This window comes from Cydia pomonella, chromosome 26 (assembly GCF_033807575.1).
Source record: "Cydia pomonella isolate Wapato2018A chromosome 26, ilCydPomo1, whole genome shotgun sequence".
Classification (NCBI taxonomy): Eukaryota; Metazoa; Arthropoda; class Insecta; order Lepidoptera; family Tortricidae; genus Cydia; species Cydia pomonella.
The window spans coordinates 7,296,333-7,368,421 of NC_084728.1; the positions used below are offsets into that span (position 1 = coordinate 7,296,333).

At 35.8% G+C, this 72,089-nt stretch overlaps 1 long non-coding RNA gene across 1 annotated transcript; it reads left to right on the top strand.

The window, feature by feature from the left end:
- The first annotated feature begins 10,349 nt into the window (after positions 1-10,349).
- Positions 10,350-51,196, top strand: LOC133531903 (uncharacterized). The gene is made up of 3 exons (XR_009801619.1): positions 10,350-11,135; positions 29,135-29,173; positions 49,740-51,196. It is a non-coding gene; the product is annotated as an uncharacterized LOC133531903 (long non-coding RNA).
- Positions 51,197-72,089: the final 20,893 nt, after the last annotated feature.

Consider the following 72,089-nt stretch of genomic DNA (forward strand, 5'->3'; position numbering starts at 1 on the left):
ATTAAATACTGTACTAAGTGGAAGTAACGATTTAGACAAAAAAATAAACTTAAAACACATAAACGTATCATTTTGTAATTAGCAAGCGTGTTCGCTGTTATAAGTGCGTGGTTTTTAAGAAGAATTAGTTTATCTGTCGGCCTGACTAAGTTTCTAGTTTATCTACTGATCTACGTTAAATCCTAATAGGAGAAAAAAGTATCTCAAACCTTTCTATACATTTTTCGATCCTTTCCATTCCGTTACTGACATTAAAAATCTATGAAACGTAACAGAATGGAAATAAACATTTAAGGATTTTTTTTTCTCCTAATGGGATCGAAAGAGCTCGTGATTCTGCGTATAAGTAACATAATAATAAGAAAAAAATAAATTTTTGCTTTAATATAAAGTTTTATATTTAATATGTCGGAGTCTCACGGAAGTTCGTTATTAAAAAACCTGGATTTCTGAACTTTCGACTTGGTAAGCTATCGGAATAACATCTACTCCTCCCCCTTCCCCCTTTACATACAATGCTTACGTACAACATAGCGAGGGATGTAGGAACCCCTTCTAAATGATTTTTTAGTTATGTTAATTAAAATTTTATGGAGAACATTTTGCGCTTTTTTTTAGTTATTAACGTTTTCTGTATTAACGTATCTAATAAACTGGCAAGGAAAAAGTTTATTACATACTAGGTTTTGCCCATAACTTTGTCCACGTAGAATTATAAATATAAATGTATATTACAAATACATTCTTACACAAATTCACTAAATCCCACGGTGAGCTCAAGAAGGCTTGTTTTGTGGGTACTCAGATAACGATATACATATATGATATACAAATACTTCCCAGATGGTCGAAATAAATGATAATTTAATTTAATTTAAATCCATAGAAAACATCCATAACTCAGGAACAAATATCTGTGCTCATAACACAAATAAATGCCCTTACTGGGATTCGAACTCAGGACCATCCGCTTCATAGGCAGGGTCACTACCAACTAGGTAGACCGGTCGTCATTAGTATTTCCATATCGCTTCCATAATAGTAAATGTCACCCCTTTTTCAACCCCTGAAAGGATAAAATAAGAAATAACACTTATTTTTCTTAATTAACGGAATTTTACTTGTAGCGGTGTTTTTTTTTTTTCGTTTTTCCTTTAATAAAAAAATATCTCTCACAGACATTGGTTTTTATATCCTGATAATGGTTTTCATACGAGTAATATACTTATAAGTTGACTTTCTATTAACTTAACTAATGGGCTAACATAGAATAAAAAGAAAACTGTACCCCTAGTGTACATTTATTCGATAGCGTAACGTGACGTACGCGTTTGCGTTAAGTTTCATTTTGTATGGGACTTTGAGTTTCCGAAACGTCCCGATTGGCGCGCTGTTTCTAAATCTCATACAAAATGAGACTAAACGCAAACGCGTACATCACGTCACGCTATCGAATAAATGTACACTAGGGGTTCTGTACCAAAAACAACGAAACGCCTTCCTTTTTACATTTAAAAAATCAATCTTAGAAAATACACATAAATTTAAAAATATGTAATCACATTTTACTTTTAAATTTAATTCTTTGTAATAGAAACTTCGAAATTTCGAAACTCATATTACTTCATATATTCTTCCTTCTGTCACAGAAATATTGCGAGTTTTAAATTCATATTATACACTAACAGCTATTGTATATTGTGACCTACATTTGAGATCCGAATATTCCGGATATACTTCAAAGCGGTCTCAAAATAAAAGTTTGAGAAACACAGACCTTTTGTTTTAGGTTGCTTATCCAAATGGCTTGCTTGTTGCGACTGGGACTTTTATTGGGTATTTCTATTTCATTTCCTATAAATATTTGTTTCTGAGTCATAGGTGTTTTACATATTATATATATTGTTGTTTGAGCACCCACAACACAAGCCGTCTTGAGCTTACCGTGGGGCTTAGTCAATCTGTGTAAGAATGTCCTAAACTATTTATTTACATCTGACGACCGGTCTGGCCTAGTGGGTAGTGACCCTGCCTATGAAGCCGATGGTCCCGGGTTCAAATCCTGGTAAGGGCATTTATTCGTGTGATGAGCATGGATATTTGTTCCTGAGTCATGGATGTTTTCTATGTATTTAAGTATTTATAAATATGTATATATTATATATATCGTTGTCTAAGTACCCGCAACACAAGCCTTATTGAGCTTACCGTGGGACTTTGTCAATTTGTGTAATAATGTCCTATAATATTTATTTATTTATTTATTTACATCTGGATACTGTCGAAAGAATTTTATCAGTAACATGTAATTGTTTTTAAGTATGTATATAGGCTGATATTTGGTATATTATAGTTATTTACGATACAAGTGCAGAAAATAGGAAATTGGCACCGAGTGGTGATAAATTAAAACACGGCCGAAGGGAGTGTTTTAAATCGACCCGAGTTGCGAATTATATATTCGCACGTGTATTGTACAACGTTTTACAGTACATATTACTCTTTAAAGTTTCGACATACGCACGGAAAGTGCTCATTCCCGCACGCGTGCGGGAAAGTAGTACCATAAGTACTGTAAATATATATATAGGTAGTTGTATTTATTGTCCTGGCGTAGCTGTTAGTGGTAACTTAGGTAATTTTAATTAATCAAACGATTCACATACTTTTATTTTATCTGATATGTATTTTAAAAAGGTTTCTATATATGAAAGATTGTTCATAAGCTACGTTATCTACTTTTTTATTTATTTATTTAGGCAACAAACGGTCTTATACAAAAAATAATGTAATTATAAGCAATGTGTTAATAGACCTTGAGTGCCCTACCTTAATAATAATATGTTTTAATCTAAAGTAGCTAGTGTAGGAGCAGTAAGCCACCAATATTTTTGCTACACCTTGTATTAAAAAGCAAAACAAACCTGGCCATTAGCCCTAAACATTCAGAAATCATTTGCACGGCCAAAGTAAAATCCACAGTAATGCAAATACAGTGTTGGGAGCGAAAAGTGAGTCTGTGATTACACTCTTGGGTTTTATGAGCATTGGCCAAAGTACAAGCGGTAGCGATTCAACACTGAAAGAAAAGTACGCATAACAGTTACATAATATTTTGTTACTACTTACACAATAAATTATACTTGCGAACTATACTCATATGTTACCTATTACAGAATCTGTTATTGAGCATTATTTATTTATTTATTATTTAATTTCAGTGATTAATTACTCAGTGAGGTCGGGATTTTTTTTAGTGTAGCACACCAAACACGATTAAAATCATTAAAATAATTTTGCTAATGAATTAAAACTGTTGAAAGTCAAAGTCAGTTGTCAGTATGAATTGAAACTTTGTTACAATATATAAGTATAGGTATATAACGTATGAAAGAAAAAACAAAGTATGAATAAGACACGAATTGGGGTCGACAAAAATATATATTTGTTACTTTATTTCATATTTATCAAGATATTCAGTAAGTTTTTTTAGGGTAGTGACACCAACAACAATTAGAATCATGAAAATAATTAAGCTAATGAATTGAAACTGTTGAAAGTCAAAGTCAGTTGTCAGCATTAATTTAAGCTTTGTTACAATATATAAGTAGGTATGTAACATATCAAAGTATAAATAAAAAAGCGGCCAAGTGCGAGTCGGACTCGCGCATGAAGGGTTCCGTACAATTTAAGACGTATTAAAAAAAATCAACTTACTAGATCTTGTTCAACATTTTACCACTTTGGACACACATTTTACCACTTTGGAAGTGTCTCTCGCGCAAACTATTCAGTTTAGAAATAAATGATATTAGGAACCTAAATATCATTTTTGAAGACCTATCCATAGATACCCCACACGTATACGTTTGATGAAAAAATTTTTTTTTAACTTTTATGACGTATTAAAAAAAAACTACTCACTAGATCTCGTTCAAACCAATTTTCGGTGGAAGTTTGCATGGTAATGTATATCATATATTTTTTTTAGATTTTTCATTCTGTTATTTTAGAAGTTACAGGGGGGGGGACACACTTTTTTTCACTTTGGAAGGTTCTCTCGCGCAAACTATTCAGTTTAGAAAAAAATTATATTAGAAACCTTAATATCATTTTTGAAGACCTATCCATAGATACCCCACACGTATGGATATGATGAAAAACATTTTTTTTTTTTTATTTCATGACGTATTAAAAAAAAACTACTTACTAGATCTCGTTCAAACCAATTTTCGGTGGAAGTTTACATGGCAATGTATATCGTATATTTTTTTTAGATTTTTCATTCTGTTATTTTAGAAGTTACGGGGGGGGGGGACACACATTTTACCACTTTGGAAGTGTCTCTCGCGCAAACTATTCATTTTAGAAAAAAATGATATTAGAAACCTCAATATCATTTTTGAAGACCTATCCATAGATACCCCACACGTATGGGTTTGATGAAAAAAGATTTTTTGAGTTTCAGTTGTAAGTATGGGGAACCCCCAAAATTTATTGTTTTTTTTTCTATTTTTGTGTGAAAATCTTAATGCGGTTCATAGAATACATCCACTTACTAAGTTTGAACCGTACAGCTCTTATAGTTTCGGAAAAAAGTGGCTGTGACAGAATCGGACAGACAGACGGACATGACGAATCTATAAGGGTTCCGTTTTTTGCCATTTGGCTACGGAACCCTAAAAAGACACAGATTGGGGTCGACTGAAACATATTTGTCACATTATTTTAGATAGTAGGTACCGCAAAGTGGGGTCGACAACAAAGCGCGGCCTTAGACAAATGTACTCAGTATGGGGTTCTTCAAATCAGGTTTTTAAGGGTCAGCAACGCGCATTTAGCACTTCTAGAGTTGCTGACGTCCATAGGCTACGGTAATCGCTTACCATTAGGCGTATGCTTGTTTGCCACCAACGTGGTATAAAAATAAAAGAAAGAAAGAAAATACATTTATTTATGACAAAACAAACACGGATGACAAAAACATCCACATCCACAAACACAAACATCCACATGACTTTCTGCCTCGCACAGCTAAACTGTGAAATGAACTGTCGCCTGCGGTATTTCCGGACCGATACGACCTTCAAACCTTCAAGAAAAGAGCGTACTCCCATCTTAAAGGCCGGCAACGCATTTACAACCCCTCTGGTGTTGCAGGTGTCCATGGGCGGCGGTAATCGCTTACCATCAGGTGATCCGTCTGCTCGTTTGCCTCCTCTACCATAAAAAAAAAACATATTGACAATACAATGTATAACATTTAGCGCAAAATGTCATAAAAGTGTCACAACTCAGCATGTAGCTGGCAAAGCCAGCGCTGTTTTTCCGTTGTGGCCCAGGAGTTTTACTATTTGACAGCTTTAGACTGTCAGATAACTAATGAGTCTAGGGCGCCACAGTCATACACAGAGGGAATAAGATACAGTTAATGTTATACAGACTAATTATAGCGTTATTTAGCCATTCATTCTATACACAGACAAGAACTAAAAGCTGTCACATTGAACAAGCTATACCCCCCTCTAGGACGCTCTTTAGATAAGAAGTTTACAGACTGGATGGCTACAGCGAACATCGCAATCTAAAGATATATCTACAACTCTTTCGCCCTCGAGGGATATCTCATATTTCATGTTAATTTATTCGCAAAATTAAAAAATTTACATGTCATAGGTGTATTATTAGATTATTACTAAGTACCTAAGTCTATGTCATATTAATTATAATTCATTAAAATAAGTATTATTAAATAAAGTAAAATAAAATAAAACAATAAATTACATTACACGTAATAAAATTAAATTGGATCATTATTATTATATTATTTTAAGGTTACAAAAAGCTTATCTTCGACTAAGGTTACTAAGGGTCTGTTTCACAAAATCTGAGTAAAGTATTGGATAGTTAATTAACAAATAAATTAACTGCTAGATAAAACTTCCTGACAAACTTAGCACTTTTTCTACCAATTAAGCTTATTTGTGAAACGCCAAATAGGTGGCAAGTAGCAAGTATTGGCCGAATGTTAATTAGAATTAAAAATATTGAAATTAACCATTACAAATTGAACCGTAAACTGTAAACCGTCCGTTACGGTGCAATTTGTAATGGTTAATTTTCAATATTTTCAATTCTAATTAACGTTTGGCCAACACTGCAAGTAGCTTATACAGGACTTTACTTGAACATTGTTAAACAGGTTCAGGTTCAAACAGTGTTCGCGGTTGAACAACAGAATTCGCTACCGCTTATAAAATGAGTCCCCACACATCCGACCTACATCATCTCACAATGGATATGATCTTTTAACGCGCCGCTTTGTCTCTACGCTGATGCGCCTGATACACTAATGTACTAAGAATCTGGTAGTTTTACTACTTACGGAGAAATTAGTGATAATGAGTTGAGTACAGAGGGCCTACCGCGAACCACGAACAAGGTTTGCCTCTATATCGCACTTATGAATAAAGTACCTGGGCGACCGAGCTTTGCTCGGTTATAACTATTTAATGTAATATGGTGGTGTATAGGTGATAATCTTAACTACATTTTTTTTACTATATTAAACTTGTCTAAAACAATAAAAATTAAAAAACTATTTATAAACGTGAACATATAAAAAAAAAAAGCAAAAGTTGGTCACCGGGCGAGATTCGAACCCGTAACACTCGTTTAGCAGTCCGCGTCTTAACCCGTTGGGCTAGACGGACAGTGGCCAGCAACACGAAATTAGCGACCATATTCTGCGTCGAAAGAAAAACGCATGAAAACTCGAAAACACGCGTTTTCCCGAACATAAGAGTAATCTAGATCGATTGTTTACCCCCAAAAACCCCCATATACCAAATTTCAGCAAAATCGTTAGAGCCGTTTCCGAGATCCCGGAAATATATATACATATATATATATATACAAGAATTGCTCGTTTAAAGGTATAAGATATAGGATGAAATTTTAACCACCGTTCATGCTCTGCGTAGTGATAGTGTTGTGTTCCTGCCGGTGAGAAAGGTTGCCAGAGCTCAACGAGGGGGGGGGGGGGATGCTAGGGTCGGCAACGCGCATGTGACTCCTCTGGAGTTGCAGGCGTACATAGGCTACGGAGACTGCTTACCATCAGGCGGGCCGTATGCTTGTTTGCCACCGACGTAGTAAAAAAAAAACTTTATAGGTCATACTGAATCACTTTTATTATGGGACCAATGCCGGAATCGCGAAAAAAATTGCCTTTTCCATAGAAATCAGCGGCATCACATCAGCCGGAATGTATTAAATTGCCTGTCCCATAGAAATCAGCGGCATCACATCAGCCGGAATGTATTAAATTGCCTGTCCCATAGAAATCAGCGGCATCACATCAGCCGGAATGTATTAAATTGCCTGTCCCATAGAAATCAGCGGCATCACATCAGCCGGAATGTATGAAACAGACAAATTTTTTCGCGATTTCGGCATTAGTCCCATAGTGAATGTTGTTCAGTATGACCTATAAAGTCAATACGTGGAGTATGAACGGTGGTTAAAATTTCACCCTGTATAAATTCATGAGTGCGATGGAGAGGCAAAACTTCGTTCATGGTTCGCGGTAGGCCCTCAGCTATTTTATTGACTTTCACAACAAAACATCACATGTATTTAGGGGTTATTGCTTCTAAAGTCTATCTAATGATGGTACCTGTCCAATGTGCATTGCGTTACACCCTCTCATTAAGCAAAATGTGAGATGCAAATAGACTTTGGAGTTTGGACCAAGAAATTGGAATTGGATCTAATAATACTTACATCTCATATAGTAATAAAGCACAAAAATATAATTTTCCTTAATAAATTTACTTAGGAACATCTGGGATACCGAGCTTTACACGAAAAACATATAAAAACTAAAAAATTCGCGTTTTTTCAGAGATAAGACAGATCTATCAGACTAGATCGATCTTTCGCCCCCGAAAACCCCCATATACTTAGCAGATTTCATCGAAATAGTTTAAAGTTAAACCAAGCTATGTTGGCAGCTATTTTATTAGCCGAGACTGCATAAGGGTTATTTTAAACGCCAAGCTTCTACCAAATATTGACGTATAAATAACACTTTCACAGTATGTGCTATGAAAATCGCTGCTAACTTAACTTGGTCCAACTCTCTATCCACCTATCTCTACAGCCATTTTCGAGATACCCTAGATATATAAATATACAATTAAATGTCGAATTGCTCGTTAAGGTGTTTTTTTATTGGTTCACCAACAATTGTTTACACTTTTTTAGATATAAATACAAACGTGTTGCCTATTGACTCTAAGCGTAACAATTTCTTGTAGGTAAACACCACATGCATGAATATACCCACAGTAAAAAAAAAATACTTTTACGCTTATAAGATAATGAAGTAATGATTCTTGCAGATAATAAGGAATTAATCCTCAACCAGTCTAGATAGAGGTTTTTTTTTTATAAAAGTGCAAAATTCCTTCCAAGAACTCCCGAACCGCAAAAGTTAAGAGATATTAACGGACAAAAAAGGATTTAGAAAAGTTCGCACCATCGACAATGGAAGACACTTAAATGTTGCCAACGGGAAAAAAAGTTTATTTTAACCCGACATCGTCTGTCACCCACTTTTACAACATTATTTGTAAGGATTTTATTTTATAAAAGATTTTTCATAAAATTATAGAACTTTTCAATTGTATCACTTAACTGTGTACATTTTTTAAATTACAAATATAATTTACAGTACACATATTACGTTACTGTGTCGAACATTTACAGGGCCATATGTACTGTAAAACGTTGTACGATACATGTGCGAATAGGTAATTCGCAACTCGTGTCGATTTAAAACACTCCCTTCGGTCGTGTTTTAATTTGTCGCCACTCGTTTTGAATTTCCTATTTTTCGCACTTGTATCGTAATGTACTATTAAATTCTAGGTGTTAAACGTTAAAAAAAACATGTAAAACTACTTCCTTCTGCCTTAACTGACCCTACAATCTACATGTATATTTATTTTAGTGTTTAATTTTAGGCATAGGTACTTATTACTAACTTTTTAAGCCTGAACCTAACACTACTATAGTTTTCAAATGTCTGAAATAAATTATTTTTATTTATTTATTTTATTTAAATACGTTTACAACAAACAAATAAAAACTAAAAATCAGTTTCAAATATCAAATATCAAACATTTATTCAGCAAATAGGCCACAGGGGCACTTTTACATGTCCATTTTTACAAACAATAAATTTAAAAAAAAAACCAATTACAAATATCGAATCTATGAAATAATAAATACTTTATTAGAGATGTATACTGTCTCTAAATGTCAAATTACACAAAAAAAAAAACTATGATAAAAAAATAAAACCATAAAATACTAAAATTCTTTAGAGATGTATAAGTCTCTAAGTGTCAGAGATAAAATATAAAAATATATATTAAATTATCCTTAGAGATGTAGAGGGTCGCCAAGGCTTGAATTCTTATATAAATAATTAAAAGACAAAAAAATTAAAACAGACAAGAACCGAATGAAGTGTCTCACGTTAATGTCACTCAAAAGTAAAGTTACATACTTTAACATAACCTGTACCCCGCGTAAGCTTAAACAGACCGGTCTCCACAAGTTTAAGTATAAGTATATATATCGTGGCCTAGGACAAATAATAGCTTTGCTTAGTTTTGGGCTACTTTGATCTGTGTAAGATTGTACCCAAATATTTATCTTCTTTTACTGTTTTGTCAGCTTCATTATTCTAGATAAGCTTTATACAAGAAATACATTAAATTGCAAAATGCCCTTTTGATCTTAACGAAATTTTCTTAAAAGCATTTCTTAACGATATCATAAATACCTTTGCATACATTATAAGGAATAAATAATCTGTTCAAAGAATAACTTTAACTGGCCTTTTATTTGCATATTTAAGACAGTAAAAGTTTATACTAAAATAATCTAATTGTGAAAGTTTGTATTAGTTAATAAATGCTGCACCTTTTAATAAATACTAATCTATTACTCAACGGAGTTTAACCATCATTTTCGATCTAGATAATTTATGGATTATAGATTTTTATTTATTGTTTGATTCCATAACTTACCTAGAGTCAGACCAAGCTAAGTTGGCAGCGATGTTGATAGCCCAGACGGGGCACGTGTCATTTTAAATGTCATACTTTTATGAAATGATGATATTTACTTTACACTTGCACCAGACGGCTATCGAAATCGATGCCAACTTATCTTGGTCTGACTATACTTGCTATATAAGAAATATGTAATGTGTATGTAATACGTAATATGTAATATTAAAAAATTAACACTTACTTTTCCAAAATATCACCTCTTTTTAATACACATACTTATATCTAGGTAGGAGTACGCTCAGACATAACAATATCGCTTTACAAACGGAAAACCGCGACAGATAATCGTATAAAGTCGTTAAAAATTCTAAAATAAAAAGTATAAAAAGTTTCAGAGCCACTGACCGCCCTTACGCTGTTCGTTCCATCAAAATGCTGTCACGCCATTGGTCGGTTCCGTACGCGCCTATCGCACGGTTCCGCCATCTTGTACCGCGCAGCGCTTCAATCAACTAGAGTATCTTTTACATTTTATATTGTTTCAGTTAACATTGTTTTGTTCTTTATCACGTCGTTTTTTGACACTGGAGACCTTATAAAAAATAAAACTGGTGTAAGTATAACCTTTGATATACACATAACAGTCGATTTTTATACAATAAGGGTGTAAAGAAGTGAATAGTTTTTAGTGTTTGTTAAAGCGCTTTAAGCGCTAAATAGTGTGGTAGTAATTTACTCCCTTCAGTATTTCTGCCAGTCACTCGCTTGGCTCATTCTGTTCAGTGTGATTTAAGCGTCCGAAGTCTATGGACAATTTCGCGTAAATATACATTTAAAAACTATTTCACAGTTATTTTTCCAACTATTATCAGTATTTAAAAGTTTAGTTTCACTTTGTATAACGTTTTTGGTGTGACGCGAGTAATTCTGGCGCGTAATTCTATTTTTAAATGTATTCGGGAGTTTTGCAAAAATGGCGGAGAGTTGGGTGTTTTTTCGTAGTGCGTTCCTGTAACCGTTGAAAATGACGCTTTAAGGGAAATATTGGTGAGTTATTAGGTACTAATTATTTCTAAGTATGTACCTATTACCTGTAATAAGTACATAACTTTAAACAAAAATAGAAAATATGTATAATTTGAATATATTAATGTTTTCTTCATTATTTATTAACCTATTTTATTATCAATTTTAAGACGTGATACTTCAAGCAAAAAGTACTTTAATTTTGCCACAAGGTTACCAATAATGTTTACAGGACTTTTTAGGATATTCGCACTTTGTAAGATTATCTTCAAATGTTTAATTTTTCACACTTTTCAAGCGTTAGGTCAATTAAACTGTCATGTTATAATGTCGAGTATTCGATAATGTCACCTTTTACATACCTAAGTTCTTATAGAAATCGTTTATATGCTATATCGTAGTTCTTTCAATAGCTAGGTTTAATATAAGTAGGTATAGGTTTAGTATGTCATAATACCCAACGAAAATCCCAAAAAACCCAACCATTGTACATTAAGTGGCATTAAGGAAATAGGTACATTTACATTACTTACCTACCTATATACTACAACTGAATATAACAGGGAGCACAATGGACAGCATGGTCTAACGCACTTACAAGCCTGGCGAAATTGAGGCTAGAAGTAGCACCAATAAAATAACGTCCAGTCATGGTCGATATTTAAGGTGCCGATATACTTGAGCATTCAGTGGAGCAGAACATCAAATATTCGCAGTTTTAAGCAAATTCGGCGATTTGTGCGACAAATGATCTAACGATCGTTCTAATGACTTCATGAGTTCTTCAGTTCGCGATAATGCTTATTACAAGCGAATGCTCAAGTCTATCAACACTTTTAGAATATAATTACTGATCGTTTGAAGAAAGAATGGAAAGAAATATAAACGCTTAGCAGCTTATTTTGAGAGAACTTTAAAGTTTTCAATCTGTGTGCCCCCTTCAAGTCGGAATATAACACAATGTCCTATTTTGCTCACAAATATGATCCTAAACGCACTTAAAGGGGTTTTAAAAGTAGTTAAAGCGAGATTATTTAGTTTTCTGTTTTAAAGAAGAATAAAAAAGGCTTTACGGGTTTTTGATGTCACAATATTCGTCCTGAAATGGCTATGTACTTGCATATTATAGATATTTATACTGTAAAATCTTATGCTATAAAATAAGATTAATATTAAGCGCTCCTATGCCGTAACGCGAATACGCGTACGAGAAAAGTATTTGAAAAAAAAACGCAGCACCCGTTAAAGGTTTTTAAGGCATTTTAAAAGTTGTCGGTTTTGTTAAACAGAAACTTAAGCCAGAATGGTTTCTCGTTCTAAAAACAGCCTTACGAGGACTTAGGTAAGCTTATGTGTGTGTGTGTGTGTGTGTGTGTGTGTGTGTGTGTGTGTGTGTGTATGTGTATAAAACAGTTATATCAAATCACGACATAAGAGCCGTAACCCCAACCCTCACATAATTCGCGTGCTCGCTTTGAGAGCCGTTCGAACTATTCCAAGCTGCTGTGCTGAGATTAAAACGTTTTTTGACACGAAAATTAGACGTATAATCATATAAAAATAGCATTTAGGTATATTATTCTAGCTTCTGGCCGCGACTTCGTCTGCATAGAATGAATATTTCCATAAAACACTTCTATAGTAAATTCCACCCCCCTTTTCATCCCTCTAAATAATAATTTATGGGATAAACCCATACCATACTATGGGACTGCTTACCATCAGGCAGGCCGTATGCTTATTTGCTTGTTTGCCACCGACGTAGTATAAAAAAAAATGTTCTTCCTCAGGGCTCAAAATATCTCTATACCAAATTTCATTCGGGTCGGCGGGTTAATCGTGAAGACTGACGTTCGCATTTGTAATATTAGTAGGGATTTGAAGTGGTAGTTTAGTGAGTTGTGACAAATCACTTTCACGGTAAAATTATTCTAGTGGTATAGATTTTAAAGGCGATTCAAGAATTATGAATTCCATTGGAGTACTCCAAATAACTGAAAATGTTCTAAAAGCCTACAGTCAAAATATATTCCCGTAGGCAATTGAAATTCTTAAGTAGTATAGAGTAGTGGTAAACTCTTTATTGTACAAAAACGCAATAAAAGGCTATAATTAGAAAAAAACCCTTAAAATTAAATGCTTAAATAGTGATCACAAATTTTGCCATTTAAGTAATGTGTACTATACCATTATATACCATTTTCAGAATCTTTTATTACCAGTAAATGTATATATGTATTTTTAAATGAATAGTTATTCTCTAATAAAAACTAACCGAAATAAAGAGAGTCATTAATTAATCATATGTATGCTGATGATAGTTAGGTACTTTCTAAATAATATGTAGGTAGATTAATATACCTAATATGTAAATGTGTTCGAACTAAAACTCAGAATATTGAGAAAATGTTTTAAACGCATTTTGCTAGTTCGCCCACATTTTAACTGAATTATTTAATACATTCAGCGTTCACAATCTTCACATATTGGAAAAGTGGGAGGAAACAAATCATTATTGAAGCCTACAATCGAACTTGTCTTGAATAATATGTAGTACTATATTCGTTGTTATTTCAGTTTCTTTACTAATTAATCCTAATGCCAGACAATTTGCTGCTACAATTTTATATTTTATACAAAAATCCGGTTTTCAACTACCACATAAAACCCAAAATCTTCAAACTACTAACTACGAGTAAAAACCAGTTACCTAAACAATATTCGCTATAGGAGCTTTAATTTCAAAAATCAAAATGCCCTTTAAATTCCAATGCAAACACGCTTTTACAATTCGCAAATGGTCAAACAGAATCAAAAACCCGCCAAACATCTGCCCATCGTCCCATAAGCCCCATTTCAATTAGTCCCATTGAAAAACGCGCATATTCCCAAACCATGCGCAAACGCATAGAATTCACATTCTCTGTATAACCAGCGTAGCGTGTCCTTGAGATCTATAAGTAGCCAGAGCTCCCATTATAATGGTTTTTCTCTGTCTACTGTTGAACAGGCAATTGCAACACAACCCCAGTTCCCAGGGCCGAAACCCCAGACGGTATTGTCCAAATCCACCACGTGCGGAGCAGATGTGCGTGAGTTTTATTTTTAACTAGGCTGCCCAAGCTTCGGTTAATATAAGGATATAATTAAATGGAATTCCTTTTTGAGATACGCTGTTTTTCTTTTACGGCTGTTTCTATGTTTTTGCAAGTAATGGATAGAGACTGTTTGCTCAGGGTTATTGTTTGTATTGTATGCTATAATTTAAGTTATTTATCTCTATTGCAATTAGCCAGAAATGTTTTCAGAAAGGGATTATTTACACAACTAAGCGTAATCTTAAACAGGCCGCACTTAAAATTTCAACCGGGTTCCACGCACTCCTTTTGGATAAAATTCGTTAGGTTTGCCTTTGTTCAAAAACGTAGAGGTATGTTAATACTAGATATATAGTATGTAAAAAGAATTCAGAACTTAGTAGAAGTCCAAAATCAGGGTCCATAAGCATTACTTCTACTAACAACTTTTTGTAGTGTACTGTAGTTAGTTTATTTAGTCCTAGGTATGTTACAGAAGTTCTCAACGTCTGTAGAATAAACACAAGTTTCAAAGAACTCTCATCTGACTTATGTCCCCAAGCACAAAGAAGAAAGATCTCATTACATATTACATGAATATTTGTTCGTTCACATAATAAAACGTGCCTTGCCATTTCATGTTAATATAACAACTCAAATGTATTATCTAAGATATCTCTATAGTTTGTCAAGAGTCACTTGTCACTGGAGAATAAGCAGAGAGAATCATATTCTTTTTTTCTTACACTAGTATTAACATCCCAAAAAAGTGATGACTATACACAGTTTTGTTCATATTACTCCTACTGGCAAAAATTGCTTTGCTAAAATAAATTCTTTTACCCCTTCTGTCATCTACTAATATAATATAACCGTTACTAATCTTAATGTAGGACTATTAAGAGTCAATTTGAATAAGATTGTGCTATTTACTTACAAAGTCCACAATGTAATAAATTACGTATACGGTGAGAATATTGAAATATATATTACTACAGTAAATTATATTTTTACATGTAAGTATTAATCATAGCACATGTTAATAAAACCACATGTTGATAAGTCCAACCGGAAGCCTCGATATACCATTCACACAGTCAGTGACTAATATTAGACCGTATTACAATCAAATAAGGTCCACCATGGTCATTGTAATTATGCATATTGCCACATAATCAATTCACAAAAACTTATCAACTCGAACCCGTGACCTGGAGTATTTCCTTTAACTTAATGATATTGTTAATTAAAGTATTGGAACGTTGTCCTCGTTGATCCCCATTTAGAATTTCAGTACAAAACTGTTAATTATTTATGTATATGGTTAGAAATGCACTAAAAAACTTGTATACTTCGTTTTTTTTTAACATTAGAAAGAACTCCACAGAAGTAAGCGTGCAGTTTTTATCAGGTTCTTCAGTTGTTAATAATAATGAAATGGTCTAATTTAGCATGCAAAAAGTGATCGATTTGGAACCACAAGCTGAAAAATGAAGTATAGGATTAGGATAAAAATTATAACTAGGGAATGTGTGTATTAGATGAATGAATCTAACATATATATCTAGCATATAACAACATGTCTGTTTGTAACAAGTATGTACTTACATGTTCTATATAACAGTTTTATCCTCCTGAGACCCTGCGTACAAAATTTTGTACATTATTTTCCGCAATTTATTTTGAACCTTTACAGATACGAAAGAGTTCTAAATTCAAACATAAAACATCTTATGGGTCTCAGGAGGTTAATTTAATTCTAGATCGGTTCTATACTAAATTACATTATATGACTAGGTACTTCTTAACTTGGTATTTTACCATTATTTGTGTTTAGTCTAAACACTAAAACCAACTGATATAATTATAATGATAGTTAAAATATCGTATCTTTCTTCATAATAGTTTTAAAATTAACCTTCGGCATTTTGATTTGGTAACACAGTACGAACACTACTATCTACATTTACGAGGCCGATGACCGACGCTTTTATTTCATTCAACTTATTTATTTATACTCATTCCGTTCATTCTCTTATCTATTGCTCGATAAATAAATTGTACAACGACCAAGGTACCCATTTCTTGTTTAAATTTACTTTTTTTTCATTAAAATGAGGACAGTCCCACCAACCCCAAAAACCCATGTCACTCTACAACGGAAGCTGGCCTATTGTGATAAAGTACCATACGCGCGCTTTGACGTATTCAGTTAGAACCATGTCGTAGTGCGCGTGTATATACAGGATATAATATAGATTTCAAAACTAAGTTATATTTGCGGCTAGTTACGTCGCTGTTTTCTACTACTCAGTACGATTTTGTACAACACTCGGGCAGTTATTCGTTTCGCCAATGGCATCTATAAATTTGTATTTTCAAATATCGAATAATAATTTTTACAAATTTATTTCTGCCGATGTTCGCAGAGTTGTTATCGAATATCAAAGTTATGTTACTTTGGTGAATTCTCAATTGTAATTTTGTCTGACTGCAAATGTAAAATTGTATTTTTGAATAGAATGAAGTAGCACTCACATGAGTTTGGACACGTTTGTGCTATTGTGTTTCATTCTTTATAAGTAGCATATTTTCAACATAAAGCACTGAATAAGTAAAGTCCGAACGCAGCGAATATGTTGCTTTCTATCATAGAATATAGATAGGTCTTTAATGTCCTCATGCTTCAAGTGCAATAAGGATGTTTTCATTTGAAATTCCAACAGAAATTCGTCCTTATTGCATTGATGAAGCATAAGGACCCATTAGACATGGAACTGCACATATTTTCTTTGTTCAACAATTTTTAGTAACGAAAACTAGTACATATCTGTATATGAATTTTTTTTTCGTTTTCTTTTTTGATATGTATAAATCACATGAATGTTCATACAAAGTTTCATGTAATTTGAACATGTCCTTTTAGAATGAGAGTGTAACATCGATCGTATTGTATGGGAGCGCTTTTTAAGCGGGGGGTTCGTGTGAATTTTCGGCCTGATTCGAACTTGTCAAATAGTCTAAATACGATATGAATCGGATATCTCAGTGTTAAAAATGACGTTTCTTTACAAAAAACTTCACTTTTAACACTGACATATCCGATCCATATTGTATCTAGAATTAATATTTGACGTATCTTAACATTCGAATCGGGGCGTTGTTTTTTTTATACTACGTGGATGGCAAACAAGTATACGGCCCGCCTGGTGGTAAGCAGTCTCCGTAGCCTATGGACGCTATTAACTGAATTCTTCAAAGTTTTCGAACATAGTCTGAAACTCCGAATTAAAAAACATGGTACACGAGAAGCAAAAATAATGCTAAAACATATTGTGCCAAAACTGCTTGTGTATGGAAAAAAATATTTACTAAATTCCTTCAAAACTTCCTAAATTCAGCACCTAAGTTGCCAAAGACCAACACCTTAAGAGGGAAAAGGATGGCCGATTCTCTATACAAACGTGGTTCCCATTTTCCTCTCTGAATATTGATATTTAGGAAAATAATTTTACATAATATGATGTATATTAACCATAGCTATGCCCTTACGTTTCAGATGTTTCGAATTTTGTATTATTATAAAAATAAGGAGCGAAAAACAGATTTCATACAAAATTTTAAATGCTTCTAACTCCTATAATCCTATGAAATTTCTGATTTCTATAATAATCAAAAATTCGAAAAAATCAAACATAGGGGCATAGCTGTGTTTGTACAGTCAGCATCAATAGTAGCGGATGAAACAACACGCCAAAAGTATCTGATATTCCGGATAACTTTTCCAAATATAGATAAATCTCAAAAATTTACATTCAAAAGTATATCTTATATAGTCCTCATTGTTTTACATATAGAACCATCACATTTTGTTAAGTTTTAACAGAATGGTAGATACTTTTGAAACCTTGTTTGATCCGCTACTTTTGATGCTGACTGTACCAAATTCTGTCAAAATCATTAACCCGCATGTCATATCAATGTGGTTCAGTGAATGGGACGGACTGAAAATCAGTGCTGCGCAGTCAATTTGTAATGAAATGGCTGACGCAGCGTATACTAAGCCCGTTCCTTTTGCCGCGCATGCCAATTTAAAGTAAATCATTGTACTTTGTGACCTATCTGTTTTTTTTTATTGTGTGGCGATACATGGTTTGTTATTCTTATTCTTAAAAATACTTTTAATAATGTTAATATCCAGAGAATGGAGCGGAGTGACTCCATACAGGGCTAAACATCTCGGATCTCCGAAAGACCTCCCCGAGGTCCTACTCAACATTAAAGGTTTGATAGGATTCCTCGAGGAGCTGGGCTGGCAGGACTAGCCCACCCCCAACTTATCACGCAAAATAGGCGCAAGTCGTCGAGTTGCGGAAAATCGCCCGTATACAATACAAATATAGGGTGAAAGGTTTCAGAATGTCCAGAGAGGAAAATGAGGACTACGTTTGTATGAAAAGGTGATTTCGCGTGGTTTCTCCGCGTTCGTCTTAAGATTAGAGGTCCTGTATTAAGGACCTTTTGTTCGATCGAATTAAATCGATAGGCGAAGGGTCCTCGGCTGAAAAGATCGATTGATCAAGGACCTTTAAGTGTGCTTAGGGCACCTTTTGTCAAAGGTATGTACATGTACATACAATTTGAATACAGTGTAAAGGTACACTTATCCAACACGATCTCATAGGTACTTACGAGTACGATAACTTCCATGTTATAAGCTTATAGCGGACGACGTAAAACACTAGCTTCTGCCCTTGACTTCGTTTGCGTGGACAGATGATTAATAAAAATTATCCCACGTTCCTCTCCGGGTCTCAAACGTACCGTCCGTTTCATGTACAGTCCGCAATACTATTCGCTTAACACCTTTGCATACAAACTTTAATAAAAAAAACATTTATTTTGGACGACACAATCCATATTTTGTTAGTTACAAATATACTTAAATTACTATGTTAGTACCTAAACTAAGATGTTGGGAGGTCCAGTGCCTTATTAATGCACTGTCCCATCTCCCTGCCACGATGGCCAGGAGACTGTGCCGGCGGCTCTGGGTGTGTGGTTTTATGCAGGGAGGGTAATACTTTTTCTCTGAAGCTGACTGTATAGTCACGGACTTTAATTGTTGAGCAATTTAGGGTATACTGTACATATTAGACATATAATAGAATTATTTTATTCGTAAACACTTACAAGACAAATTATATAATGTAACAAAATCATAAAACTTCTCGAGGCGAGAAATCTCGAGAAATTTGTCCTTCGTCGAAAATGCTCAATGCCTCGAGAGCTCCAGAAATAAATCTCTTGTGATAAGTAAACAGAAAAAATGTATATGACACGTGATGTGTCTCTAGTGTATTTCATTAGGCAGTTAAATAAATGTAAAAAATGTGTTTTTTTTTACATTTTCAGGTACTTAAACTGCTTTAATCCGTCCCCTATCGTGCAGGCTTCAACCGATTTTCATGGCTAGAAAATTCGTTTTAATTCAGGTTTATTACTATACTGGTAAACAATGTGACGCATCTTTTTATTGAAAAACGCTTTAAAAAAAATTGAAACTATTATTTTTGAAAGCTTTTTTTTTAATTTATATATCCTTTAGTAAAAAGAGACGCCAAGATCGCTTATCTTCTTTTTAATACCAAAATAAAACGAATTATATGTCCATGTAATAACAAATATTACAGAACTAAATTATTATTTTTGATCAAATCATTCCGATATATTCCTATTAGCAAAATAGCACAATTTTAGCAGGTTCATTGTTACGTTGAGTAAGGATTACTTAAGTAATATTACGTAGTAAAACTTCTGTAAATAGAGTTGAATATTCTTGCCTAATAAAATACCATATTGTGGTTTTTTAACATTTTGTTAAATACCTAAAGACTGCTGCTTACATAGTTTTTTTTATTGTTGGGTTTTTATTATTAAGTACAATTTATGGTATAGCTAAAAATTTACCATTTGTTTGATTATTGATCTTACTTACGACTCCTATGAATCTGATTTGTAATAAACCAAAAAACCTTAAAAAAACATGGTGTTTTTGTAAACTTTCGAAATTTCTCGAGAAACCAGAAACCCTAATTCGAACCCACTTCTTTAGATTGCCGGTTCAACGCGCAATCAATTCAGCGTAATTGCCAAAAAGTACATTTTTAGGTACCTAAAGAGGAAAAAAGAACCCTTATTCACTTTGTTGCCCGTCCGTCTGTCTGTCTGTGGGCTTGTGCACAAATCACGCGAGTTTTTTGTTGCGCCAAGTGAAGATTTATGTTGAACTAAACCGAGAAAAAGTATTAGCCAATTTTTTTTTCTTACTTTCGTTTACTATAGAAAAATACACGTGAGGTCTCCTTATACCCTCCCTCTCCCAACGTGATCTATAGTGATTTTTTCGTAACCCCCCCCCCCCATCGAATCTCGCGTGATTTGTGCACAAGCCCTGTCATGACCCTTTTATGAAATTAAAACCATATATTCAAATCTACAGTCCCTTGAAGCTGTGAAAAATTCACCTTCTAAGTTAACGAAAAAAAAAAGATACGGCCGTTATGCTGCAAAAAACGTATATTTCGACACTCTCAAGGGAATCAACATGTATAGGGTACTTCCCGTTGACCTATAACTATGAAATTTTGCAAGTAATCGTCTTACACTACAAAATAGTTCAATGAGTACATATTTTTGGTATTTCTTTCGTATAGTTATTTTCAGACGTGACCGAACCACAGTAGAAAGAGCACTAATTATCCATTTTTAATTAATTATATGATAAAAATCCGATAATGATAAGTGATGTGATGCCTAAGCTTCACAAAATAACATCTCGTAAGAGTTCTGAAACCTATCAGAAATACGACGCGTAAAAAACACTACCTATAAAATCTCTTTGACGCAATCGATAACTTCCATGTTATAAACTTATAGCGAAAATAGACGTGTTAAGGGGCAACTGATTACCAGTCCGCCGGACGATATCGGCCTGTCAGTTATTCGCGATTGTCAGCTTTTACGAATTCGTACATTCGTTCCAAAAAACTCATTGTACGACGGGGTTTGAACCCACGAGTTGCGGATTGTAAGTCGCACGCTCTTACCGTTAGGCCACCAGTGCCTCTTATAACTTTTACTTAAAAAAAATGGACAAACATCCAGCAGGACCTGAACCCGCGATCCGTGCATCGCTCTGAACCAACTGAGCTACAGAAGCCTACCATACCAGTAATGCGCAAACCTTTCCATTCCTTCCTTAGCGCCGTAGGCCTAAGATACACTTGTAAGTTTTACTAACGTAAGTAGGGTAGGGATAGGGACAAAGCTATTTGTTAGAATGAGATAATGATATTTATCTCTCATTCTGTAATACAGCTATGTCTCTACTTACGTAAGTTAAACTTACAAGTGTATCTAAGGCCTTCGGTTGGTGAAAAGCGACATCTACCGAAAGATTGTCCCATCTGTCTCTTATAACTTGCGCCACCGGCAAGGTCAGGCGGGTGTGGCTAGCACTCCCATTTTAGGGATTAAGACATTAGCTGTGAGTGCTGTACATATTGCATGACTGTCTGTCGGTGTGTATGTTACTTTACTCTTCGTAAATGTATATAGATCGTGTAATTCACGACGACACGTGCCTTAAGTCGTAAATACTCGTAGTGTCATGTTTTTAAAGATTAGATTTGACAAATCTGCGCGTCATTCTGGATGACACAGAAAAAAAAAACAAAATATAAAGTGGAGTTCAATCATTGACATATATCTAAGGACGGGCCTTACGGGCAATAAGAATGGGGCTAGTAGTAAGAAGCGCTGGTGGCCTAGCGGTAAGAGCGTGCGACTTGCAATCCGGAGGTCGCGGGTTCAAACCCCGGCTCGTACCAATGAGTTTTTCGGAACTTATGTACGAAATATCACTTGATATTTACCAGTCGCTTTTCGGTGAAGGAAAACATCGTGAGGAAACCGGACTAATCCCAACAAGGCCTAGTTTATCCTCTGGGTTGGAAGGTCTGATGGCAGTCGCTTTCGTAAAAACTAGTGCCTACGCCAAATCTTGGGATTAGTTGTCAAGCGGACCCCAGGCTCCCATGAGCCATGGCAAATGCCGGGACAACGCGAGGAAGAAGAGAAGAATGGGGCTAGTACAGCGGTGTCACGCACACGAATTCGAGCCAATCGTGCAGTCTAACGCCACAACGCGATTGGTTGATGAGTTCGCATCACGCGCGCGATTGGTCGCAACTAGTTGCGTTAGACTGCACGATTGGCTGCAATTTGTGAGTGACACCGATGAACTAGCACCATTCTTAGTGCACGTATTATTATTATTATTGGGGTTTCGGGCCTTTGAGTGCCACGTCGACCAGGTAGTGATCTATTGTGACAGCCCTTTAAAGTTCATTACTGATGCCCGTTGAATCCAGGAAATTCCAGATTCTTTGGGCCGTAATGTTCTGTACCTCATAGGGTTGCAATACGTGCCGCCCTAAGTGGGTACTTCTTTTTGACATTAGTGGTCCACAGGAGCAGAGAATGTGCATTGCAGTCTCCTCTGACTCATGGCAGAACCTGCATGTCGCGTCTTGTTTCTTCCCAATTTGAAACATGTGTTTGTTCAACTTACAGTGTCCAGTCAATATTCTGGTCACCGCGCAGGTTTTATGTCTTTTGAGCTCTAAGAGCTCCTTAGCAAATTTGTTGTTGAACCCTTTGATTAGAGCTTTCGAGTGTTCTTGTCCTTTGACGAATTTCCACCAATCGATTGCTCTTGTTTTTTCTAAGTTGCTGAGCAGAGAATATGCATCCCGTTTTGTGATTCCACAGAACGGTTCTGGGCCGACCAGGGGTGTGTCTGCGCCCTTTCTAGCAAGTTCGTCCGCTTCTTCGTTTCCGTTAATGTCGGAGTGCCCTGGTACCCATCTAAGTATGACTTTGTTGGAGTTAGCCAGTGCATTTAGGTTTGTTTTACAGTTCTGGACTAGTTTCGAGTTTGACTCCAGGGATTCTAGTGCCAGAAGAGCAGCTTGGCTGTCTGAGTTGATGTAGATATGTTGGTGTCTTAGGTTTCTATCCAGATTAATCTCCGCACATTTGTTGATGGCGTAGACTTCTGCCTGGAAGATTGAGGCCTGTGTGCCCATGCTGACGCTAGCACTGAACTTAGGTCTCTCACCATAGATCCCACATCCTACATCACTGCCTTTCTTGGAACCATCAGTGTACCAAATATGGCTTCCCTCTTCGACGTACATTTGGTCGTTAATCCATTTGTCTCTAGGAGGAATTTCTACTGTGTACAGTTTGGTAAAATGACATTCTGTGTGCGTGTCATCCGTGGGCATGCTAAGGGTTCTATTTGCAAGGTTCTAGTGCACGTAAGGCCCGTCCTTAGATATGTGATCCTATAACGGTTCACAACCAGGAATTTTTAAGGGTTCCGTATTTCCTTTTGAGGTACGGAACCCTTAAAAATTACGTGGTATATTTCTTCGTTCTCACAGTCCTCGTTGATCGGGGTTCAATTTAATATGAAAGTGGATCACATATGGCCTCGCCCCTATACTGATAAAACCAAATTAATTTACTTTCAATTTGTTTCACATTAATATTTATTACCTAGGATGGTATCGCACCCTTCGTTTCTAACACTTCACAAAAAGTAGTGGCCTTGAGAGAATTTGTATTAAACACTTTATACATATTTTTTGTACTCGTGGACTGTAATGGTTGAATTAAGATTTCGTATACCAAAGTATAATTGCGTACTTTTCATGTATGGGCTCCCACTAAACTATAAGATTTATTTCGATACGCTGTAGTCAACTCTTAAAAAATTTACCAATCACTTGCCGCCGCTCCCATAGAAAAGACGCAGGTCGCGGGATGGAAGTCGCGCGTTTATGCCTACATTTGTGTGTACTGAGATACTTACTAATTTTCATTAATTATTTAGGTTTTATAGTAAACTATTACTTTAGATTACTCGTAGAAAAAATATTGTATAAAATAGTGATAAAATCAAGCTTTTCAATCTCGTACCTTACTTAGGCAACTCAGCAAGCGTCGTTGCCTCAACACGGTACTCGACTGAAAAGCTCTCTATTATATCACGATTGTATAAAATACGAGTATTATATAAATATTGTTAACAGTTTTAATATAAAATAGATTTACATATGCAAACCCCTTAATAAATAGAATTAATGACTTAGGCTTTAGAAGGGGTATTCTTTTTATAACTAATTTGTTTATTAGTATATCTTTTAATTTTAGTTTTATTTAATATTAGTTTAATTTTTAAGTAGTTTTATTTTATGGCTAGTTTATAATTGTAATATTAATGACTTGGCTCGATAGTAAAGTCATGAAAATGAAATTTTCAGTTGTATGTATACACTTTGCGTTACTCTGCAAATCAAAGAAGTATAAATTTTAGTGTAAAATAAATTTTTGGCAACAATTTCATTTCTGGTACAAGCTTTTACGCTGACTGTACTTTTCTTTCCACATGCAACTAATACTCATCGTGACATTAAGAAAATCCCTATTTTTAGGCCTAGTTCCTATGGCCACCTCCCTCCTCCATCATCAGATCAGCTCGATGGTACCATAATATTGCATTGTCACCCGACTTACATATGTATCCAAATGTTCAACTTCATCGGAAATCGGGAAGTGGGTCAAATTTAACCCTTACAACTACAAACATATATACATAGGTCTTCTCTTCTTCTTCCTCGCGTTGTCCCGGCATTTTGCCACGGCTCATGGGAGCCTGGGGTCCGCTTGACAACTAATCCCAAGATTTGGCGTAGGCACTAATTTTTACGAAAGCGACTGCCATCTGACCTTCCAACCCGGAGGCTAAACTAGGTCTTGTTAGGATTAGTCCGGTTTCCTCACGATGTTTTCCTTCACCGAAAAGCAACTGGTAAATATCAAATGATATTTCGTACTTAAGTTCCGAAAAACTCATTGGTACGAGCCGGGGTTTGAACCCGCGACCTCCGGATTGCAAGTCGCACGCTCTTCCCGTTGGCCACCAGCGCTTTTTTTAAACATATATACATAGGTACTATATGGTAATGTACATTCCAAGTCAAATAAAGGCTTATATCTTCTGGAGCCAACTGGCATTATCAGGGATGATGGCAAGAGGCCTGATGGGGTGTCCTTGGTTCCTTGGAGCTTGGGACGGATGTTAGTGTGGGATGCTACCTGCGTAGACACACTGGCACCGTCCCACCTCCAACGGACTAATGTAAAAGCGGGCGCAGCGGCGGAAAGCGCCGAAATTTTGAAACGTAATAAATATAAGAGCCTCGGTAGAGAGTACCATTTTGTACCTTTTGGCGTTGAAACTCTAGGTCCATGGGGTCCCAGCGCGCACAAGTTTTTTGGAGAAATCGCGAAACGTCTGGTTGACGTAACTGGTGACCGAAGAGCTGGCGGCTTCCTCGCACAACGTATCAGTATTGCGATACAACGAGGAAATGCCGCCAGCATCCTTGGTACAATGCCTCAAGGGCCTATTTTAGATATAAGCTAGTTATAGTAATCATCTGTATATATCCATTATGTATATTGTTATTGTCAATAAATACAATTCCCAAGGCTTATATTAATTTTTAACAAGCTGAAACGTGTGCGAAAGATGCTATTAAGCTTAGAATAAATTTAAAAGTGCAAAAATTACTGGTGAATTTCCAATTTGTCTTGGAACTCCGGTAGACGTTTAAGAAGTATTTTCAGAGTAACTGTACCCCTAGTGTAAATATTTTCGACAGCGAAACGTTACGTACGCGTTTGCGTTAAGTGTCATTTTGTATGAGATTTTTGACTTTCCAAAACGTCCCGCTTGGCGCGCTGTTCAAAAACCCATACAAAATGAGACTTAACGCAAACGCGTACGTCACGTTTCGCTATACACTAAATTTACACTAGGGGCACTGAAATAAATTGTAAAATCCCGCGTCGGCCATATCTTCCGTCGCCTCGCACGGCATGCCATGTATTTTTTTGCCTTCTAATTTCCCGGCTTTTAGCAAAAAAAAAAAAACTAAAATAAACTTCTTTCTTAGATCTATCACGCTGTAACGAATACGAATCTTCAAAAGACATTCTAAGGGATTAGTCAAAATAACTCCGAACTCACAAAGACACAATTTTGGGATTTGGGTCGAGAGGGTATAAGCTTAGACACTTTGAGTTTACAAATAGCTAGTTCCCCAATACGTGGACAAGTACGGCTAAAGATAGGACAAATTGGAAAAAATTGTGGCCTTTGCCTAGAAATGCCATTGACTTACATAGGTATTACTTTGTAACGGGCCTTACAGGCACTACGAAGTGGGCCAGAAAATTGCGTTTGTTCATATTTAGTCTCTGTGCATTAACATATATCACTTATAATGGAGCTAGTTCAGTGATGTCGCTCACGAATTATAGCCAATCGTGTAGTCTAACGCTACTAGTTGCGACCAATCGCGCGCGTGATGCGAACTCATCAACCATTCGCGTTGTGGCGTTAGACTGCACGATTGGCTCGAATTCATGTGCGTGACACCGCTGTTCTGGCACCATTCTGACTGCCCGTAAGGCCTGTCCTTAGATATATGTTAATGTTTGTGCGTATATATTCGCTAGACGTTGTATGAATGGGCGTATCTTTATATCTAAAGAAAATTTATAGGCAAGAAAACTTTAAGAAAAAAACGTTTTCTTCTTCGCCTCTTAGTTTGACATTCAAAACAGATGGCGCTTGCTGCGCCATATTTATGTAGCTATACAGCGCCATCTCGTTTACCTGTCAAATCCGAAGCCCGAAATTGTCTTAGATTTTACACATCTAATCAATGTATCTTTGCCTCCAAGAAAAGAGTGTACCTACTCTCACCTTAAAGGCGGGCAACGTCGCAGGTGTCCATGGGTAACGGTAATTGCTTATTATCCGGAAATTCGTCTGCTCGTTTGCCTCCTATATAATAAAATAGTATTAATAGGATTATATAAACAAACACCTGTTTTACACCTATTACACATTATTCGCTCCCGCTGACTACATGTAACTATATAGAGGTATCCGCTGACTCCTAATTCTGGCTAGCCTTAGTCTAAACACTGAACAGACCACTTACCTATTAGATGAATCATAAATAAATACTGGTCAATTTCATTCAAGTCGACCTAATCCCATAGTAAGTTCATATAAGGTTATTTATTCGTCACTATGCTTGAATCTAAAGATGTTCGCGGTAAGCTCTAAAGCTTAAAAAAGCTAGCCGACCTTTATTTTTGTTATTTCGCCACTGGGCCCACTAAAATACAAGTCGGGTAGCTCAAAAACTATTGCAAATAAAATAAAAAACTTTGCAATATCTTACAAGTTTCTGTTGAGTTTATCTCTCTCTAACACAGCATGGATCTCAAACTATGGATCGTGACGGTGGTGGGTCGCGAACGAATTTTGAATGGACCCTGAAACATACGACGACATTCCGACCGAGCGTTACCAATAATATTTATTTATTTAAACTTTACTGCACTGCCTTAAGGCAGGCTTAGGGGTTTGTATTATATGCTTTTTAAGGTGAGATCCCGAATTTGGCAGTTTTTGTTAGATGGGCCGGAGCTCAGTCAACTTTGGGAACCACTGCTCTAACAAATATAAATGTCATGTCTCGGTTGATAAACGTTTATTTTATGAATAACGAGTAATTTTGCGGCGTCTGTTGATAGTGATCTATGAAATAGCTTCTTATTCCGCTGACGAACCAGACGTAATATAATACCATGTTTTATATGGCGCCATACCAGACTAGTTATGTATGGTCAATTATGGTCATAATATGTACCAATAGTCATAATCATAATACAGTGGCTAGTTGTAGTATTACTTTGTTGAAAACTGTTTCTGTTAATTTGTTTGATTCGACTGTACATATAATTCAGTACCTCTAGTGTAACTTTGATCGACATCATAACGTGACGAACGCGTTTGCGTTAAGTCTCATTTTGTATAGGATTTTGAGGTTCCAAAACGTCCCGCTTGGCGCGCTCTTTCGAAATCCAATACAAAATGAGACTAAACGCAAACGCGTACGTCACGTTTGGAAATCGAATTTATTTACACTAGGGGTACTGACCTTGCTCCGTATACTGTGAGTTTTAATTTAATTTCTTAAGCACACTAAAACTTATGTTATTATTATACTGAATTTATTTATTCTTTGACGCCTGGTTTGGCCTAGTGGGTAGTGACCCTGCCTATGAAGGAATTTATTTGTGATGAGCACAGATATTTGTTCCTGAGTCATGGGTGTTTGTTATGTATTTATATATTAAATATATCGTTGTCTGAGTACCCACAACACAAGCCTTCTTGAGCTTATTGTGGTACTTAGGGAATCAGTGTAAGAATCTCCTATAAAAAAAAATATGTATTTGAATTGCATTTTGTACTGTGTCTTATGGTATACCTGAAATAAATTATTTTTAATTTTTTTTTTTTTTTTTATTATATACAGGGGGTCTTTAGCCTTAGGCCAGAGTGGTCAAAAACTTTTTAGTATTTGTTATCGACTTTCCTCTGGACATCATCAAAGATACGGACTTTAAAAGCAAGCTAAAAACCTCCAGGTACTTAAAAAAATTACTAGTAAAAAAAACAAATCTATAAAAGTCTTAGAAAAATGTGAAATCGTCAACTTTTATAATTTCTACAGAGAAGACCGGTTCTCCGAATGTTCTTGACCCAAAAGCTAAAATTGCATAGGTATATATTTCTGAAATTTCTGAATGCGATAGATCTATTCCATATTTGTGTAAACAAGAAATCATGTTTTATTACCAAAATTCCCAAATAAATAACAATAATTTGTGACATATTGCCTATTTCTTTATTGTAAAACATTTTTTTTTGTTTGGTTTCAGATTGGAACTGTGAAACATCATTGATCTGAACAGAAATGGGTAAGTTATTTATATGTTTCTGTATAAGTAATATAAATTTACCTTCCCCAATATACGGTGTGTAAATTATTTATATGTTTCTGTATAATTTAAATTTACCTTCCCCAATATACGGTGTGTAAATTATTTATATGTTTCTGTATAATTTAAATTTACCTTCACCAATATACGGTGTGTAAATTATTTAAGCATATGTTTCTGTATAATTTAAATTTACCTTCCCCAATATACGGTGTGTAAATTATTTATATGTTTCTGTATAATTTAAATTTACCTTCCCCAATATACAGTGTGTAAATTCAATACGGGCGAATATTTAAATGGTGGTTATCATAGGACCTAAGAAGTATATTGAGATCCATCTTGCTTAGAAATACAATGAAAATATTAACCATACAAAATAATTCAGCCCGCAATGTAAAGCAATACGAGCTATTTAAAGTAACTGACAACACTTGTTGGCAGTTACTATAAAAAGCTCGTATCTCGTAATGTTTGCTCGGTAAATTTTCAAAAATTAATTATGGGGTCATAATTACGTGTAACTTATACAAAAAATCTTAATTAATGATTACACGGATAAATTATATATCTGGTTTGATGTATCGTCCGTATTGGATACACACAATTTAATTTTGTTGAAAGTTTCTATTGATAATAAACTTGCACGCAAGGCTAGGAACCGGCTTAAAAAAATATCGGTAAAAACCGGTTTATTTCGGTTTTCCTCCAAACTTTTATAAGAACGCGAACGTTTTAAGAACTTTATTGTAACCTAAAAAAACGGGTTTATTCGACGAACTTCTAAACCGGCCTGGTGGTGTGCCACGTAAACATAGACACCGACAAAGGAATAAACCGGTTTTTATTGTTCTATAGTACCGGCTAATTTGTCAAGAACTGTCATAAAAACCGATTTTTCGAGCGAAACCGAAATTAAAAGGTTTTACGGCAAGTACATGATAACGGTGTAGAAATTTAACCGGTTTCCAAGCCTTGCTTACACGTGAACCATTTGTTTGAGGATTCGAATAGATCCAATATAGATTATTTAATGTATGTTTAGTATACTGAACCCTAACATGTGTAGACAGATAAGCGCGGCCTTCGCTCGCTGATAGCGACTCAGATAAAGAGCGATACCGCTCAGTTTGATTCTAAATTCAAATATAAAATTGAGTTTAAATCATTATAAAGTGTCAAGGTTTTGTAATATGCCAACTATCTTTATCTTTAAATTGTGAATAAAATATCTATCTGCAAGGGAATATAGTACTACTTAGTCACTGGAGTCACCTTTAGCTTACCCCTCTGCCGAAAACCTCGGCCAATAGCCATATGTATTGTATGGACTGACGTTTATCTGACATGGCTATTTGTACGTTATGTATTTAATGCGTAAAATAGTTCCCCCCTAAAATAGTTTAAAATGTTAATGTTGTAAAAATGTTAATTCATCCAAGACCTGTGCCGTACATTTTCTATGCAGGTAAGAAATGAGCGTATTAGTCTGTTACATTTAATAATATTTTGCCAGATTTCAACTCAATTGGGTACTTGACACATGTTGAATATTATAACAAAAATTAGTTAAATGGATAGAAAATGAGCCATCCATTATAAAAAGTGGAATTTAAAAAATTATATTGAGATTATAAAAAAATACAAGGCTCCGAAGTCTCAAAAAAAAAAAATTTTTGTCTTTCAAAAATAGAAAAGAAAATGGTACCATTCGATTCCTTACATTTTATTGAAAAATAAATTGTATGACAACTATATATACACATAAACGCAATATTTCAGGGTCAAAATGGCAATTTCCTTGATCTTCCATACATTTAGGACAGACTTATATGATCTGACGTCACATCACCTTATCATTTTGTTAGAGGCGTTTCAATCGTCGACTGCGAGCCTCAGACTTTAACTTTCATTTCTAACCTTTGTGTTGCTTAAATGCCATGAGTCCTATATAGACATTTGATCCTCGGGAAAATCAAGATCGTTTGACATAATTTACAAAAAACAGTCAAGCAGCCAATTATACCTATTCAATCTTATTGATTAGGCCTATTCACTAGCAAAACTGAAATAGATATATTGATATAGATGTCCTAAAAAAAATAGTAAATAATGTCAAATATATATAATACAATACCGTATAAGATAAATAAAGTCTATAAAAAAACGTGCCTCTAAATATCTAGATAAATGTATGCTCGAATAGATGGCGATATACCTTTGGCCTATACTCGAGTAGATGGCGACACTGTTTGATATATATCAGTGAAAGATCATGAGTCAGATAGCCATATGTTATTCAAAAGTTTTAGTCCTGTGTCGAAAGATGGCAGTAAATTTAGATGCCTACAAATTTTACTTTGACAATACGCCTCTATACTAAATTCTCTTTGATAATATATACATAGAATATTATTTATTTGATTTGGAAATAAAGTGATTTTTTATTTTTTTATACTCTAGACTAGAAATATACCACCTTGACATTTATTTACCCGTATTATTCTTAAAAATGAACGTTATCTATTGTATAATTTTATTAAAACTCTTCAAAAGGTGAAACATAACGTACCGGAATTAATCTCTTGATTTGTGCAAAACTTTTCCCATAATCTCTGGAGAAATCACTCTATTCTTATAGTTGCCCTTACATTATGAAGTTCGTGATATGAAACATAATCCAAACGAATATCAACCTTATTAACCTTATATAAAGACTGAAATCACTTTGGCACTGTTATAGTAAATCATAATTTCAGCATTAATTCTAAGATCGACTCTATTACTAAGTAAGTTATAGTTTAATTTGACTTGGCAACAACTCTGAACTACAACTAACTGCTGCTACGAATACAAGCTAAAATCAACTTTAAAAGAAAGTAGTAATGTTTAAATTCAATTGTGGAACCTAAAGCGTTACCATAGGACCAACTCGAAAGAAACTCGGGACAAAGACTGTCAGCTGCCGGTAACAAAGGATTTTCGACAAAAGTTCCGTTTTTTTCGTAACAATGGGGTAACGTTTTCGGAAGTTCCGCCATCTTGCTTGCCGTGAGCGTTTTATAATGAGGTGCCGTTGATATTTTTTGCAAGTGATTCGTTTTTTTTAGATCTATTTGTTTTTTTTGCAGTTTAAATATTTTTTTCAGTAACTATTCTTTTTGTTCCCAATTTCTGGTATAGCTACTATATTAACATAAAATGGAATACCATGAGGCATCAAGTCCGCCATTTCTACGTTTAGATGTGCAATAAAGTTTAAAATAAATAAATAAGCACAATCAAGAACGACAGTGCGAAAGAACATCGTCTACTTACAAGCTCTTTCGTACCCCCCCCCCCCCCCCCCCTGCATACATAGAAATGTAGTACCTTTTCTCTGCAGCTGACTGTATACATACTACACTTACAAAATGTCGGTAGAGCAGAAGAATTGTAGCTATTTCTTTCTGACTCTGAGCATAGAGAATTAATTAACACTGACTGACGAAAATTGTATTTCTCAACAATTTACAACTATAATATTACAAGCAGAGGGAGTTGAAAATAGAGTTCCGATTAGGGATTGCAATCCGGTCCGGCGGATCCGGCACTTTTCAGGAGCTGCCGGATCCGGTAAAAACCACCGGATCCGGTAAAATAAAAAAACGCCTAAATACAGCACGCGCTGTGCATTTTGATGAAGAAAAAGCGACGGATGAGAGGTATGAATAATCCGGTTATAATATTAGCTGATATATGAGTGAATATATCACGTGGCAGTACTGATAATTCCACACATTCATTGCATGTAAAAATACGCAAGTAAGAACAACGGATTGGCACTAATTGACACATTATCTTTTCGCGGATTAGCAAAGTAATATTTTTGTTTTTTATTTAAGGGCGTTTATTTTATATGTGTGATGAGCACAGATATTTCTTCCTAAGTCATGGGTGTGCTGGCAGGGCATTCATATTTCATAGGCAGGGTCACTACCCACTAGGCCAGACAGGTCAAAATAGTCATGTAATGTATTAAAATAGACACGTAATTTTACATAGAATCTGTCATCGCGATGTTTTTTTTTGTTTGCTTTATATATCTAGAATACGGTAGTCATCTAGGCTAGGCTTGCAAGCTACGTTAATCGCTTACCATCAACGGCCCGTATGCTTGTGTTATAAAATTTCATAATATAAAAACACCAATGTCATCGTTTCGCGCCATTAAGGGGGAATTGGGGTCAATTGTTCACTTGTTTGCCGTCGTTGTGCCGCCATCTTGGATATTCGGAAATGGGACGCGACATGGGAATATTGTCCTGCATAACGTGTTGATATAATAACAGTACCGTCCTAACTTTATTAGGGGTCAATTTTTTGTAGCAAAGCGTCCTAAATTGATGTGTGCTTGAGAGTAATAATCTAGGGAATAAGGAATGCTCAAGACTTTTGGCTTGCTTGCCGTCAAATAAATAATAACACAGTAGGTAAAGAACATTCCAATCATTTAAAAATTAAAAACATATTTCGTTATAAACCGGCGAGCGTGTATGAGGAATGTTATGAAAGTGAAGGAAGCGAAAGAGGCATGTCAGGATTGTAGCAAGTGGAAATCCGTGGTCTCTGCCTACCCCTCCGGGAAATAGGCGTGATTATATGTACGTATTTTTTTTGCAAGCAGGCCTCAAGGGCTTTTTCACACTCAATATGAGATTTACGAAGTATGAACAATACACAACAGCCTGGTACAATACCTGGCAATACCTGGGTAATCTTAAAATAAATAATTACTACAATACAATAGAGATAGTGTCTACAGTTATTAATACATTAAATTAGGAGATGTAAAAAGTCCTCAATGTCAGATTTGGAGGTGCAAAGGCTCTCCAAACGTCAAAATGAAATTACTTATATGAAATCCTTATTTCCAGGCCACACCGGTGCGTTGCGTTGCGTCGCGTCGTCGCAACGCATTAAATGTGGCATGTTATAAAAATATATGTAAGACGACGCAGAGTCGACGCTGCGAGGACGACTGCGACGAAAAAACGCCACGCAACGCAACGCACCTGTGTGGCCTCACACTAAGTGTTTTGCATCAAGACTGTTAAGCTAAAAATCTAATATAATAATAAACTACATGGTCGTTTTCCGCCGGCATCGGCATCACACAGTATCAATATCGTATTTTTACACAGGTCAATTGGGACCCGGAAGGGTTCAGAACAAGCTCTGAAAACTGCCCTTTTAGGAATAATCTATTGTCACGCCAAATTGGAGAACGGTTAGCTTTAAAACTTGCCTGTTTTTTTTAACAGTTGGCACAAAAGGTGGTTCACTCGGCAGTTTATTATACCAGGAACGTGGATTGTTAACCAAGGGATGAAAGGCACTCTGTTCAGCGTTGGAGGTGATGGAGACCGAATCAAAGCAGAGAATTACAATAGTTATATTTAATGTTAACAGAAGGCTAGTTGAAAAAAGTGATTTAATCTATACACATGTAGAAGCTTATATAGTCGCGTATAGCGACTGGACACACTATGGATTGTTTATGAACTATTGCATACATTGATATGGCTAAGCTTAGAGAGTAAGTAGGTACACAAGTTTTCGGTAGATGTCACCTTAAAGAGGTTAATTAGGTACATTTCATAGGTGGTGCCACCTACCGACGATAGAGACTTTTAATCTATCTAGATTAGGTAAGTAGGTATTTAGGTATGCTAATACCTAAACTTGTTAAGATAGGTCTTAACACACTCATTTCAGTTGAGGTACTTTAGCGATCGAACGCAGTGAGAGCGCCAATAGTCCGATGCTGAAATACTGCCTTTCATCCGAGTCAAACTCTATACTTTTCATTTCGAGTACGAGGAAAGTAAAATACATGTGTTATAAAAATATGACTAAGTATAAAATTTTCACGGTACTTTCAATTTCAATTAACAATTTAGGTAAAAGTATCGTTATTTATGTAATAGGGGTTATATATTAGAATGGTAATTGTACAAAAATATCATTTACTTAAAACCAAGTTTTAATTACTTAGGTATCATAAGAAAAAACATACTTGAGTGTTAAATGCTTTAGTGCAGAAATATATCACTTTCTGAACACTCCGTAGAACAACAATTACCCTCTTTCTTTCATAGCATGGGAAATGAAAAATAATGAATACTTTTGCTTTACAAGCTTTCGTGAAAAAGGCCTTGGACTTACAAATCAAGTTCAACCACCTCTATGTTTACACATTACTGAAAGAACTAGCCGTAATTTTAAAAAGTCGTAACTCTGTACAATTTTGTATGAAATACATCCCTTTTAGAAAAGAACAAAGCTGTTCGATCTATTTTAGAAGTAACTACGAGTAAGATGTAGAAATAGCTTTTGTGTGTTTTAGTGTTATTAAATTAGTTATTTACGATACAATTGCGAAAAATAGGAAATTCGTAACGAGTGACGATAAAATTGCGTTTAGTCTCATTTTGTCATTTTGACGACTAGGTAGTCTGGCCTATTGGGTAGTGACCCTGCCTACGAAGCCGATGGTCCCGGGTTCAAATCCTGGTAAGGGCATTTATTCGTGTGGTGAGCATGGATATTTGTTCCTGAGTCATAGGTGTTTTCTATGTATTTAAGTATTTATATATTATTATATATATCGTTGTCTAAGTACCCTCAACACAAGCCTTATTGAGGTTACTGTGGGACTTAGCCAATTTGTGTAATAATGTCCTATAATATTTATTTATTTATTTGTATGGGATTTTGAGTTTCGAAAACGTCCCGCTTGCCGCGCTGTTTCTAAATCGCATACAAAATGAGACTCAACGCAAACGCGTACGTCACGTTTCGCTAGCGAATTAATTTACACTAGGGGCACTGAAACATTCCTTAGCTAACCATTCTGAGAACTCATAACAATGTGGCCATGATGACTATTCCGGCTAGCAATGATCTTATTGTCAAATCGTTTAATTTATCTCTTCATAATGCTTAAGAGGCTGTCAATACCTAAAGCGCGCACACTGTCTATTTGTATCGGAGTAAATGAGATAGCACTGTCGCATGTTACTGGGCCTGGGCAAGGGAATAATAAGAAAAATATTTAAATAAAAAAAGTGGATTATTAGTGTAATATTTTACTCAACCACGGTTTAGATATAAATGTTTTGAAATTGTGATTTTAATTGCAGACCCATAAGTCAAAACAATAAAGACATAAAACCGTTTAATTGTGATTTTAAGACCAATCTTTGCAATTATTTTCTATCGAGCCGATTTCGTTCAATCGTGTATCGAGTACAACCACGGTCTTTGAAATATAATTAATATGAACATATATTTTTCTTCCTTGACTAAAACAAATAGTCTCTCTTAAAAAACTGTTTAAGTAACATCAATTTCAAGGACATTGGGTGTTGACAGCCTCTTAAGTAGTGTTTGGTTCTTGGACAAATATACTGGCCAACGAGTAGGTATAGAAGGAAAGTAATGGGACCGAATTTTTTTTTTTTCGTTTAAACTCAACAAAATTTGGTTGCCTATTTTGGCCAATTTTAGTGTAGATATTTATGTAGGTATTTTCGTAACTTGACGGCAAATTATATGGGTACATTTTTGTCCCACATTGGGATTTCGTATTAATCCGCTAACCTATACCAAATTTTATCAAAATCTGACAAAAATAACTACAACATAAAAATTGGCCGATTCTACTCGATTCGTAGCTCTGTCCTCGTTATTTTGTGCATATCAGTTATGTGTCATCTGTGACATATGGGCGATTGTTGCATTTTAACTTTTAGAATTTCCACGATAAAAATGTTTTTTTATAAACCACATTTATTTTTTGTCACTCTGCTAAATGTGCTAGCAGTATTTTATGTTATTTTTAATTATTTTTCGGTAGTTAATCTTAAGTTCTCACTCCTCAGAATAAATACATATATTGCATAAGTGTACAAAATTACATGTCGTTGCTGTTCTAAGCTGTAAACGTCTGTAAAATATCGGCGACATCGACATACGATAAAAAAGGCATAGCTTAATAAAAAAAAACACAAAACATTAAAGTAAATCTGATAAAATTTAGGTACCCCATGCATTCAAAACAATATGTGACTTAATAGTTATTTGTTTTACAAGGGGGCAAAGTTGTTGTTTAACCGCTCGTGCTAATATTGATACCCGAGCAAGCGAAAGATCCCAAAATCGAATAACGAGCGTAACGAGTGGTTCGTGAAGTGGAATCTTGAGCGTTGCGAGGGTTTCATTCGAGGGTAAAAGAAACTTTGCCTCCGAGTGAAACACAACATTTTTCACCACACCAACGCGAGGAAAATACTAATTATGAAATACCAAAAAAATCAAATCAAATCCAAACGAACCAAATAAAAAATGTATCATTCAAAATCGATTTAAAAGTAAATCTACCAGCTAACAAGGATACAACTCCTAATTTGCATTTGATTACTTTGTCCCACATGTGGATAAAATGCAACTTTCTCATTAGTTTTTGAACAATCAAGAGGGCATTTACCAGTGGATTTGGTGAAAAACTTATTTCTATTTTAATATCAGTATGACCCGCTAATAATTTATAAGTAAGTAAAAGATAAAATCACTAAAATCCACCCAAAATCACCGTTCAAGTCCAATTGCCAAGTATTTCCTTGACATGCTTCCAATCTTCCAATTTCTCCTGCCACAGATAAACTAACTCTATTGTTGTCACTCCCAGCTCCACCGTATCAATCCAATACACTTATATCTATGTCCACTAATTTTTTAACCTCCTATCTCACATTTAGAACTATCCAAATTGAACTTTACGGACTTTGATTTTGGATTTAATTTGGAATGGGAAATATCAGATAGGGATTCGCCGAGTCCGAAGCAGGATCTCGATATGAGATATCGGATTGATATTTTCTTGCAATTTGGGGTTAAATTCTTGAAAGCTACAATTTAGAAAAGTTGTTGTTTGTAGTTTTACGAGTACATGTGTTGCTAACTGATTAAGATATAGAAAAGGCCAATAATAGTTATAAAAGCCATATCACTATTAGGTAACTTTTCTCTCAGAAAGTAAGGTATCTGATCTCTTGGGACACGTTGGTTTTGTGTTACTTTCAAAGTTTTATTGGAAACCTTGTTTTTGGGCGAAAAATAAATAAACATTGACTTATGTGATATTTAGGATATATTTTGTGTAGGTAGGATATGTACAGTCTCTCGGGTCAGAGGTGTAGGGTTAGAGCCGGCGTACCTTTATTTGACGTTCATAAGAGCATTGTATTATGCCTACTTGGAAAATAAACTACCCTTGTATTTACTTAGCGATCCGTTTGATTTAAATATCAATCGAAAACGCGGCGCCGCCGCAATTGCAAATAGTAGTTTCTGTTGCAATAGCGGGCCAATAGGACTTCTACCCCTCAGTGCAGAGAAAAGTATCGAGCACGAATATGTATAATGTACCGCGCTGCGCAAACTAGTTAGCGGAGAAGAGCCAAATGACTGTGCATGCAGAGACCAGTGTGTTGTCTCAGTCTACCGTGTGCGAAGTAAATGCATCTGACGGCCCGCCTCGGATGCAGCGTGAGAGCGAGAGCGAGATAGAGATAGAGATGCATTTAGTTAGCAAAACAACAGAATAAGTAATAGTACGGATCCCTCTCTTTCACACAATTATCGCAAGTCATAATGTAATGATAGTTATAAGGTAGAAGTACTAGTGCTCGACACTGCACTAGTCATCGACATGGGCACTTTATTTCATGGAAATATAGGTTAAATTTGAACAACGAATATTTTTCTGTATTCGAACTTAATCCTTGTCACTATGACGTAAAATGCCCATGTCGAGTACTAGTGCAGCGTCGAGCACTAGTACTTCTACCTTATTATCATTAGTTATAACTCTGAAACCGTTAACTTTTCAGGAATTTCCTTAGGTTATCCTATAGATAGGTTAGGTTTGTTTAATGGCAATCCTGAAAAGTTACGCGTTTCTGAGAAAAATCAAATTATGGCTAACGAAAATGCGGACAAACAATACATTATGACTTCAAACTTTATGGGAAACGATCAGAGATGTACAAAATACTTTTCGAAAAGTATTTAAAAACAAAATGCAAATACTTTTTTAATATAGTATTTCAAATGCAAGATACAAAATACTTTTGCCTTTTGTATTTAAATACTAAATACAAAATATGTATTTTCAAAATACTTTATTGAAATAAAATACTTTATGGTAAAATTACTGGTTTTCTTTATTTATTAAAGATTTTAAAATCACAAGCTCTTCAAAAAGAGCATCTGACATGTTGCGTCTGTGTGGACGCATAATCATACCACCATACGAAAATAGCCATTCCACTGGTGCTGAACTCGGGAGACAAGTGTTGTACCGTAAAAACACTTTTTTTATAGTTGGATATGAAAACGACCAAATTAACTTATGATATGATCGAAGCTTACATTTATATTACATACTTGCCACAATTACATCTTTTTTTGTAGTGCTGTTTACGTACCGGTTTTTTGTAAATATATTTTTCTATTTCTGTATTTTTACTTGTCATTTATACATTTATACATTCATAATCACTTAAATACGAATCGTTAAAATAACGTATTATTGCCTACACGGCATATTGTTTAAATACAATTTGTTTTGGCATATTTTTAAAGACATTTCGAGCGAACAACACAGAAATAATGAAATAGCTGCCAACACTGCAAAACGTAACAGTGACTTTGAGGATTGTCAAGAGGGGTCCCTCATATATTATTGGTCAGGTTTTATATGCGTTTTGTTTCATCTGTCATTTTGAGCATAGACTTTCAAAGCTGCTGCGCCACTAGTGGCCATTTTTTGTTTTTACTGAATCGCGGAATGCTTTAGAAAATTGAAGCTAAGAATAACAAAGTATTTTGTATTTTACAAACCATTTTACAAATACAAATTACGTCTCGAATAGTATTTCAAATAAAATACAAAATACTTTAAAAAAAAAGTACTTAAGTACTAAATCCAAAATACGTATTTTGTATTTTGTATTTGTATTTTAAATACAAGTATTTCAAATATGTCACTTCTCTGGAAACGATAGAGACCCGTAATAGTATAATCATAGCAAAACTGTTTGCTTGGCACTCATGTATACACAAATATATCAGAATACATTCCTCCATCCGAATTTAAGATGATAAAAATGTAAGAAAGGATTAAAAGGGTGTTATGCAAATCGTTTTTCTGGCTGTATTTTTTTTAATTAATGAGAAATAACTTTAAAATCAAGGTTTTTTGGCTATATATGGAGGATACGGTCACCTTGCATGGTTAAAATATTAGCCGCGAAAAACTGTTATTTCCGATTTAAATAAAAAAATAAACACTAAAATGACGTAAAAAATTAAAGTAGAGTCATTTATTTGAATAAAACAATTTTAAAACCCCAGAGCCGATGAAACTTAAAAGGACGAATCATCAAAAAAAGAAAAATAAATTTAAATTCAATTTCGAATTCAACAGTTTAAAATAAGAAACTGTCACCGGCCAGCAAAAAACGGGAAGTGAAGATAGGAAGGCCTGACCCGGCCGATAACGAATATGATTCTAAATTCAAATTATGGTAGTGTTCGACAACGGTTTGTAGGGTTCTGTAAACATATTACCATACCCAGGGGTTTTTGGATACGGGATTTTTTTTCACTAGTCAAAATATATTATTATTATTGTAGTTTGTGGGCCTTTGAATGCCACGTCGACCAGGCATTGGTCTATTGTGACAGCCCTTTAAAGTTCATTACTGATGCCCGTTGAATCCAGGAAATTCCAGATTCTTTGGGCCGTAATGTTCTGTACCTCATAGGGTTGCAATACGTGCCGCCCTAGGTGGGTACTTCTTTTTGACATTAGTGGTCCACAGGAGCAGAGAATGTGCATTGCAGTCTCCTCTGACTCATGGCAGAACCTGCATGTCGCGTCTTGTTTCTTTCCGATTTGAAACATGTGTTTGTTCAATTTAGTGTCCAGTCAAAATTCTGGTAAAAACTGTAAAAACAGAAACTTATTATAAACATTTATAAACACATTTGGATTTTACTACCTATTTTTAATTCATAGTTTGTAAGTAAAAAAGTTATAAATACACGATGATGAGAGCGATCGGATCGGTATTCAGGGGGCCTACTGCGACAATCTAAATTCGCAAATTGCGGATCTTTCTCCTTTACTCTCATTAAGACGTAATTAGAGTGACAGAGAAAAATACCCGCAATCGGGTCGAAGATCGGCTCGATCGCTCTTAACCAACTGAGCTACCGCGGATTACCAGAAGTATGCGAATCTTTCCATTTCTTCTTTGTTCACACACCTTAGCATTTTTTTTATAGGGACATCATGGGACATTTACACAAATTGACTAAGCCCCACGGTAAGCAAGGGTACTCAGACAACGATATACATATATATAATATAGGAATACTTAAATACGTAGAAAACCCATGACTCAGGAGCAAACTGTGCTCATCACACAAATAAATGCCAGTAGTGTGTGATCCTTTCGCATTTTCTCAAAGGTTAGCTGGATGATATTGATAAGTTCGCCTTTGTACATATTTTTTGTTTTGTCTGTTTTATATTAAACTGTTTATGTGCAATAAAGTGACATACATACCTACAAATGCCCTTAACGGGATTCGAACCCAGGATCATCGGCTTCATAGGCAGGGTCACTATCACTAGCCAAGCCACTAGGCCAGAGCGGTCGTCAAAATATAATATTTCTTTAATATAATTTTTTTTAATATACTTAGTCTGCCAAACCCAACTTCGCGATGTCGGAGTTGGCCCCAGAATAAAAGTTGCTCAGTATCATCTATATTATAATTCACATCGTGAATTATTGTAGGTACATAGGTACAGCCTGTATTTATTAATTCCTCTGGGCAGGGAACCATAAATGCGCAATTACGACTCACGCTTCACCGATTTTCGATCGTATCCAAAGGGCCAGCAATAATAATCGTCTATATCTATTGGTTTGACCTACATTTTGGTTTGGGTGTCGCCAAAATGGTGCCACAATTTAATTCATTGTCCCGTAATTATTGGGTCAGTTATTTTAATTGAAAAGCTTAACGCAAATCAAGTCGCTTTTAATTTGTACATACTCGTACAACTCAGTTATATTTTTTCATTAATATGAGATCGTACAGTCGCCATCAGATATATCGGCGCGGTCAAAGTGCTCACAAATATCTGAACACTCTAATCGCTCCTCTACATGATGGGCCATCATACTGTCCCACTAAGATGGGCCAGCGTGTAGAGAGGGTAGTGACGTCGGATGGCGTATGGCGCGGCGTGATGGCGATGGGATGGCCGCGATGTCGGTTTTTCGTCCGCAAATCTACACGTGGCCCATTCCATAGTGCGTGCTCTCAGGGCTCCTCTACACGATGGCCCAGGGTAGGCCAGTCTAAGGGGCGCTGCGTCCCTGCGGTGGAATGAGATAGCAGTATCACTTGCCCCCTCTAACGCATAAATGCGTCCCTTGGACTGGCCTACGCTGGTCCATCATGTAGAGGAGCCATCAACCATCGCAAGGCCATTTCGTTGGTCCAGCGCCATCGTGTAGAGGACTAGAGGAGCCATAACCCTCGCATGGCCGGGCCGTCTTGCTTGTCCAGCGCTGGGTCATCGTGTAGAAGAGCAATAAGGCTTTGACAATAAATGCGTGTTCAGATATTTGTGAGCACCTTGACCGAAGAGATAGCGACACTAGACAGGCGTTATAATTATGTTAGTAGGGATTTTCAAATAAAATAAAATAAATAAAATGTATGATCACTTGGGCTAATTTAGAATAATTTCCTCACGGATCTTACCAAATATGTACATCTGGTGGAAACACTGGATGGCATTTATAATAATAACTTGTGGAAATGACACCATTAATGTGAAATATCTATAAAAATATGACGTTTATTTTGTATTGTTCAAGATACGGTACAAGACTAAATTAGACGGACTAGTTTTTGATTGTGTAGTTTGGGCTATTAATTAATATTTAAACGAGACACTTACATGAAATAAGTAGATCTATTTTAAAATAACTACCTCAAACGAATAATAGTTTATCTCTTTTTATGCCAACAAAAAACACCTCATTTAGATTTCATAATAGGTATTTTATTAGAGCAAGGTGCTTTACAAACTCATCGTTAAACTTATAAAACCTATTCAAAAACTAAGATATCCTTCAGATTTCCATAGATAATCTACACGTGTCGTTCCTCTAAAAAGGCCTTTTAAAAATCACGCCCAGATACTAAACAATAATGTGTACTGTAAAGAACCTAATAGAACACAATACTGCCCTGTTTATCGGTGACGACATCGTTCTATATTTGAATTTTAAATTTGGAACACTTGAAAAAAGGATGAAGTCGATTCAACGGTCGTGCTACTTTGGACTCTTTACCTCAAGTCTTAAGATCGAAATTGAATTAATTTAAATTGCGATTACTGCGTTTTGGTGTGGTTATACTTTGACGTTGACGTTTTTTAGGTTAACTTAATATGGGCTTTAGAAGTATACAAATACGGTTTCTTTTGTAATTGAAGAAGACAGTGTTAAAATTCGTAAATTTGTTTTTAAAATTGTTTTGAATCTAAAATCAAGTTGTTACAGTTTTTTCCGTTGAATTTAAATTCTTCAGTGAATAATTCTGGTGCAATGATTTTAAATGTCCCATAGGAAATTCAAATTATTTTTTTCGTGACTGCTTCAGTTTATTTTTAAAATGGTAGTCATCGTAGTCAAGCTGGTCTGGGTTGTACAATAAGGCAGAGACTTTTGAGTCGTGTTGACCAGCGGTTCAATATCGTTTTGGCTATATATGCATTTGAAACACTAAAATATAATAAATTTAGCATAACAATCACGTAACTGCCGTATTTGTTGACATTTGGATTACTTTTTTTTTTTAAATAAAATATTGACTCATTTTTAAAGGCCTGTGCCGCAGGGTAGTCTTCTGGGTCCTGTACATTTGCACCTATGCAATTTAGCCTTATGTTTGATTAGGCTGATAAAATCATAATATCTGAGTACCCGAATTTGCTCGGAAAACATAAAAACTCAAAAATTCGTGTTATCCCGGAGATAAAACATCCCATATAGCAAATTTAATCCAAATCGGTAGAGAAATATATCAGATTTTATAACAGAAGAACGATTGAAATTGAAATGAACCTCAGAGGCATATTCTAATTGTAATAACAGGTTAGAAAATTCTCAACCTGTAGATGTTATGATGTGCACTATCATGAAAGAATTCTTTCATATCGAAGACTTATAAATCAAAATAATGAGTCTGGTACGTATGTATTTGGATAATGATAACCTATTGGCTTATAATTAAAAACTGTGATTAAGTTTATCTCTTTTAATATACCTACATATTTTGGTTTGTGAACGGAATGTTTCAAGATTGTTATCTAATTATTGGAGATCGGGTATTCAAGCGGTAAGGTACAGTCGGCATCTGAACTAACTAATCAAACAATTTTATATATATTTTTTTTTTTTATAAGATACAGCGCACTTTGACTGTGGGGTCAACAGTCTCTAGTTATGCACCTAAAATAACTTATAATATGTAATTAATTATGTACTACAATGTATGGTAAGGTTTTTTTAAGATAGATTTTAGACTTATTATTTTATCTTCTTTTGGCTTCAGGTAAACTTTTAAATAAGTATGGAATTCTTTCTCTATGGGTTCTATCCCTGTAGCAGTTATAAATTCTAGGAAGGGATAGTTCGCCTGAAGTCACCGTGTTTGTAATGTAAGCATGATTAACTGGTGTGAAGGAATCCGCTGAGCTGAGCTCTAGGCAGCTATGGTTATTTATCGCAAGGAGGTATTTATGTTTTAAACTACCTAGTATAATATTGCAAATTTTGAAGGGAAGCCTAGTTACCTTTACATTTAAGTGAAATTTTATCGTTGACAAGTAATTTTAAAAACCTGATTTATCGATATTGGTCTTGGTTGTGAGTTCATCTTATCTTATTTTATCTGTTGTATAAACATATTAGCGTGTTAAACAGAACTTTAAATTTTAAGTGAACGAACTTGCCTAATAAAACTCTAGTTTTTCAGTACTAAAAATTCTCCACCTTAACAAAAAGAAGAAGTCCTTGCATGTAGAACAATTACATTGTGACAGGCGCTTTACAACGCAAACTGTAGAGACTTATCTATTTGGAAAAGAATTCCTGGATGGCAGATACTTTTGGAGCATTGTTTCATCAGCTATTGTTGATGTTGACTGTACACGTTATTTCTCTGTACTTTTTCGTATAAGGAAAACTTAAAAAAAAAACAGCATTTTTGTCTAGTCCCCAGAAAAGCCTTGCTCTGGGGCTAGGTAGATTTCTGTAAGATAGTCCAATATTAATAAAGAGCCACCTATGATCTGTGGGTTTAACCCCGAATGACAGTACAATTGCGAGTTCAGTTAGTCTCACAACCACAATTACAGTATTTCGTAATAGGAACGCGTCTGCGGCGGACGTCCGCGTTCAATTTGCGCCAGGATGCGACCAATCGCGGCCCCGCGCTTGCGCGCAGGATACCAGAGTTCGAATTTTAAATTTTGATGTTGTTTAAACCAGACCATCGAATCGTAAAGGCAGGTACAAACAGAGCACACCGTACGCAACGAATGGAATGCGTTATATCCGAGCTCTGATTATATGCTTTGAAACATCATGTGTTGCGTTGCGTTTGACAAGTATGTTACAACGACAAGATTTCTTGATACCATTTAAATTAACTCCATGTTAGAAGGAACTGCCAAAATATGTATTATGCTCTTTTCCGTGTTCAATTTGTACCAGGAAGTCGTGGCCCTGCTCTGCGCGCAGTGTATGTACTATATCACGGAGATTAACAAAACAGGAGATCGTTACTACGAGTATTTAATTATTTACTATTAAGTCCATAATTTACTTAATCTTATCTTATTTCTTATCGGTTTTCGGGGGCCCTTGCGGATAAATTTCTACGAGGAATCTTATGTGCAATTGCTCCCTTAGGAAGGATCCATCACCTACTCAAGATCTTTTCGACCATCTCCATGTGCCGGATGATGGAGCTCATTTTGAATTTCTTTGGTTCCAGATAGCCTGCTCCAAAGTCCTTCATTCTTTGTCTGGCGAGGCCGTGACATTACACATTAAGTGTATTACTGCATTACTGTCTCTTCCTCTTCGCCACACAGTCGACAATCGGTGTTGTCAGTGTCCCATCTTGGCCAAAACTCCTTTGACCCCGTAATGGCCAGTAAACATCCTGGTATAAAGTCTGTCTTTTGCTAAGTTTCCATAGCTTTTTGGTCCAACTGGAGTTGACCAAACTTAGGAGGACAACTTAATATTATAAATACGAAAGTCTTTCTCTCGAAACTCTTCACGCTTAAACCGCTGAACCGACTTGGATGAAATTATGTGTGGAGATAATTTGAGTCTAGGGAAGGACATAGAATAATGTTTATCCCAGAAGTGATCCCTTAAGGAGGTAAGAAATGGGGTGGAATTGACTTTGGAAGTGGAATAAGGAAATATTATAATTGCACAAGATAGGCTTTCTCTCTATCTGTAACTTCTTCATAGTTAAACAGCTGAACCGATTTAGATAGTATTTGGAATGGACATGGTTTGATGCCCGCGGACGGTCACAGAATAGTCATCATATGTATACCATATATTTACCAGTCGGTTTTCGGTGAAGGAAAACATCGTGAAGAAACCAGAATAATCCCAACAAGGCCTAGTTTACCCTTTGGGTTGGAAGGTCAGATGGCAGTCGCTTTCGCAAAAACTAGTGCCTACGCTAAATCTTGGGATTAGATTTTAAGCGGACCCATGGCTCCCAATGTGGCAAAAATGCCGGGACAACGCGAGGAAGAAGATACCACGCAGACGAAGCCGTGGGTGCCTGCTAGTAGTCTGGACCCGGGTATGTCCTTAAACTACGTCCAAAAGAGAGGTGGGCACTGTGAATGTCATCTCGCTTTGTGTGGTAGGGCGCAGCGGATGTCACTCCAGATCTAGAGCAGAGCCCAACTGGGGAAGTACCTCCACCTTACAGAAAACCGCAGCCAAATAACACTGGACCCTACTCATAATGTTGTTTTCCTGTCGGTGAGTAAGATTACCAGAACTCAACGAGGATGCGGAGTGTTAGGGTCGCCAATGCGAACTCCTCTAGAGTTGCATACGTACAAAGGCTACGGAAACTGCTTACCATCAGGCAGGCCGTATGCTTATTTGCCACCGAGGTAGTATAAAAAGTATAGAATAAAGCTTCTCAAGTTTTTAACAAAATTAAACAAACAATATCACCCAGCAAATCATGACAAATGACGATCCAAGAGGCATTACGTCACCATAATGACGTCATTTCTTCTTATTTATGTCGCCCCATATTCCGTATTGTGTGAAAACGCTAATGGCTATTTTGGACATTATTCCCTTTTGATAAGGTTAGTAATCGCTTAGCATTTGGAAATGAAGTGAAAAATCTCAAGTACTTCGATACTTTGGCATTTATAATATTAGTAGGTATTTTACTAGCTACAAATCTTAAAGAAATCTACTTAATGTATAATGCGATCCAATGTACTTATATAAATTAAGATCGTACGTTACCATAATTATGTTCATTGTGAATAAACGATTTCATTCATTCATCAATTAAAAGAAAATAGTAGAATTGGAATTTCGATCAATGACATTATTTCAAAGATATAAATGAAGTGATTGATCGACGTGGGCTTTTTTAGGGTTCCGTACCCAAGGGTAAAACGGGATCCTATTACTAAGACTCCGCTGTCCGTCCGTCTGTCCGTCCGTGCGTCCGTCCGTGTGTCCGTGTGTCCGTCCGTCCGTCCGTCTGTCACCAGGCTGTATCTCATGAACCGTGATAGCTAGACAGTTGAAATTTTCACAGATGAGGTATTTCTGTTGCCGCTATAACAACAAATACTAAAAAGTACGGAAACCTCGGTGGGTGAGGCCGACTCGCACTTGTCCGGTTTTTTAAAATTGTTATTGTGGTTGTCGTTTTTCACAATTAATATTTTTTAAATATTATTTTTAGAACAATGAGATTACAGATAATGTTGAGTTAGACCAAGCTCAGTTGGCATCGATTTAGATAGCAGAATGTGGAAGTGTTATTGTAAACGTCATGATTTCATAGAAGTTTGACGTTTAAAATAACACCAGCACAGTCTATGCTATGCTATCAAAATCGCTGCTAACTTAGCTTGGTCTAACTGTATCAATTTATCCAAAAGTAAAGATTCTTTGACAATTTTTTTAGGGTTATATGTGCAGAAGAATATTTAATTTTGATGATGATGGATGACCAGAGCATTTTGCTTGAAAAAATATTGTAAGAAGGATTTACTTTTTTTGTAGAAAAAGTCGCGTCAATTTGCATAAAAACTATAAAATGTCCAAATACGAGTATAAACTCTATAATTAACACGAAAATACAAATAAAATGTTGTCACTACAGATTAAGATATCAAAACTCCAAAAACGCTGGCAACATCAAAAACTTGCACTTTTAATTACAAGGCAGTTGACAGATAATTTAAACTTCGAACAACCGTTGTCAATTTAAACAGGACCCTAATATTTAGACAATACCGTCGTGTTTACTATTTATGCTGTTCGAAAGCGCGTTCCATTTTTGAAATTAGAGGTTTTAATTAAAGAACGCGATATGATCGTTGTTTTTTTAAAGCCATTGTACTAAGGGTTTGTGCCGTATCGTGCCTATTGTGGTTTTTTGTTTAGTCAAAGGCATTTTTAGTGGTTATTTGTATACTGAGTATTTTTTATTTGCTTTTTATTATGTCAAGGCCTCTTATCCTCTAGCGAAGTGGTTCCCAAAGTTGACTGGGCTCCGACTCACATAAAAAACAGGAGGTTCCGTACTTTTTAGTATTTATTGTTATAGCGGCAGCAGATTACATAATATATGAAGAATTCATGACATACAGCCTGGTGACAGACAGACGGACGGACAGCGGCCTCAGTAATTGGGTCTCGTTTAATCCTAAAAACTGCCATTTGTGGGGCCCAACTCAAAATTTACATCATATTACTTTGGCCGACATATAGATATAATGCAACTTTCTCATCAGTTTTTGAACTATCAAGAAAGCCTTTACCAGTTGGTGTGGTGAAAATTAATTTATTATAGTTTAAAAATTTAATGACATTTTCTAATAGATGTGTAAGGTATAAAATATTCCTTACAAATATTTTTTCAAGGTATTTTGGGAAATTATACGTATCCATGATCTCGAAACTCCAAAAATGACGTTATGTTTAGCGTTAAAATGCGTGTTCAAGCCCACATTTTAAACATCTTAGCCTATTTTAAGCCGCCAGCTGCACGCCCTTTGTATATAATAAACAAAAAACTAACATACCCTTTTATTTGTTCGCAGAGCACGTGCAAACTGGAAGGCGAGAAGCGATCGAGTTGCGATCGAGGCAAAGATGTGGTCCTATTGCAATGAATAGAATGCCTGAATATAACCTATTTATATCACTGGGGGCCTACCGCGAAAACCGAAATCCGCAAATTGCGGGGATCTTTCTCTTTTACTCTCATTAAACGTAATTAGAGTGACAGAGAAAAATGCCCGCAATTGACGAACCTTGATGTTCGCGGTAGGCCCCCGGTAATATATGATCACGCGCCATGTTGCGGAATTTCATTGGAACTAAATTTTTCATACTAAACTGAACTGTCACCCTATACTTAGTCTGGTCATAAGTTCTGTCAAAAAGGTTTTGACTGATAAAAAAGCTATAGGTTAAGATTCCGTATTATTCATATATATGGGTATAGCTTATTAAATGCTGAATTACATAAATTATAATTAAAGGTAATTTGCTGTCTCAGTTTTGCATAATTCTATGTAATATTCAGAAAAATGTTATAAAAAGCATTTAAAAAATACTCGATCTGTTCGAGGTGATTTTGTTCCCTAGGTTTTTATTCTTCTTGTTTACATGGTTGAATCTTACTAAATAAATTCATAAATGAGACACACAAAGTCAAATAAATGAACATTTTAAATAATAATAAAATAAAATGATAAATTCAATTAAATGCAGCTCTGTTTTTTACAAATTCAATTGATCTATTACTCAGTAAAATTATTATTTTTATATTTTACTTGGGCGAAGTTGGGCACCGTCGTTGAAGTTTGGGTTCCCGACGGTAGATAATTTTGCCAACTCCTTTTCCTTTGGCATAACATTACAAGTTCATCAAACAATAGGTTACTTAAAAATATAACTTGGTCAAGCAAATCTTGTCAGTAGCAAAACGCGGCAAATTTGAAAAATCGCGGGTTAGCAACACTGTTTTAGAATAATTCCAAAATCGGGTGTCATCTGTGTTTTATCTGTGGAATGTGGATAGTGAATGACAGTCATCATATTTGTTTACATTCTGAATCGTTGCTAATTCAAGAGAAATTTCTCTGTCACTATTAAAAACCAATATATTAAATAAGCTTGTGCATGAACTTAAGCAAAATCAAGGTGCCTACAAAATACAATCGCGCTCGTTGATCGTAAATATTTGTAAAATTTGAGGTTATGATAATAACATGTTTTGGTTCGATGTACATTGCTGCTTTTCTTAGCGCAATACCAACGCAATACGTACTGCTTTTTGAGTGTTGCCCTACTTCACTTTGCTTTACATTGCTACTGACATACTTTGCTTGACAGACTATATCCATGTATCTATTTTACTGTACTACAAAGAGCCACCTATAATTATCGTAGTTAGTTGACAAGCCTACATCATTAGCGCGGGAGGGTGCGATTGCAATGGGAACACACCTTTGCCTACTTTCGAGAATTATTTGCGACTAGAAGAGAAACGTGAGTTATCAGTTACTTTTTAATTAGTTTATAATATTTTCCTACTCCTCTACTGTTATCTGTCATTTAAGCATTCATTAACACGAATATAAGAACATACATAAAAGGTTTCAAGAAAAGTCTATATTGTCTATTCCTCATAAAAGCTCTTGTGCTTTTAATCGCTATAACGTTACTGCGATTAATGGCCACCAACCTAACAAAACCAAAACGAATACAGTTTTAAACTAAGTGCATTGCTACCAACTTACAAAATATTCATTTGGTTGCATAGTAAAAATAATTACTTCATAAGTCAGAAACACGCATGTGACACCCGTAATATAGCAACACCCATAGACTACGAAGACCGCTTAGCGTTGCTTGTTAGTCTCCGTAGGCTACGGTGGCCAAAATTGAGAAAAAACTGTCCAAAAATTTAATTTAGCAAGTAGCAAGTACCAGGGCCTCATGAGTTACGAGAAGGTGTCGCCGACCGGCCGGGCGCGTAACAAGGTATGCTCGCGCGTCTTGGCTATATACTTTTGCTTTGTTTACCTAAATTAAGATTTATTTTTGTTGACTCGTAGGAAAAATATTGTATGCAACGTTGTATAAGTAGGTCAAAAAATGCTCGTGGCGTATTCCTTTACAATGTTCGCCTACGCCTTCGGCTCCGGCTCACATTGTAACTCACGCCACTCGCCTTCCTTCCACCCTTCTTATACAACTGTTGCATAAAATACTATTATGATAATCACCATATTTAATTACTTGCTTCATAAATATCACACCAAAGAATGACAAGCATTGACATATATCTAAGGACGGGCCTTACGGGCACTAAGAACGGTGCTAGTTCAGTGGTGTCACTCACGAATTCGACCCAATCGTGCAGTCTAACGCATCTAGTTGCGACCAATCGCGCGTGATGCGAACTTATCAACCAATAGCGTTCTGGCGTTAGACTGCACGATTGGCTCGAATTCGTGTGCGTGACACCGCTGTACTGGCCTCATTCTTATTGCCCGTAAGGTACTTAGGCGGCCGGTACACTTGTAAGTTTTACTTACGTAAGTAGGGACACAGCTATACTATAGAGTGAGAGATGAATATCATTATCTCATTCTAACAAATAGCTTTGTCCTTACTTACGTAAGTAAAACTTACAAGTGTATCTCAAGCCTTAGATATATGTAAATAATGACAAGTGGACATTTTTATTTCCACAACAGTGTCAAAGGAGATGTATGTATGTCCATTTAACACGCCCTACAGCCTAAACGGCTGGACGGTTATTGACTTATTAGGTGTCGTTGAGTTCGTCAGAATTCTGGTAGTGACATAGGTTATATAATTTTTAAAAATGGCAATGGCAAATGAAAAAAAAAGGGAGTTGTTTTTTTCTTACCATAGCAATATGGGTATCAAATGAAAGCTACTGAAAATACCATTTCAAGTATGTATATATCATATCTACAAATAAAACTAAAAAGTCTGATTAATTATTTTCAAGTCAGGTTTTTGTTCTTTTTTTGTTCAAATTGACTAAGTCCCACAATAAGCTCAATAAGGCTTGTGTTAAGGGTATTTAGATAACGATATATATAATATATTTTTTTTTATAAATACTTAACTACATAGAAAACACCCATGACTCAGGAACAAATATCCGTGCTCATCACACGAATAAATACCCTTAACCTGGATTTGAACCCGGGACCATCGGCTTCATAGGCAGGGTCACTACCCACTAGGCCAAACAGGTCGTCGAAAAATAGTTTTTTACAAGTTTTTATTTAACTTACACTGTTAGTATGTATGGGACAAATCTTGCAAGTTAAATTAGACCCACTTCCCGGTTTCCGATGAAGCTGCAAATTTGCATACATATGTAAGTCGGGTGACAATACAATATTATGGTACCATCAAGCTGATCTGATGATGGAGACATAGCCATTGGAACTCTGTGATAAAACAACGCAACCTAATTGTGTTTGGGGTTTTTAGAATTGTCTCGATGAGTATTAGTTGCCTGTGGACAAAAGTGCAGTCAGCGATAAAAAAACTTATGTATATAATAATTGTTTATTTTTTTCGTGTGTAGCTTACGGTACCATAAAGGTGTGACAGTATGATCCAATAATACAAAATACACACATCACAGTTCATGGAGGCCAGCAATGGCTATAATTGCGGAGGGGCTGAACCAATCCCGCGTTTATTGGCCGACAAAACAGGCATTTCCTGCGCGTGGATGTCGGGGGCCTAGAATAGGCATGTTAGGGTTATAATTTGTCTTCTCTGTACCGATTTCTAAAATATTTTTTTTTGTATACTTTTCGCACAGCCCAATACGAGTACCACGTTGCTATGGAACCATGGTGTTTGGGTTCAAATCCTGTTCCTGGAACTTATGAAACAAATGCCCATAATTTTAATATGACGCAAAAGAAACCGAAAAGGTCTTGGATGTTGATATCCATATAATATATCTACTATTCTACATATATTTGGGTATCCTTAGCTTATAGCCTTAAAATAAATTATTGTTTCTCTATTCAACATGTTTTATTAAATAAATTAGACATTCTAGACAACCAGGTCAATTTAAGTTTTTAGTTATTAGATCTGGTACCGTTGGCTCGTTGGGACGACATTCGGAAAATTGCGGGACACTTCTGGATGCGATTAGCTCAGGATCGGGACAAGTGGCGTACTGGAAGAGAGGCCTATGCTCAGCAGTGGGCGATAAGCTTATTTTTCAAAACTTACCATTTTCCAGTGTAAACATTTTCTATTCATAAACAATTGTCAAATCTAAAAAAACTTTCAATATCTTATGTCCCTATCCGTCATTTTCATATTTCTGTTTATTAGAAAGAGACAAAACAAATAAATAAATATTATGAGGACATACTTACACAATTTGACCAAGCTCAAGAAGGCTTGTGTTGTGGGTACTCAGACAACGATATATTATAAACAGTAGTCAAAGGCATTTTTAGTGGTTATTTGTATACTGAGTATTTTTTATTTGCTTTTTATTATGTCAAGGCCTCTTATCCTCTAGCGAAGTGGTTCCCAAAGTTGACTGGGCTCCGACTCACATAAAAAACAGGAGGTTCCGTACTTTTTAGTATTTATTGTTATAGCGGCAGCAGATTACATAATATATGAAGAATTCATGACATACAGCCTGGTGACAGACAGACGGACGGACAGCGGCCTCAGTAATTGGGTCTCGTTTAATCCTAAAAACTGCCATTTGTGGGGCCCAACTCAAAATTTACATCATATTACTTTGGCCGACATATAGATATAATGCAACTTTCTCATCAGTTTTTGAACTATCAAGAAAGCCTTTACCAGTTGGTGTGGTGAAAATTAATTTATTATAGTTTAAAAATTTAATGACATTTTCTAATAGATGTGTAAGGTATAAAATATTCCTTACAAATATTTTTTCAAGGTATTTTGGGAAATTATACGTATCCATGATCTCGAAACTCCAAAAATGACGTTATGTTTAGCGTTAAAATGCGTGTTCAAGCCCACATTTTAAACATCTTAGCCTATTTTAAGCCGCCAGCTGCACGCCCTTTGTATATAATAAACAAAAAACTAACATACCCTTTTATTTGTTCGCAGAGCACGTGCAAACTGGAAGGCGAGAAGCGATCGAGTTGCGATCGAGGCAAAGATGTGGTCCTATTGCAATGAATAGAATGCCTGAATATAACCTATTTATATCACTGGGGGCCTACCGCGAAAACCGAAATCCGCAAATTGCGGGGATCTTTCTCTTTTACTCTCATTAAACGTAATTAGAGTGACAGAGAAAAATGCCCGCAATTGACGAACCTTGATGTTCGCGGTAGGCCCCCGGTAATATATGATCACGCGCCATGTTGCGGAATTTCATTGGAACTAAATTTTTCATACTAAACTGAACTGTCACCCTATACTTAGTCTGGTCATAAGTTCTGTCAAAAAGGTTTTGACTGATAAAAAAGCTATAGGTTAAGATTCCGTATTATTCATATATATGGGTATAGCTTATTAAATGCTGAATTACATAAATTATAATTAAAGGTAATTTGCTGTCTCAGTTTTGCATAATTCTATGTAATATTCAGAAAAATGTTATAAAAAGCATTTAAAAAATACTCGATCTGTTCGAGGTGATTTTGTTCCCTAGGTTTTTATTCTTCTTGTTTACATGGTTGAATCTTACTAAATAAATTCATAAATGAGACACACAAAGTCAAATAAATGAACATTTTAAATAATAATAAAATAAAATGATAAATTCAATTAAATGCAGCTCTGTTTTTTACAAATTCAATTGATCTATTACTCAGTAAAATTATTATTTTTATATTTTACTTGGGCGAAGTTGGGCACCGTCGTTGAAGTTTGGGTTCCCGACGGTAGATAATTTTGCCAACTCCTTTTCCTTTGGCATAACATTACAAGTTCATCAAACAATAGGTTACTTAAAAATATAACTTGGTCAAGCAAATCTTGTCAGTAGCAAAACGCGGCAAATTTGAAAAATCGCGGGTTAGCAACACTGTTTTAGAATAATTCCAAAATCGGGTGTCATCTGTGTTTTATCTGTGGAATGTGGATAGTGAATGACAGTCATCATATTTGTTTACATTCTGAATCGTTGCTAATTCAAGAGAAATTTCTCTGTCACTATTAAAAACCAATATATTAAATAAGCTTGTGCATGAACTTAAGCAAAATCAAGGTGCCTACAAAATACAATCGCGCTCGTTGATCGTAAATATTTGTAAAATTTGAGGTTATGATAATAACATGTTTTGGTTCGATGTACATTGCTGCTTTTCTTAGCGCAATACCAACGCAATACGTACTGCTTTTTGAGTGTTGCCCTACTTCACTTTGCTTTACATTGCTACTGACATACTTTGCTTGACAGACTATATCCATGTATCTATTTTACTGTACTACAAAGAGCCACCTATAATTATCGTAGTTAGTTGACAAGCCTACATCATTAGCGCGGGAGGGTGCGATTGCAATGGGAACACACCTTTGCCTACTTTCGAGAATTATTTGCGACTAGAAGAGAAACGTGAGTTATCAGTTACTTTTTAATTAGTTTATAATATTTTCCTACTCCTCTACTGTTATCTGTCATTTAAGCATTCATTAACACGAATATAAGAACATACATAAAAGGTTTCAAGAAAAGTCTATATTGTCTATTCCTCATAAAAGCTCTTGTGCTTTTAATCGCTATAACGTTACTGCGATTAATGGCCACCAACCTAACAAAACCAAAACGAATACAGTTTTAAACTAAGTGCATTGCTACCAACTTACAAAATATTCATTTGGTTGCATAGTAAAAATAATTACTTCATAAGTCAGAAACACGCATGTGACACCCGTAATATAGCAACACCCATAGACTACGAAGACCGCTTAGCGTTGCTTGTTAGTCTCCGTAGGCTACGGTGGCCAAAATTGAGAAAAAACTGTCCAAAAATTTAATTTAGCAAGTAGCAAGTACCAGGGCCTCATGAGTTACGAGAAGGTGTCGCCGACCGGCCGGGCGCGTAACAAGGTATGCTCGCGCGTCTTGGCTATATACTTTTGCTTTGTTTACCTAAATTAAGATTTATTTTTGTTGACTCGTAGGAAAAATATTGTATGCAACGTTGTATAAGTAGGTCAAAAAATGCTCGTGGCGTATTCCTTTACAATGTTCGCCTACGCCTTCGGCTCCGGCTCACATTGTAACTCACGCCACTCGCCTTCCTTCCACCCTTCTTATACAACTGTTGCATAAAATACTATTATGATAATCACCATATTTAATTACTTGCTTCATAAATATCACACCAAAGAATGACAAGCATTGACATATATCTAAGGACGGGCCTTACGGGCACTAAGAACGGTGCTAGTTCAGTGGTGTCACTCACGAATTCGACCCAATCGTGCAGTCTAACGCATCTAGTTGCGACCAATCGCGCGTGATGCGAACTTATCAACCAATAGCGTTCTGGCGTTAGACTGCACGATTGGCTCGAATTCGTGTGCGTGACACCGCTGTACTGGCCTCATTCTTATTGCCCGTAAGGTACTTAGGCGGCCGGTACACTTGTAAGTTTTACTTACGTAAGTAGGGACACAGCTATACTATAGAGTGAGAGATGAATATCATTATCTCATTCTAACAAATAGCTTTGTCCTTACTTACGTAAGTAAAACTTACAAGTGTATCTCAAGCCTTAGATATATGTAAATAATGACAAGTGGACATTTTTATTTCCACAACAGTGTCAAAGGAGATGTATGTATGTCCATTTAACACGCCCTACAGCCTAAACGGCTGGACGGTTATTGACTTATTAGGTGTCGTTGAGTTCGTCAGAATTCTGGTAGTGACATAGGTTATATAATTTTTAAAAATGGCAATGGCAAATGAAAAAAAAAGGGAGTTGTTTTTTTCTTACCATAGCAATATGGGTATCAAATGAAAGCTACTGAAAATACCATTTCAAGTATGTATATATCATATCTACAAATAAAACTAAAAAGTCTGATTAATTATTTTCAAGTCAGGTTTTTGTTCTTTTTTTGTTCAAATTGACTAAGTCCCACAATAAGCTCAATAAGGCTTGTGTTAAGGGTATTTAGATAACGATATATATAATATATTTTTTTTTATAAATACTTAACTACATAGAAAACACCCATGACTCAGGAACAAATATCCGTGCTCATCACACGAATAAATACCCTTAACCTGGATTTGAACCCGGGACCATCGGCTTCATAGGCAGGGTCACTACCCACTAGGCCAAACAGGTCGTCGAAAAATAGTTTTTTACAAGTTTTTATTTAACTTACACTGTTAGTATGTATGGGACAAATCTTGCAAGTTAAATTAGACCCACTTCCCGGTTTCCGATGAAGCTGCAAATTTGCATACATATGTAAGTCGGGTGACAATACAATATTATGGTACCATCAAGCTGATCTGATGATGGAGACATAGCCATTGGAACTCTGTGATAAAACAACGCAACCTAATTGTGTTTGGGGTTTTTAGAATTGTCTCGATGAGTATTAGTTGCCTGTGGACAAAAGTGCAGTCAGCGATAAAAAAACTTATGTATATAATAATTGTTTATTTTTTTCGTGTGTAGCTTACGGTACCATAAAGGTGTGACAGTATGATCCAATAATACAAAATACACACATCACAGTTCATGGAGGCCAGCAATGGCTATAATTGCGGAGGGGCTGAACCAATCCCGCGTTTATTGGCCGACAAAACAGGCATTTCCTGCGCGTGGATGTCGGGGGCCTAGAATAGGCATGTTAGGGTTATAATTTGTCTTCTCTGTACCGATTTCTAAAATATTTTTTTTTGTATACTTTTCGCACAGCCCAATACGAGTACCACGTTGCTATGGAACCATGGTGTTTGGGTTCAAATCCTGTTCCTGGAACTTATGAAACAAATGCCCATAATTTTAATATGACGCAAAAGAAACCGAAAAGGTCTTGGATGTTGATATCCATATAATATATCTACTATTCTACATATATTTGGGTATCCTTAGCTTATAGCCTTAAAATAAATTATTGTTTCTCTATTCAACATGTTTTATTAAATAAATTAGACATTCTAGACAACCAGGTCAATTTAAGTTTTTAGTTATTAGATCTGGTACCGTTGGCTCGTTGGGACGACATTCGGAAAATTGCGGGACACTTCTGGATGCGATTAGCTCAGGATCGGGACAAGTGGCGTACTGGAAGAGAGGCCTATGCTCAGCAGTGGGCGATAAGCTTATTTTTCAAAACTTACCATTTTCCAGTGTAAACATTTTCTATTCATAAACAATTGTCAAATCTAAAAAAACTTTCAATATCTTATGTCCCTATCCGTCATTTTCATATTTCTGTTTATTAGAAAGAGACAAAACAAATAAATAAATATTATGAGGACATACTTACACAATTTGACCAAGCTCAAGAAGGCTTGTGTTGTGGGTACTCAGACAACGATATATTATAAACAAATACTTAACGCAGTCACTGGCAACGTTTTCGTAGCGCTAAACGCGTAGCCGAACCTAGCGTTTTCCCGCTTTGTAGAGGAAAGTGACTACGAACAGAACGCCCGCCGAGTGCGTTCTCGGCACTCAATGTGTTAAATACAGAAAACATCCATGACTCACGAACAAATACAAAAAGAAATAATATTTAACAGTTGTTTTTAAAAGGTTGCTAAGTTTTACGAGGGTTTATTTTTATTGGGTTTATTGAATTAAATTGTCACTTCCATTGCTATATTGGGCGTGGAACAGTAGGGTCAAGGGTGTGATGACCTCACGTCAAATGGACTCGCCCTTATCATTGCACATTGTTTTACCGCTAGGGCATAATAATACATTGTGTAAAGGGCGGCAAATAAGAGTTTACGAACGAGTGTGAATTGAAGCCCGAAGCCTAAGGCGAGAGCGAAATTATCACGAGTTCGGAATAATTTCGCGCTTATTATTTAATTTCACCGCCGGTAGCACAATCAATCAATCAATATAATTTATTGCAAGAACATAGTTAAATTACATGAGGTGATAACATTAAAAAAAGTGTCTTATGTTCTACCAGCGAAGGCATGCAATATTTAACAATAGTTATTTACAAGTCAAAACAATAGGTAACAATTTTATAGTAATAATTCTTTGCAATTAGATATTTGGTACATTTGCTAAATAGTCCTTTACTGAGTAAAAACATTTGTCTAGTAGCCATTCCGTAAGTGTTTTCTTAAAGCGGTTTGTAGGACATTCTAAGAAACATTTAGGCAGCTGGTTATAAATTTGGATAGCCATACAAAACGAGTTGTTTTTGTGAAGCTTGACTCTAGAACTCGGCAAGAATAATTTGTCTTTATTTCTAGTAGATCTTCGATAGAAAATACTTTGCTTTTCAAAAAATTCACACACAATGTTTTTCTTCACATTTGTGAAAAAAAGCTTCTGCCTGCTTTTGGACGTACAGTCAACGTCAAATACTTTGTAGCAACCAAAGTAGCCAAATAGTTCGGTACACCATATATTTAGTATGGTGTACCGAACTATTTGGCCACTTTGACTGCTACAAAGTATTTGACGCTGACTGTACATTACAGCGTTATGTATGGGACGTATGTTTTAAATTGACACTAGTTGCGAATTACCTATTCGCACATGTATTATACACGTTTACACCACGTTTTACAGTATATATGGTTCTTTAATTTTTTTTCATAGTTACGTATGTGCTAATTATCGCACTAGGGCGGTAAAGTAGTACCATTTTTTTATACCACGACGGTGGCAAACAAGCATGCGGACTGAAGGTAAGCAGCCACCGTTGCTTATGGACGCCTGCAACCATATGTACTGTAAAGGCTATTTACATTATAATACTATTGAAAATAACATAAAAACCACTTTATTTTTATTCATAGCAGTTTTTTGGCACTACTATACTAACCAGCAGTGGCAGCATGGTTCCATTTTTATCACTTGTCACTATGCCTGTCACTTTCGCACTTACATACTTGTTAGAGCGTGACAGGCATGAATGATAAAGAGCCGACCATCTTAGTTCAACAGAAATCGATTATACAAAGATAACAGGATAACACTAAACTCCAATCCGTCCGTCCGTCCATCCATCCTGATGAGTCACCCGCCCCCAATCTTTTAAAATGCGGGCCCATATGCTGCAGGGGTAGCTTAAGGGGCCGCACGACTAATTGATTATTTCCATTTTACATTGAGATTCACACGAAATTCGCTATGGGTGATAAAATGCGTGTTTATAAATGTTACCAATGCCAAGACAATGGACATTCGGCAGTCAACTTAATACGACTTGTTTTGCAGGTTACTTAATTACCAATACAACGATTTAAATAAATAAATATTATAGGAAATTATTACACAAATTGACTAAGTCCCACAGTGAGCTCAATGAGGCTTGTGTTTTGGGTACTTAGATAACGAAAAATATAATATAATAAATCCTATTTATAAATAAATATTATAGGATATTATTACACAAATTGACTAAGTCCCACAGTAAGCTCAATAAGGCTTGTGTTGAGGGTACTTGGACAACGATATATGTAATATATAAATATTTATAAATACTTAAATACATAGAAAACACCCATGACTCAGGAACAAATATCCATGCTCATCACACGAATAAATGCCCTTACCAGAATTTGAACCCGGGACCATCGGCTTCATAGGTAGGGTCACTACCCACTAGGCCAGACGGGTCGTAAAATGCTTAAATACATAGAAAACACCCATGACTCAGGAACAAATAAATAAATGTCCTTACCAGGATTTGAACCCGGGACCATCGGCTTCATAGGCGGGGTCACTAATGTACCAGAGTCGTTAACTTTGATCGTCTTGTGACCACAGAAGTGGCCATTTTCTAAAATGTGTTGGACGCAATTGGATAGTACAGGCAAAAGCGGGTGATTTTTGAAATATAATACCTAGGGCAATAAAGTAAGAAATGAGGCTTTCTTATTTACCGGAGCCGGAAAACTGCACCTTCGTTGCAGCGGGCCGAAAACTAACGCTTTCGGGCCGGAGGGTAGAAAGTTTTGAAAATGCAAAAGTTGCGCACCCCCTTAAATGCCACCCTCGCATCCATTTACATTAATGCACATTCCTGCTACACAATATCGATAATTGAACTTATTCGTGGTCATGTCGACCAAATATCGACCTTATTTTATACTGCATACGGTATACGAATGGTCAATTAGAAATCATATGTGCTCGTACTCGACTCTTAAAGCCACACGAACCTTGCCTTCGAAAAACTATTGAAATTACGCTCTAATTTTAAAAAATAGCATAAGTATGTAATAGATAATTCGTTATAAAAAAAAATGTGCCCTTTCATTTGTTTTCCCCCCCCCCCCCCCCCCCTCTCAAATCTGGCCACCATGTTGAAAATTTATTTGTTGACGATACATGTCCGTCATACATAACCACATACACATAATATAACTAACAATAATTAACATAATATGTCTACGTCTAATAAGATAATAATATGTAGTCGCGTTTATGTGGCGCTATGCCGTCTTTAATGTAACTTACAAGCACAAATGTTGTATCTCACTTTTTTTTTTATTATATTTATATTAATACAACCCGGCAGCTTGAACATGTCACGCTCGCTTAAAAGTCTTTACTTACGGTGGCGTCGTTGATCGGGTCGCCACTTTCCCGAATGAAGGTTGAGGGAGGCGATGGCTGAGATACACGTCATACTCGTGAACGGGTGCTGTTTGTGGAGACCGGTCTGTTTAAGCTTACACGGGGTACAGGTTATGTTAAAGTATGTAACTTTACTTTTGAGTGACATTAACGTGAGACACTTCATTCGGTTCTTGTCTGTTTTAATTTTTTTGTCTTTTAATTATTTATATAAGAATTCAAGCCTTGGCGACCCTCTACATCTCTAAGGATAATTTAATATATATTTTTATATTTTATCTCTGACACGTAGAGACTTATACATCTCTAAAGAATTTTAGTATTTTATGGTTTTATTTTTTTATCATAGTTTTTTTTTGTGTAATTTGACATTTAGAGACAGTATACATCTCTAATAAAGTATTTATTATTTCATAGATTCGATATTTGTAATTGTTTTTTTTTAATTTATTGTTTGTAAAAATGGACATGTAAAAGTGCCCCTGTGGCCTATTTGCTGAATAAATGTTTGATATTTGATAAGGGTTCCGTTTTTTTTCTTTTGAGGTATGGAACCCTATAAACTTTTGCGGAACGTTTTTTCAAAAATAGCGAGTTTTTGAGAGGAGCGTAACAAACAATCTTCTAACAACTCTGCTCGAATCTGGAACAGAGTTTTTATTTTAAGTTAAATAATATATGTGGTCTATATTTATTTATTTATACTTTGGTGGATAATCTCCTATGTCATAAAAACGATCGATTGCCATCCCATTAAAATCGGTGCGTTAATTTCATGACTAAGTACTAAATTTCTTCTTCTAATCGACTATAAACAGATTTACAGAGAATATCAGTTTAGTACTAAACCCAAGTAATATAATGCAATAACCGGCTGGCTCAAATGCTAAAAATAAAAATGGCGGCGCGAAAATGTCACGAACTTTCCAATTTAATATTTCGTGTCATTAAAAATTTCCGCAACCCTTCGCGCCTGTCACAGCGGAGGTAAATACAGTAGGCTTCATTCGATTGCTTAAAAAAGGAAAGTTCATTTGGGCTCAGTATATATAAGCGTAGATATATTCAGTTCATTCATTTCTTGACGACCGGTCTGGCCTAGTGGGTAGTGACCTAGTGACCCTGTCTATGAAGCCGATGGTCCCAGGTTCAAATTCTGGTAAGGGCATTTATTCGTGTGATACTTGTTCCTGAGTCATGGGCGTTGTCGATCTGTGAAAGATTGTCCCCAAATAGAAAAATAAGATTATAATGTTATATTATGACATGACAAACATGAATTTACTTACTGTATTCCTTTGGGTTCACACAATACGCTAATAACAACAACTAGTATAACAACGCATTTAGGATGCTACTGCGGCTTCCACGTAGGGTTGCCATCTCTAAAATTTGGAAACCAGGACAAGACGCGTGAAAACCCCGGATTTTAGAGTCCAGAACCCGGATATGTTAACAGGTTTTTTTATACAAGTTGTGCGTGTGTCGCGGGCGGTTTAAGACTGAATTTTTAAACCCGGACTACAAATGAAACCCCCCCCCACCGGACGCTCCTCGGATGCCCTCTAAACTAGGACAAATTCGGGGAAACCCGGACGGATGGCAACCCTACTTCCACGATACTGCAGCGCTTTGATTTCTGATACGCGGAGAGATAGCTTCGACGCTATCTGGCCTCAAATATATACTTTTTGTATATCTTTGTGTGTCTTTGTATATCGCGCAAGAAAACGGCCTTATGTCCTTTAATGTGGCAACTGTGTTAAAGGAAAAAATCTATGTTTATTATTAAGTACTAACATAGGCTAGGAACAACTAACATTGCATGGACCATTTGTTGTCTTTAATAGAATAATAATAAACAAATAAATACCTACCTACATTAGTATTGTCAACGTGATCGACCTACTGTAGTTGTCTGTTTCCTATGCGGCACGATCGTTTCAGATTCCTCCGTTAAATTGTATTATAATAGTCCCCCGATTTAAAGCTTCACCAACTTCAAAATGGCGCGCATTCTTATGCATTTTGAAAGTCAAATTATAATGCTACCCACTTAATACGATCACCTTTACTACGATTTCCCGCGCTTTATACGCCGTTTTACACTGGCTGCAACTGGTTTTACACTGACTGCAACTGGTTTTACACTGGCTGCAACTGGTTTTACACTGACTGCAACTGGTTTTACACTGGCTGCAACTGGTTTTCATCATCAATTTTATTAATATCCTTATTAGTAAGTAAATATTTTTTACTACACCACATACAAAACAAATTCAAACAAGATTCACAATATAAATAAAGGTAGCAACAGGCGATCTTATCGCTGTAAGCGATCTCTCTCTGTCTCAGGGTAGCTGTCGCGAACGTATTGCGAACCAGCTAATATTTGCCAACGTCATGGAGTAGATGGCGCTAGTAGTCACGTTTATCTTAAGTAACCGCTTCTAGGTTATTGGGATTTTTTGAGGGAAGTTGAGAGGGTAGATGAGAACGACAGTAGGAAAAAGGAGGTTGTGTGCGAACAGATCGACGCGGCAGTGATATTTGCTTTTAGATCAAGTCAAGAACGTTCTTATGGTGTTATTAGAATAATGATGTGTCTCTAGTATATTGTGACCAACGTTATCAGTACTCAGAGTGAACAGTGATCCAGTGAGGCTAATATGAACTTAAGGTAAACTTTGTGTGAGGAATGGGGTCGCTATAAGGGGAGGTTTGGAGGCGACTATTAAGCTCAAGAAACCAGGTGGATAATCATGTGATACTCATGTTATATGTAGGTAATAAAGTCGGACACCAGCACAACTCATATCGTCATCTCACTAACATCCAGGCCTCGTATAGGTATGTAGTACATTTACATATCGCTTTCCAGTATCCGTAAAACCATTAGCTCATTCGATAGGTTAATAAGTATGGTGAGCTTGACGACATGGTGGAGCATGCTGGGAATTTTTATTCATATGCACTGTTATCATCATCAAAAGTAACATATGTTTATCTCTAACATATGAAAAGTCAATTTATTTACGCGCGTACAACTAAAGAGCTACAATATTTGGTTTATTTAATTCAATTTAATGTTTTATTTCAACCATGAAGCCCATATTTATATTATTTCTACCAAAAAGGTATTCAGCAGGCGAATGTTAGTGGTTCACCTGAGCACATAGGCAATTGAGTGAGTACCTACATACATTTTAACTGAACATTCTTGCTCTTTGATATACAAGAGATTGCAAGTGTCAGTAGGTATCATAATATAGTTTATAAAAAGCAGATATATAAATACATACTTTCACGATTATTAATATTTTGCGACAAAGGGTAGTCTGAATTAAAAAGCTCTCTTTAATCTTTGAAAACAGTGTGTTTATTAGCCCTATAGCAGCTATAAGCAGTGGAATGGAATGGAATTTCATGTTATGGTTTTGAATGATATAAATATTTAAATTTTTATGTTTTAGAACCAGTATTTGACAATAATTGATGTGATAAAAATGTTTATGTTTTACCAGAGCAGCAAAGTTTGTTTTCAACTCACGTGCCTTGAAACACTCGCAACGCTCAAGATTTTACTTTTACGCTCATGATTATATGTGACGTTACTAAACAGATTCAACATTTCTATGTTAAAAGAATGAGAGAGTGGCAAAGATTGTCACATCAGAAAATATAGTTATCTCTACTGAATAATAAAAGGTAATCAGTAATCATTTATGAATCAGGTAAGTCTCAGTAAACATTCGTAATTCGTGTTTACTATAAATCCTATAAAACAAGTATTTATCATCAGTTTTTAAACACTGACTTAGTAACATTTTACCTTCAACAAGAGCCTTAGAACTCTTAAGTCTCACATTTCATTATATTGAAACCAAGTACCTAACTACATATTTCATTAAACATGTCGAAAATAATAAAAGGTGAAAGGACATTCAACTCAAATTTTAACGCCCAAAGCGGTAGAAATTTTTCAATTATCGGTGAAGTGTCAGCAATTATCCAATTGTTCTCTTAAATGTCTAATGAATGGTGCCATTACCATACCTGCTCATACCTAACAGGTCAAACTGCTCAAACCTAAGTTTAAGTTAAACAAGAGGTTTAACTATAATCTATATTTAGGTACCTATACGTTATGTTAATTTTGATATTTATATTTGATTATGTAGGGGACAAGGTACTTTACCTACGTGTTTAGATTTAGTTGCCTGACCAATCTTTGATATAAATTAAATAAAATCATGCACTAATAAACATTTACGACATTTTGAATAAAAATTTGCTGGTCAATTTTTGTTGTGACCCAGGATACATCCTTTCAAACAGCGACTTTATCACAGATTCAAATCATGCTGTTGATCAACAATTCATTAACAAAATAATTAACATTTTAATATTAAAATAATAAGAATCAAAATCTCACATTCATTGTTCTGTTTGGCGGAATAGTTTTTATAGTTAATAGTATCAAATTTAAAGTTTATTTATCATGCGGATAGTTGATATAATGCCGTGCGGACTGTTGTTGCTTACAAACCAGTTTAGGTCTGACCTCCGATTTGGTATATTTTCTGTAACTTCGGGATCTAGTTATATTTGTGTTTATAATATTTTGTGAAAAGGACCATAATCTCTTATGAATGATGCTTTTGTATAACACGCATTGCTTGCAGAATATCCGCTTTATCACAAATTATCAGCTCAGCCCTGATTTGACTCGTCGTGTGAGCAAGTGTGCGTGGTGTATGGAAACAATTTATACTGCGTGTCTTTTTAGAAAACGAATGTATCATGTTTAACGTATTAGGTAGGAACCAGATTTAACATTCGTTCGTTATACTTATATGATCCATAAATATTCTCTTAGAATGAAACAAAATTTATTTTATCAAGATTAATAAAATAATACAGTACAAATATTCTTTGTTGCTCACCAATATAAAAACGAAAATAACATACAGATTAAGCACATAACTCAAACTATGGTGCACAACAAGCGGTCTTATCGCTGAAGAGCGATATCTTCCAAACAACCAAACTAGGCTTATAATCGTATGTTTTGCGCATCCATATCTTCACTAAGCTAAAATCAGAAGCATTCGCATTGCGTGTAATTCAAAATTCGAAATCAACCCTTACACTTCGTTTGAAGGACTAGAACCACTCATAACATAAGAGATGTTAAGGAATGTCTTGCCTCATTGTTGTTTGTTGTTACAGTTGTAAGGTATTGGTACGGGTTGGTTTCTTAGAAGTTGTAGGTATCATTTAGATGTAGTAACCTGTAACGTGCCTTAGTGAAAATGCAGGAGGCACTTGAAATCAGATTACAATTTGATGTCATAATATGTACACGGCTACCCAAACTCAAAGGACCAGGACCATCATTGAGACCCAATCAGAATCGCGCAGCCACTCCAATGGCACCAGCAAACTGCCAATAATGGGGCTCTCGCTAGAATTAACAGTTGGCATGCATGATATTGCTGTCCTAAAAAATAAACGGTTAAAAGGATTGTAAACGAATAAAGAACTGCCGAATATAAATATTATGTTTAAATAATATTCACTTACTTTTTCTGTTCATGTAACTCAGCACAGTATCTTGATTCAATCCCAATTAACATTCCAATCTAGAGATTGTCATCAGAGAATCAGTAAATATCAACTTGTATAACAGTAAATTGCAAACGCAAAACTGTTTAGTATAAGCCACCAGGCTATTATAATATGTTTGCACCTAAGCCATACCCTATAGGTATAAGGACTTCCTATTATTATTCAACCATTGATTCATTCATAGTGTGGACAGTCACAGATTAGCGATTTGATATAAACTAATTAGATAAATATTAACTTAACTTCTGAATTGTGTACGTATCTATGTCATGTACATGCGATGACCCAAACCTAGGGTTAAAAATATTAAAATATATTATTATTGAGAAGACTTCAAATGAAATGCATACTAATTGAATGGGCTAGTGGTTTCTTTATTATCTATTTTATTCCAACAAAAACAGGTAAGGGAGTGGTAGATAATTTAAAGAATAGTCACTAGCCATGCATAACTATTTTAATTTTGTTAAATGAAAGTGGAATCGAGCAGTAGATGTTAATTGATGTCGCCAACTCAATCGAGTCCACTCGTCGTAGATGTACATATTAAGTACCTTCAACCTTCATACTCATAGTAATAATTACAAAGGCGGTAGAAGACCATGGTGGATACATTTCTAAATAAGATCAGAATTTCTCAAGTATTGTGTTATTTTAATAAATGTAATGACAGAAGTAATTCAGATATAATATCATCTATTTTTTATAATATCATCTTTAGAAACAATAAAAAGGACTTTATTATTAATTATTTTAGTATGCAAAAGCTCAGACCATTAAACCTTTAAAAGGAAGAGATTAATCATAAGCCAAATAATTATTGATAATTATTGATCGGGACACCTCAGCTTGTTAGCTTGTTTATCAGATTTAATCGGATTGAAATGCAGACTGGAGCTACACTATGATCCCAAGAATCATAATCACAATTAGAATCAGATGCCATATAAGGAAGTTCGATATCTTTCTTGATTCATTTTAATATTGCCGTGAAATATCGTAGTGTTAAGGCTGCACTCGACGCCAATGACCTCGCGCGTGTGGGCGGAGCTTTATACCCCTCACCGTACCACCCGCTGCAAAAGATCGAGCGCGCAGAGCTATGCGTTCGAAATAGAATATCGCTTGCTCGCGCGTGCAATGCAGCACAGGTCCGTCTAGCAATACGACTTGCCTCGCACTGCCTCCGCAAAGGGGGGTAATGGTAGGAATCTAGGCGGAATTTAGGCTTATTGTTTTTAGGAATTGAGGCATAGTTTTATGAAATTGCAAAAAGCAAGAAAACCAAATCATTTTATAGTATCTTGTGAGAATGATTTTACAATCAGTTCTATATTTTTGCAGAAGTAATACCGATCTAACTGAAAGAAATAAAGTTGTGTAAATTAAAATAGATTTCCAGAAAAATATATCGTTGGTCATATCTTGTAGATTGTTATATATTTTTTGCTGCTCAGAAAGTATCAATCTTTAATATAAAATATGGTTCTGAATAACTTAGTTTTACGGTATTTTGCGGGAAGAGGAGCCGTAATTGTTTTATGTACGACTCCTGCAGTAGCAATAGTCACAAGACAGATTTATCAAAGTCTTATTCGTTGCCGTATCGTCATAAGTCACTGTGGACACCTGTCCTGTGTGGTTCTTCACCAGTGCACTCGAAGCCGCTCTTTCTTGGGCGGTGTATGCTAGCCTGTAATGTGGATTTATCTTTAATGTTATTCTGTTCGCCCAACGACGTGTGACCATACGTCCATCCCTACGCTTCCTTGGCTCTTCCTTTCTTGGTTCGGCCTCGATAGCCGAAGAAACTAAGAACGCTATGGGTACAAACAGTGGATAACCTCGATGATGTCGAGTTTGTCAAGAGTTGAAGCAGTTGCACCGTAGTAACGTTCAAGTATTCTTCGCCAGCACCATATCTCAAATGCATCTGTCCTATGATAGGTTTCAGTTTCAATGGTCTAGGTTTCGGACATGTAAAGAATATGATCGAGAAACCAAGGCGCCCGCATTAGTCTGATCCTTGTTTTATGTTATTCCATATGCATATCCTGGCGAGTCGTTTCGAGCTCTTCTGATCACCTTTTAGTCGCAGATGCCATCATCACTTATTTAAAATACCAAGTAAACCAACAACTTGCCTCAAGATCGTGCAATTCATTGATTCTCGTAATTTTACCAGGAAGATCGACATGCATCATCTTCGTCTCATTTCTATTGATCCTAAGGTATGGATCTGGATCCTAAAAATGGACTCATTACTGGCATACTCAATCTTTTGTAGCAGAACCGAAATTCATTTTCCACAGACACTTAACCTAATATAGTCATGTCATCTGCAAAACTGAGTTTATTGATTAGTTGGCCACCAACTTGGACATCACCCTCACAACCTTCCAATACTCATTTTCTATTCACAGATCTCAGTGAACACTTGCACTCCTCCTTCAACTATAAAAGGATTACGTGTTGCGGTATCCCCATTTCTCATAACTCTGAACATTTTACTCCAGTTAAAGAAATCAAAAGCCTTTGCGAATGCGAAGTCAAGAAAGCGCAAAGCCTTAAAGAGTATACAGACGCCGCACCCACTGTATTCTTTATTAATTGGCACACGTTGAGAATTTGCTACTGAGTACCCATCTATATGTCTCGCATGGTTGTTAAAGTTGTGAAGTGATTATTCGTGAATAAAAGAAACAGAGTGGGTCAATTTGATGGACACAGCAGTTAAAACACTGTGGTGCGGAAGGCTGGCGATATTTTGCTTAATTTAAGATCTGATCGGAATGAGGAAGATGGATCGGTACCTCGGATGTACAGTATAATATGTATTGCTGTTTCTACCATCCTTAGCAGGACTGATGCATGTGCACGGGGATGTAATCAAAGAGTAAACATATCGAAAGCTGCCACGAAAAGCGGACTTACTGTGTTGCGTGCCGTTAAGCCTGAGGACACCACGTATATGACCCTTCGAAATCTTAAGTTTTTCCCATAGATAAGACGGCTGTTAATCGCGAATGACTCCAAAAAGCAATGATGCAAAGTGTAAGGTAGGTCTGGCAGACATATTTAATAGGTTATAACGGTTTAAAAATGGTGTGATGTGAGAACGGCAAGAAACAGAAAAGAAAAGCATTTTGAATGCGTTGAATTAATACCGAGGTACTCGCCAGCATCCACCCCCCAAAGGCGGTATCAGTGTAGCTCAATTTAGACAGAATAAAGTGTGGCAAAAATGTTTATGCGTAAATCGACGTGAATAAAATCACGGACGCGATATAATACTTTTAAAACTGTTGCTGACAACTTGACTGTCCCAACATATTTAAACTAGATTATTTCACACCAGGCGCGATATAAACGCACCAGAGAATGATAAGAAGAATAAAAACCACTTTGCAAACAAACAAACAGAGTTCATTTTGACTCAATATCTGCTTGATAAATCGAAATGAACGGTAAGAAAAGGTGCCTTGAATATCACATCACTTGTTTTGGATTTGACGGTTCGAAGTGGGAGCCTGATTTGACAAGTCTGTTGAATGTCCAATTAGCATAAAAAAAGGAGTGTGGTCGAGTTGTAGATAGATTCTATTTTACATTCTGATTTGTGATTATATAAAAATAGCGTGATTCTCCCTTGGCTGGGGAGGGCTGCCGGACATGAAGTGGGTGCACCCAGAGATGGACATGTCAACAGTGGCCTTAATGGATAAGCGAATAGATTTAAAGCGAATACTTAACATAGTAGATTACTGCGAGTAATATTCAGTAAAGAGAAGTAGTGGGAATTTAGGTTACATACACCCGTTCGGATAAGATGGCCGCATTTGTCTGTGTGGTAACTATCATTGCATATAAAAACGTATGTTCTTTTCGTTCACGCGGTCGTCGCAGTGTTCAAAACAGTTACAGTTGTTTACGTCTGCTGTAGTAATAGTTGTGACACTTGAAGTGGTGAAATAGGTTATTATGTTA